Source organism: Pectinophora gossypiella, chromosome 29 (assembly GCF_024362695.1).
Source record: "Pectinophora gossypiella chromosome 29, ilPecGoss1.1, whole genome shotgun sequence".
In the NCBI taxonomy this organism is placed as follows: Eukaryota; Metazoa; Arthropoda; class Insecta; order Lepidoptera; family Gelechiidae; genus Pectinophora; species Pectinophora gossypiella.
In genome coordinates, this window is record NC_065432.1 from 4,067,066 (window position 1) to 4,139,154 (window position 72,089).

A 72,089-nucleotide genomic window follows, 5' to 3' on the forward strand; every position below is an offset into this window, starting at 1 on the left:
TCAATAGATATTACCTCGTCACAATTTCTTAAGATACACACCCGTATTCCAAGATATTCACAGGTGTTGGTGTCAAAAATGACTGCAAGTCTTCTAAAGGTGCTGATGAACTTGAGCATTCACTTCTATCAGCACCACCAATGCTCACCAACAATGCTCAATTCTATCAGCACCTTAATACTAAGTACAGGGACAAGGGAAAATAAGACAAAAGTCCACTGTAAACTAATCAACGGATTTATTTTCACACTATACATTTGGTTATTTCTCTGAAAATGCATAATATTTCGGGTCGGATTAATAACCGCTGAACCGGTTTCGTGGCAGCACTAACGGTATCCTGGGCGCAATGTCTGAGCGGTGGGACTCGCCGCTGCTGGAGAGGTGGATGAGAGCATGCCAGCTCATCACCTTAACATTGGTGACAGTTCGAGTTACTAACCAGTTTATGTTAATTATTTTTTTTATATATTTTATTTAATGTAATAAAATGCAATGTGTCGGCCTAGTTGCCTGAATAAAGAATTTGATTTGATTTGATTTTGATCTGATAACACGAGTAGAGTTAATTAGTTTTCTTTCCCAAAGGAGTCTAGCTCTTGGAGGTCTGCAAGCGGTACCAGTTTGGGAGCAGCAGTGCTGTCGCACGAACAGAAGCAGTTCTTGCCCTTCTCACCATGAGGAACCACCAGGAACTTCATCTTCATTGTGGTTTCAACACCGCGAATGATTTCTGGGAAGAAATGGAAAAAGTTAGACCCATATCTAAGATGTTCACTCGTCTCTTCCTCCACTCGACTCAGCCTCAGCTGAGCATGATGGTATTTCAAGTTGACATTTACGACTGGAGTCAAGTATATCATACTGTCAACATAATAATACGAAATTAATGACGTCATGCCTTACTGGAGTAAACTCGAGCGCCGTCTAAGAATACCGATTTTGAGCTGGTCGTAATGCCTACTTTATTGGCGCGCGTTGCCATTAACCCGCGCGGAATTCACCTGTGCACAGCTGGACTTGTGGGTACATTATTATTTATTGTGGTTATTACATTGATATTTTTTAATAATTACTCATTTTTATTTAAGTATTTATTTTAAATTTGGGTTCTATGCAGCTTAAAACACAATTTGGGACTAAAAAATCTAAACAAAATACTAAATTTTTTATAAATTTTGCGACAGGAAATTCCACTTGATATCAACTCAGAATCATGGTCTGAATCATCCCTCAAAGTTTTCGTTACGATGTCACATACGCCCAGTGTATCTTAAGTGCCGTTTTCACTAACACAGTTGGCTCGACCATTATAGACGGCGATAAGGCTCATCACCTATCACGCCGTTCTAACAGAAAGCTCGGTGAGGTGTGGTGCGCGACAGCATCGCTACTGCCGATGAAAAAGTCTACAAATTGTGAAAGAATTAATCAGAAAAAAATCATTAAAAATACTCACCATGTCTCCCATGTTGGATGTTGAGTTTCCCTCCCTTCTTTGGCAGTGGCTGCGGTTGTCGCGTTGGCGGAGTTCCACGACCAGGTCTTGGAGTCTTGCTGTCCTTGCTCCATTGCGTTTCACTTTCCGTATTTTCTGTTGTTGAAGAGTTTTCTTGATTTGTTGTTGACGTGTGTTGATTGTTTTTGGATTTCCTTATGATTTCGATTGTCTGATGGTGTCCTTTTTGTCTGCGAGGCCTGCCGGTTGGTCGTTCTGGTTGGTCAGTTGGTTGTTGAGGTTGGTAATTTGGTTGTTCTGGTTGGCCCTTTTCGTTATTTGGTTGTTGAGGTTGCTTATTTGGTTGTTCCGGTTGGTCAGTAGGTTGTTGAGGTTGGCCATTTGGTTGTTCTGGTTTGCCAGTCGGTTGCTCTGGTTGTTGAGGTTGGTCATTTGGTTGTTGAGGTTGGTTATTTGGTTGTTGAGGTTGGTCAGTTGGTTGCTGTGGTTGGTTATTTGGTTGTTCTGGTTTGCCAGTCGGTTGCTCTGGTTGTTGAGGTTGGTCATTTGGTTGTTCTGGTTGGCCCTTTGGTTGTTGAGGTTGCTTATTTGGTTGTTCCCGTTGGTCAGTAGGTTGTTGAGGTTGGTCAGTTGGATGTTGAGGTTGGTCAGTTGGTTGCTGTGGTTGGTCATTTGGTTGTTCTGGTTTGCCAGTCGGTTGCTCTGGTTGTTGAGGTTCGTCATTTGGTTGTTGAGGTTGGTCATTTGGTTGTTGAGGTTGGTTATTTGGTTGTTGAGGTTGCTTATTTGGTTGTTCCGGTTGGTCAGTAGGTTGTTCCGGTTGGTCAGTAGGTTGTTGAGGTTGGCCAGTTGGATGTTGAGGTTGGTCATTTGGTTGTTCTGGTTTGCCAGTCGGTTGCTTTGGTTGTTGAGGTTGGTCATTTGGTTGTTGAGGTTGGTTATTTGGTTGTTGAGGTTGGTTATTTGGTTGTTGAGGTTGGTTATTTGGTTGTTGAGGCTGAATATTTGGTTGTTGAGGTTGGTTATGTGGTTGTTCCGGTTGGTCAGTAGGTTGTTGAGGTTGGCCAGTTGGATGTTGAGGTTGGTCATTTGGTTGTTCTGGTTTGCCAGTCGGTTGCTCTGGTTGTTGAGGTTGGTCATTTGGTTGTTGAGGTTGGTTATTTGGTTGTTGAGGTTGGTTATTTGGTTGTTGAGGTTGGTTATTTGGTTGTTGAGGCTGAATATTTGGTTGTTGAGGTTGGTTATTTGGTTGGTGAGATTGGTCATTAGGCTGTTCTGGTTGGTCATTTGGTTGTTTTGGTTTGTCAGTTGGTTGCCCTCGTTGTTGAGGTTGGTTGTTTGGTTGTTCCGGTTGGTTGTTTGGTTGTTCCGGTTGGTCAGTAGGGTGTTCAGGTTGGTTATTTGGTTGTTGGGATTGGTTATTTGGTTGTTCTGGTTGGTCAGTGGGTTGCTTAGGTTGTGCAGTTGGTTGTTGTGGTTTCTTATTTGGTTGTTCAGGTTGGTGAGGTCGGTCATTAGGCTGTTCTGGTTGGCCATTTGGTTTGTCAGTTGGTTGCCCTGGTTGTTGAGATTCATTATTTGGTTGTTGAGGTTGGTTATGTGGTTGTTGAGGTTGGTCTTTTGGTTGTTGAGGTTGGTCATTTGGGTGTTGAGGTTGGTTATTTGGTTGGTGAGGTTGATCATTAGGTTGTTGTGGTTTCTTATTTGGTTGTTCAGATTGGTTATTTGGTTGGTGAGGTTGGTTATTTGGTTGTTGGGGTTGGTCCCTTGGTTGTGTCAGTTGGTCAGTGGGTTGCTGAGGTTGTTCAGTTGGTTGTTTTGGTTTCTCATTTGGTTGCTGAGGTTGTCTGCTGGGTTGTCGGGGTTGCCCAGTTGGTTGTTGTGGTTGGTTTGATTGCTGGTTTTCTGTTTTGATAGTTTGTTTTGAATTACTTGTTTCGGTTCTAGTTTGTTCTCGTGTTTCTGTTTTGGTTCCTGATTTCTTGATGATGATGATTTTGCCGTCTCTGGATCTGGTGCAACTGTCGCGTATTTGTAGGATGGCCTTGATTGCATCTGTGGAAAAAAAGTATCCATTGTCCATTGAAAGTGAAAAATAAAGAGTTTATGTGACTTTATCACAGAAACAGTGTTTTATGAGCTCCCTGACAGAAGCAGGCCTGTCCACATACGCAGCACCCGATCACGAGTTGACGCGAAAGCCAGCCATCGCTCCCTTCGCACATTTTTGAGGGAAAGGTGCGACCCGACTTCCGGATGCCATGCGTACACGAACATTTCGAGGCGAGCATGCACCACTTATATAAAGAAGCTCAAAATCCTCCGCCTGGATATAAAAAAAAAGTACTCTACTGTTCGAATATCATCAAGTGTTTTACAATCCTTTTTAATCCACTTACAAAGTTATTTCAAATTCAGTATTTTAGGGCCAAGTTTTTATTGCAAACATTCTTGTCTTTCTTGTGTTGAGCTGAAGTAATCCATTTAATATTATTATTAGTCTCCTACTTTATAATAAGCTTTACTGATTAAAGTAGTTTTTATAACATTCTTAAACATGTGTTTATGTGTTTTATGAGCAGTAACAATTTACATTTGCTAGGTTGGTCATCAGGTTGTTCTGGTTGGTCATTTGGTTGTTTTGGTTTGTCAGTTCTTATTTCTATGTGGCCTCTTTAACCCCCTGTTTAACTCACCTTTCTGACGAGTAAAAACGGTTATTTTCTTCAATGCCTCGATGAAATCTGAAAAAATAATTAAATTATAATAAGTACTTTGTAGCACGGCGATTTCTAAACTGGGTGCCGCAACACCTTAGACTTTTTTAATGTATCGTATTAATTTACTTTGCCCAGCTTTGATATAAGTTAGTAGCCGTTACATGAGCCATGTCAGGGGCCTTTAGCGACTCAATAACCCTGACACAGGGTTGATGGGTATGGTAATCCACCTCACAACCCACACGATAGAAGAAGAAGAACACCTCCACCAACCCGCATTGGAGCAGCGTGGTGGAGTATGCTCCATACCCCCTCCGGTTGATTGAGGGGAGGCCTGTGCCCAGCAGTGGGACGTATACAGGCTGGTTATGTGTATGTGTATCTTACCTTGCGTATCTGTGTACTTCTCAATGATGCGAACAATCTCCATGAAGTCTGTAAATAAATAAAAAAATACGTTAATTTAATGTGCAGAGCATCAAAATGATGGCCGAACTGGGGGCCTAAAATGGCCACATCGAAGCAATTCATCTAAAAAAGCAATATTGCAATTTGACATTTGCGCATGTAAAAGTAAGTGCGCAATGCAAACAAATGTCAAAAAGCAACATTGCTTTCTGAGATGAGTCGCTTCGATGTGGCCATTCTAACCCCTCTTCTATTGTATCCAGGTACCAATTCAAGAACAGTAAGAGAACTCTGTTGCTATTGCAGTTTCTTGTCATTTCTTCTCCTCAGCCATAACACCTTGCGAAATGACGTAAATCCAAAAATGTTACATTGACCTTGAACAAGCTTCTCTCTCTTTATTTAAGAGCTGCGCTCTTGTCGGTGGAGTAATCGCCATTACTCCATAGATAGGGCGTGTAGAACGGTGGTTGCCCCAATCGCCTTCCGTTCCGCAGTACACCGACCAATTTCTCAATCGGTGATGTTCTAGCTAGAGCGCTACCAGAAACCATTTCCCCTTCCTCCAACCAGTGGCCAGCGGCGCCTACTCGCTACGTCACAAGATCGTCATAGAACCTAAGTAGCATTTTATAGGTTAGCCCGTCCCAGTGAGCTACCCACTACGTTCTGCTAATCCTGTCGCTGTTGAACAAGTTTATCCATGATAATTACGTTGAATAAATGATTCTGATATAATGTAGGTGTCGTGGCCAGATCTTAGAATTGATCATTTCATGATGTGATAGTGTGACTTTGAAATAGACTACTCTGAGCGCCATCCCACTCGCGTCAGACAGAGTACTGCGGGGCGGAAGGCAAGAAGGAAACCACTGCCCTATTTTTCTATAAAAAGTAGCATGGAGAATGCTACACCGACAAGAGCGTGGCTCTGAAATTAATGATGATGATAATATATTAATGATATCTATTGAAGATATATTGATGTTAAATATAATATGGGTTAGAGTATCAATGATAATATTTTTATTTTCGTTTACCTACTCTAGTTACTAATACAAAACACTTCAACACGATTAGATAAACAAATTAACAATTATGCGATAATAAAATTTATTTTTTGTCTGTCAAGATCCGTAGTATTTATTTATTATTATCTTATTATTATATAAATCTACTAAATTAAGTAGTTACTTATCGTTCTGTAATTACTCATTTACAAAATAAAGATAGCTCTTGTGTTTTTATATCTATTTAATTCTACCTATTAATTTTATCTGTAAAATTGATTATAATTTACCGTGTCCAAATATATAATTGACGAGTCATGATGTGTTGAGAGTTTTAGTAAATAAATACCTCCGTTGTCCAGTGGTCTAGCGTTCTGTTCACGATCCGGAGGCCCTGTGTTCGAATCTCGGTGGGGACATATCACAAAAATCACTTTGTGATCCCTAGTTTGTCTATTATAGGCTGATCACCTGATTGTCCGAAAGTAAGATGATCCGTGCTTCGGAAGGCGCGTTAAGCAGTTTATCCCGGTTACTACTTACTGATGTAAGTCGTTACATGAGCCATGTCGGGGGCCTTTGGCGGCTCAATAATAACCCTGACACCAGGGTTGATGTGGTTTGGTATTCCGCCTCACGACCCACACGATAACAAGAAGAAGACTTAGTAATAAAAAAAGATAACTCACCTTTATAATCGAACGTTTCGATTATACGGAAGAATGTAACGATATCTGAAAGTAATAAATATTTTATTAGGTCACTCATCTTATAATACTTATATGAAAAAGCGTGACGTATTATGCGAAATCGTGGCGTATGCCGAAGAAGAAGGCATCGAGACAAACCTGTTAACGTTTAGCGATGTTTGTAAAACAATCTATGTGTAATTTATGAAGTGTTATAAAAAAATCTCATTTAGGGTAATCTGTAAGAGCGATAGGCTGATCCCCTATCATCATAAATAATAATAAAAAATAAAAATAAAAATAGTTTTATTTCTCATAATTGTAACGAAGTTTGTTGTCGAGACTTCCCAGTAAGTAACTAGAGTACTTGTGTTGGGAATGACTCGCAACTCCCCTTTGGTATACATAAGATTTTTAAAACATGACAAATATATAGGTATATAAACACATTAAAAAGAAAAAAGATTGAATTAAAAGAAAAAGTGTGTGAGAGCAAATGATCATACGGTTTATGTTTCCACCTTAGGACTATATATCAAAAGTGGCTGCAAATAGTTTCTTGATTATTTGTAGTTCTGCCCACCCCTTCGGGGAATAGGGGCGTGAGTTTATGTATGTATGTTTTAGGGTAATGATTACAGTGATATATCTCACGTCTTTTTCGCGCTAAGCCTGTTTTCTTCAGTTTTACTCTGGGTCTGAAGTTATTGACAACTTCCTAATTACGAAAATGTTCTTTTTATTAAGTACCTACTTATTATTAGAAATAACATATAAAAAAGTTTTTGACAGCCTCCGTGATCTAGTGGTTAGAGCGTTAGGCTCACGATCTGGAGGTCCGGGTTCGATTCCCGATGGGGACATTGTCGAAATCACTTTGTGAGACTGTCCTTTGTTTGGTAAGGACTTTTCAGGCTTGAATCACCTGATTGTCCGAAAAAGTAAGATGATCCCGTGCTTCGGAGGGCACGTTAAGTCGTTGGTCCCGGCTATTAGCCTTAAAAACACCTCCACCAACCCTTTCTTGCTTCTCTTGCTCCCTCCACATTCATCAATTGCTTCATACACGCACGCCGGTTCAGAGTAGATCGTACTTAACCTTTTCTAAGGACATCTCCAATTTGGTCAATGTAAGTCCTTCTAGGTCTTCCTCTGCCAATCCTACCATCAACTATTGCTTTATATACCGCTTTCGCAATTCTATTATCCTTCATCCACTCTACGTGTCCAAACCAACCTATCATTCGCTATTCTGTCATAATGTGTAAAAATAATTGTAAATTCACAAAAAAAAAAACACTCACCGATTTTAGTAACGCCGTTAATTACAACGAACGCCTGAATAAGATCTGGAAAAAATAATATTAATCATCATCATCTCCGGCCGTCAACCGGAGTAACCGACGACCCGATCACTCTAGCCATAGAGGCAGCCAATCAGCTCGCGACACCAAACACTTCAGAACCCCGATACCGACCCCGCCGGCGTGGTCGACGATTTCCCTCATTCAGCGCTTATCGCTATCGACAATAGGGTCGATTAATCCTTTCAAATAATTTTCCTCTCAGACGACGCCCTGAGCCGAGGTTCGTGCCCAACTGGGCACCCTCAGGCCTGTTGTCTTAAACGTTGTACCGGGTGAGAGTCTTCAGCGCTCCCCAATTGTCCGGCCAAGTAGTTAATGCCATCTACGGTAAAACTACAATAAGCCACGTCAAAAAAAAAACCGGCCGTCAACGCCCGACCTCTGTGGTCACATTGTTTTGTAATCACTCACTCACTTGTGGTAGCTTTTCATTGGCATTTGTTTGTATTTACAAGTATCCATTTCGCAAAAAAGGCTGTCACATCATCAATTTAAGAGCCACGCTCTTGTCGGTGCAGCATTTTCCATGCTACTTTTTTAGGGAAAAATAGGGCAGTAGTTTCCCTCTTGCCTTCCGCCCCGCAGTACTCTGTCTGACGAGTGGGATGGCGACCAGAGTAGCCCCCCTGGAACCTGATAGAAGACAGCAGTAACTGTCAGTACTATTCAGAGGCGGAAGACAGGAGTCCTAGTATGGCTTTGTAAAAAAGGCTGTAAGGTACCCAAATAAAATAATGTCCAAACACTTACCCTGGGTATTGGTGATCTTAGCGAGAATCCGTGTCGCCTCCCCTATAGTTTTGGAGTGAGTCACCCGCAGTATGGTGGTGAGGACTGTCACCACATCCTTGGTCTTCGTGTATTTCGTCAGCAGGCTGATGAAGTTGAAGATATCTGGAATCATCATGATTACATTTAACTTTTTTTTTAAATACAGAGTATTATTGACATCGCGCATCGTAACGAAAACTCTGAGGGTTAATTCAGATCATGATTCTGAGTTGATATCAAGTAGAATTTTCAGTCGCAAAACCATAGAACTGAAAATAATTACAAAAGAACAAAAAAAATATGGCTTTTCCCACAGGAAAATTCAAGTGATATCAACTCAGAATCATTGTATGAATCATCCCCCGCAGTGTACTTATATGACTATCTGAATGTACTTGTACAGGATGTAAGTAACATCGTAACGAACACTGAGGGGGATAATTCAGCTCATGATTCAGAGTTAATATCATGTGGATTCCATCGCAAAAGTATAGAATTGAAAATTATAAAAAAAACACATTAAATTTGTGATAGAAAATTCCACTTGATATCCCCTCAGTATTCGTTACAATGTCACTAACAGCCTGTATATTAAAGCCTTGTATACGATGTACTTTGCAATTGTTTATAATAACAAAAAAAAGTGCGCTGCACCATTTGAATATCAAAAAAACGCGGTTGCGTGAACGGTTTTATATATCGCCATGTGTTTGAATTAATCGCGTCGCGGGACCGGTTTCCATAAATTGGGGGGTTAAAATGGCCACATCGAAGCAATTCATCTAAGAAAGCAATATTGCTATTTGACATTTGTTTGCATTGCGCACTTACTTTTACATGCGCGATGCGAATGTCAAATTGCAATATTGCTCGTTTAGATGAATTGCTTCGATGTGGTGTTTTTAACCCCTCTGTTCTATAGAAAATATTGTGGCACTTACCGGAAGCACCGGTTAACTTGTTGTATACAGCAAATATTTCTTGTAGAGCTGAAAATAAAGATTTAGAATAGAATAGAATAAAAATTGTTTATTTTATAAGGACGCCACAAGCAAAAACGAAACAATAACATTACTTAAAAAAATCACAAAACTATGCAAAAATAGTGTTCGTCGAAATGTTCATAAGGTGGTAGTAGACGTCCTGAGATAAAAGGGCTTCACTCAGCACAAGTCGCGGCGTGAACCACGACGCTAAATTATCGCTTATTTTTAATGTTAAATCAAACGTTGAATCACACCTCGGACACTTCATACAAACAAACTCGTTTTACACAGACACTACACATTGACGTTATCGTACACGCGCATCGGTGTGTGCGTCTGACGTCCATACGATTGAAGACTAAAGACCGAGGGGGTGAGGTAAACCTAGCTCAGTCGCTGGTGGGGAGCGGAGAGTTGCCGTTCTATACGTAGTACCTATTATTCTTATGGTTAAATGTTACTTTGGTGCTGGCCTGGCACCAAAAAATTATTCCTCCTGTTCATAAGAACCTAATTTCAAAAGGAGTTGGACAAGTTGCAAACGATTACGAAAAGCGACGTTTAGTAAAAAGTAACTGATTTGACTAGTTGGAAACTATCCTTTTCTGTGGTTTAATTTTGTACTTACTTTGTACTCCAGCGAATTGTACCAATTTGATGTAGAAATCTTGCAAGTTGTCGTGTCCGCTCTCTATTGAGGTCTTCCTCAATATCTCCAGGACAGTGACTGTGGACAAGATAAGATATAAGATATGTAACCCTCCCGGGGGTTAAAAAGGCCACTTCATTGCAATAGATGAATGAGGTATTTCCGAAATATGTTTCTAAATAGTAAATACCAAACCGCTGTCAAAAATATAAAAAGTTACTTAGAATAAATACATTCTGTACCTTTTTAGGGGAAAATAATTTCGATATAATTGTTTCAAACCCACATATTTCACTAATCAGGATCGTTAGAAAGGCTACATCAAAGCAATTCATCTAAAGTCAATATTACAATTTGACATTTGCGCATATAAAAGTAAGCGTACAACGCAAACAAATGTCAAATAGCAATATTGCTTTTTTAGATGAATTGCTTCGATGTGGCCTTTATAACGCCCTCAGATCCAATTATCAAGCAACAATCATTTTTATATGACTCTGTCATTACGTAATATTTTTGAATACTTATATAAACGAGTAATGAGAAAGTAGGTAATTATCACGTTAACTCTGTACACAGCCATTTGTATTATTTTGGGGAAGCATGGAAAGTCCATTGCAAAATATATAAATATATATTATATTGAAAAATCTCCGGGGTTAAAATGGCCACACCGAAGCATTCATCTAAGAAAGCAATATAAACAAATGTAAAAGTAAGTGCGCAAAGCAAACAAATGTCAAAGAGCAATATTGCTTTCTTAGACGAATTGCTTCGATGTGGCCATTTTAACCCCTCAGCTGTTAATAAAATAAGTAACTTACGTGTTTGTTCAGTGGTTGCCTTGATCACTTCAGTCGCCTCCTGGAGAGTGGTGGTTTTGGTGATTTTCAACAGGAACTCGAAGAAAGTCAACGCATCTTGCTTAGTGATCTCTGTGATATCTTGCAGGACTTGCTCGATGTCTGTGGGGTAAGGAGACACTTCAGCATCACGTTCACTACTTAGCCGGCCAAATGGGATCGCCGTGGCAGTTGTAGCCGCAGTTTGTAAGTTTTTTTTGATATGTTGCATAGCAAATACAAATATATTTTATTGCACCAAAATAAAAAGAAATAAGTTTCCGTTACTATGTCACTAACACCCTGTATCTTCTTCTTCTTCTAATCCTTTCGGGATGTATGGCTTTTTGCGTCAAACCCTGCTCGAATAACAGATTTCCATTCCTTGCGATCTTTTGCACCCTATATCTTGCTCCCAGGATATGTCGAGAGCGAACATCCTGTATAGGTAATAAAAAAATGATAACTAACCATCGCTACCGAAGATTTCTTGGAATACCTTCCTGACTTCAACAATAGTTGTGACTTTGGTAATTATGATCAGATGTTGCTCTGTCTCGCTCAGCGGCTTGGCCGTGGTCGTGGTCGTCGTGAACGCATTCGGTTTATTCTGTGCAATGTGTCGCAGAGCTGCGATCACGTCCTGTTCGCCTGTCGCTTCTGGCAGTCTCTTTAGTGCGCTGATGAAGTCTGTACAAAAAATATTCATTGATTTTTTACCGACATCGAAAAAGGAGGAGGTTCTCAATTCGACCGTATATTTTTTTTTATGTTTGTTCGCGGATAACTTCGTCGTTTATGAACCGATTTTGATAATTATTTTTTTTGTCTATTATATTGATTTACCACTACCGTAGATGCAGCGCATGATACAAAAGTGCGAAGTTAACTTGGCGCTTGGCAAATAAAGAGTATTTCTATTTCTTGTTTAGCTATACATTCATACACAGTGGTATATACATTCAATAATATCGTTTCAAATTAAGAAAGTATGCATCGTGTTATTACGTATATTAGCGCGTGGTGCTTCGTAACGCTGTCGGGTTATACTGCGTCTCGGATTGACCGGGAGTACTTGTTTTAGTGTATTTTTAAATTAAAATACTAATTTTGGTGGGTTTTCCTGCGAAAAATAAAATGTTTATACTATGATAACATGCACAATGTCATTACTTATAGAAATATAATGTTTCATCCGTCTTTTTTCGCTTTGAGCTTTAATTTTTGCAAGTTTTTACCACGCACTTCCCCGTGTTGCCAATTCGGCGCCTAATCGCGCACTGAAGTAAAGTACTGTCAACGTCGCTATATTAACAGTAACTATGCGTCCCACTTTGCTGATGTTCAATCTACGGTCAATTAATTCAAAACAATAATTGTTATTCTTACACAATTCAATAATTGTATATGTTTACCTTCAGTTCGTGTGTATTTAACGATGATTTGCACAGACTTGAAGAACTCTGAAACGTAGAAAAATACGAAATTTATATTTTTAAGTCTTAAATAAATTAAACTATAACTTAAAACGAAATATCAGCCAGTGAAAAGATCTGTCTTTAAAGCTTTGCATTCTTACCTCTGTTGATTGTGACGATAGTCTTGAAGAATACATATAGATCTGCAAACAAAATGAATGTCAATGCAAGCCAAAAATTAAGAATCATTCTTTAACATCAGCCCAAAACTTTAATGGTCATCTTAATTATTAATACTAGCTTTTGACTGCGACTTCGTCCGCGTGGCGTGTTATAAAAGAGAGATCTCTCTGTGTGTGGGAGTGCATGTCAAATTTCAAGCATCTAACTTATGCAGTTTTGATTTTTTCATACAATTTTTTTTCCCGCTAACTTCCATTTTTCAAAATACAGCTATCCACCAACCCGCATTGGAGCAGCGTGGTGGAGTATGCTCCATACCCCCTCCGGTTGATTGAGGGGAGGCCTGTGCCCAGTAGTGGGACGAATATAGGCAGTTTATGTTATGTAACTTCCATTTTTCAAAATACAGCTATACCTAACTAAACTTTATATTTACTAAGGTATGCATGCATGCTAGATCGAAAACATCTACTCGTATCTTACGCGGTTTAGATTTTTTCATACAAATGTTTTTTCCCGCTAACTCCCGTTCCCGTGGGAATTTCGGGAACTCATTTATATATTAAGATGAAAGTATGCTTACCGACTTGAACAATATTGTATATCGTTTGAAGTACTTGGAATGCACCTGAAGGGAAAAAAATATATTAACGTACAACGCGTTTGAAATCTTTAAACCATTGTTGTATAATGGCTCCGATTCCTGCAGACACCTCCTAATTTTATTTTAAGTTATACCTGTCATTTTCTTATCCGCCGAAAAAGGGACGGATGATTGCTAATAAGGGGGTTAAATGGCCCCATAGAAGCAATTCACGTAAGAAAGCAATATTGCTATTTGATATTTGTTCGCATTTACTTTTATATGCGAAAATGTCAGATTGCAATATTGCTCTTTTAGATGAATTGTTTCGATGTGGCCTTTTTAGGTCCCTGTTTAAAATTAAATAATTTTAAAATTAATGAATAACACGTGCCAAAGGAGTCTCACTTATATGCAAAATTTGGGAGCGTCTTTTAATTGTCTGCCTAAAATTGACGAGTGTTTTTTAAATTTTATGCCTGTCGATTATCCGTCCCTTTCGTTTTCGACGGATAAGAAAATGACAGGTATAACTTAAAATAAAATTAGGAGGTGTGTACTGGAATCGGCACCAATATCTTACACAAGATAATACATACAATTTAGTATGCAAAATCATGAGAAACTTACTAGCTTCGTCATCTCCTACGAGTTGACGGTAAACAGTGGTGAGTTGACCGATGTCTTTGACATTAGCTGTACTCATGAGGGTCTGCAGGAACACGATCAAGTCCTCTTGTTGCGTCAGCTTACGGAGAAACTGCAGCGCTTCCAAGATATCTAATAATAATAATAATAAAAAAAAAGTTTATTTAGGTAAAATCTACGACACACACATCTAAAGTGAGATGTAGCATTAGTAACATATTTTGAATCGCTCAAAGTTATAAGTTTTTTCAATATGAATATTACCTTCAATGCCGTCAAACTTAACCCAAGTAGGATGTGACTCTGCCAAAGCTGTAACAGAAATTTTGATAGTTAAGGAAACCTGATAGCAAAGTTTTTAACTTCCTAAAGCCGTGATTTCCAGATACAAAAGGGTTCGGATTTTAAAAGAACATTCTGTCTTACGACTGTATTGGGCTGGTTTTCCCTTAGCGGGTTGAAAGGTTAGACAGGCAGACGCTTCTGTAAAAAACCGGACCTGTCAAATCTTCAGGTTAGGTAAGCGGACCCTGTGAGAAACGGGATAATGGTAGGCAGATGATGATTAAGGACACTGTATTGGAATAACGTCTAAGTTTTTACTTTTGGCTCCGGCCAACTTGACGAGTTGTGTGTAGGTGTCCTGGATGTCTTCGTGTCCGGACAATTGTATCATGTGTTGCAGCAGCTCCAACACAGAGACTGAAACAAAAATAAAAGTAATTTAAAAGGATTTTTGTCCCCCGTGCTTAGAGAGAGTAAATTAAATAGAATAATTCTGACTAGGACGGGACTTGAATCCACAGCCCTCGTCAAGCCGTGTTAACCATCACACCTCCTTTTTTGACATGACTTATTGTTTACCCGCAGTGGAGCAGTGTAGTGGAGTATGCTCCATACCCCCTCCGGTTGATTGAGGGGAGGCCTGTGCCCAGCAGTGGAACGTATATAGGTTGTTTATATTATGTTATGTTATTGTAAATTTGCCACAAATGGCATTGACTACTTGGCCGGAAATTATACCACCGGTTCTTCCTCTTGTCTATGCAAAAAGTAATTTATGTTAACCTATTTTTGTGTCATGCGCCGTACTCTTAAGTTACAATTGTGTCTCCTTCACCAAAGTCAAAGTTTTTATTGCACACCGTACGATAAGCAGTTATTGATGTATTTAATTATTTATAGCATGTTACATGCTATACAGTTCTTGTAAGTAAATATGTAAGTACAAATATGTGACACCCTGTCAGGGTACCCGCAAAAGTATCTTAACAATAATTTAAAATTAAATTACTTATTTGTTATAAACGTTAAACATTTTTCAAGTTGTAAGGGGGTCTTTATTAAGTGTATTACAAATATGTAAAATTGATATAGTGCATAATATGGACCCGTGACCCGTAGCGGAAAACAAGAAAAAATAAATATCATAATTAAGCATCAAATCTAAACTAAGCATAAGTATTTCGTTGTCACTATGGTTTTCTAAAATACTATTTAATTAAAAGTGTGTTACTTATACTAAAATACAGAAGGGTTAAAAAGGCCACATAAAAGCAATTCATTTAAAAAGTTATTCCTTTTTTCTGCTACTTGTCATTCCTCACTACTTACGAGCAAATATTAGATTGCAATATTGCTTTTTAGATGAATTGCTTCAATGTGGCCTTTTTAACCCCCCAGTATTTATTATTATTTCTGTTGTATCTTGGTAAAATTATAAAGTGGCGAAAAAGAACATACTTTGTTGTGTGGTGGTCTTCTTGAGGATGTTGACCGCCTGTTGCAGCGTGGTGGTGCCCGTGATATTCAGCAGGAATTTCAGGAACGATATCACATTCTTGTTGTTCTTCTTGTTCGTGATTGATTGGAGTATTTGTAGAGTTTGATCCACGGCTGTAAACAAAATGATAAGTTAATATTTTTGCACAAAAACGTAGGAAATTTCAACTTAAAGCAATTTTTGCATCGAACTTTAACATAAAAAAAAAAACTAAAATTATTTAACTAGAAAATAAATGAGTTTTATTTAAAATCATGATTTCACGAATACATCTTTAATATTCATGTACAAACTTAAAACGTAGATGTTAAGATTGAATTCGACTTACATTCGGTTTCGAAAATGGTGACAATCACTTGTTGCATCTCCTCCACAGAGTTTGTCTGTGTGATCATGATCAGTTGTTGTTCTGTCTCGCTCAGCGGCTTGGCCGTGGTCGTGGTCGTCGTGAACGCATTCGGTTTGTTTTGTGCAATGTGTCGCAGAGCTGCGATCACGTCTTGTTCGCCTGTAGCTTCTGGCAGTCTCTTTAGAGCGCTGATGAAGTCTGTAAAAAAATATATCGTTAAGGCAAAATTACGCAAGCGCCACAATGCAATTTCAAGAAAAAGCAGTTTAAAGTATTTTTGTGTCTTTTTATCATAACTTTTAACCCATTTATCCAATTTAGATGACGTCAACGTAGGTAAGTTTACATTGTTTTTCATTCTCTATAGCGAGCAATACATATTATAACATGGACTGCTATTTTAGGATATTTTGGCGTTTATGTAATTTTGCCTTTCAAGTGACGATATATATTTTTGGCGGGTATGTTAAAACATGTGTACGTAATCACAGAATTTCACAAGTTTACCTTTAGTTTGTGTGTATTTTATGATGGTTTGCACAGACTTGAAGAACTCTGAAAGGTAAAATATACAAATTTAATTTATCTTCTATAATGTAGTTAAAACGATTTTTCAAAACGCAGAACACATCAGTCTTTATAGCAATGAAAGCGTTAGTGACACCGTAACGAAAACTTTGGGGGATGATTCAGACCATGATTCTGTTATCAAGTGGAATTTCCTGTCGGAAAAATACATGAAAATTTTCATTTTTTTTCCGTTACGGTGTATAGGCTGTGTGAAACAAGATGGGCGGATGTGATCAAAAAGGACCTGTGTATGTGCAATGTCTCCGAAAACGACACGTCCGATAGAGCGAAGTGGAAGAGAATTACGAAGAAGGCAGACCCCACCATCAGATGGGAATAATAAATGCCAAGGAGAGATAGAGAGGTGTATAGGCTGGGTCTTTGATAGCATGTTGTTACTTATATTCTTACCTCTGTTGATTTCCGTCATAGTCCTGAAGAACTCGTAGAGATCTGAAAACATATTTTATGTTAAGTAAAATAAGAAATATTCTTTAATACTTTGATGGCTCAATATAAAAGTTATGAAGCCGTGGTAACCCAGTTGGTAGAACACTTGTCTCTTACTTTGAGGTCACAGTTTTCAGCACAGGCCTAAACCAATGATTGTCGAAAATGTTTTCGAATTCATGTTTGGATTATAAATGATTACCACGTGCTCAGCGGTGAAGGAAAACATCATGAGGAAACCCAAATTTCCGAGAAATGAATTTTCGGAGGTATGTGACCTAACTTATATTGGGCTGGTTTTCCCTTCGCGGGTTGGAAGGTCAGACAGGCAGTCGCTTCCGTGAAAAACCGGACCTGTCAAATCTTCAGGTTAGGTAAGCGTACCCTGTGGAAACCGGGATGATGCTAGGGAAATGATGACTTCGATGATTCAAAATGAAATAATACTCACCAACTTTCACAATTTTGTAGATAACTACAAGTACTTGAGCTGCATCTAAAAGAAAAAATACAATATATATGGTAACGAAATATTTGAGGGATCATTTCAACCAAGATTCTAAGTTGATATCAAGTAGAATTTTCCGTCGCACATTAAAATTTCCATGAATTTTCCGACAGGAAATTCCACTTGATATCAGTTCTTCAGTGTCTTAGAGTAACTTACTAAGCTTGTCATCTCCTACGAGTTGTCTGTAGACAGCGGTGAGTCGTGCGATGTCTTTGACGTTAGCTGTTTTCATGAGGGTCTGCAGAAACACGATCATGTCCTCTTGGTCCGTCAGTTGACGCAGGAATTGGAACGCTTGCAGGGTATCTGAAGGAGGCGAAGCATTAGTAACAGATATAGGCATAGCTAGGGGATCATCTTCACAGCGCCATCCATATTGTTTTTGGGGAACGTAAAGATAAAGATAATTTATTTGCTTAAACATGAGTAATATAAATACAGATGACAGTGTTTACATTATAAGTTCTTCATGTTTGCCTTGCGGCGCACAAAATTTTAAGTAAGTACCTAGTATATTATCTATTTAAATACATGCATCATGAAAAATACGACAATAGGTAAATGGAAACAGTTATTGAGCATTAATTGCAGAATAAAATTAATGATTTTTTACATGACAAATTGGAATATTAGTGTCATTACAATTTATCATTCAAAAACTCATCTATCGTATAATAACATCTTTAAAGCCTCGTATCGTAGCCTGTAAAGTCCGACATTGCAATCGATTACCAAATACGACACTGAAAAAATATATAATATGGGTTTGACATGTCACCCGCATTGGAGCAACGTGGTGGAGTCAAATTCAAATTCTAAAATATCTTTATTCAGTAGGTAACATAGTTACACTTTGAATCGTCAATTTTTACATAACGAACGTCTCATCCGTCTAAAACTACGTTTTTTTTTAAAAAAATATGCTCCATATAGTATGCTCCATACCCCCTCCGGTTAATTGATGGGAGGCCTGTGACCAGCAGTGGGACGTGTATAGGCTGTTTATGTTATGTTTTTGTATGTCACCTTATATCAATCTCATACAATTTTTATCACACTTACTTTCGCTTTTCCAAATCGTTTACATATTGGCAATAACACTGTATTACTTATACCCATAGATTTACTACTATCGTAGATTGAACATCACTTTAATTTGACACGATTTTATTGAATGTATATACCGCTGTGTACGAATGTATAGCTAAACAAGCGCTAAGTTTTTGCCGCATTTTTGCATCAAGCGCTGTATCTACGGCAGTGGTAAATCAATCCTTATACCAGTTTAGTTATAAATGATTATGAATGTTACCTGACATGCCGTCATTCTCAACCCATATTTCATGCGCCTCAGCCAAATCTGCGACAGAAAGTAATCGTTTTAAAATGAACATTCTTTAAGTTGCTAAATCCGTAACGGTTAAAAATACCACATCGAATCAATTCATCTAAAAAAGCAATTTTGCTATTTGTCAATTGTCTGCATTGCGCACTTACTTTTATATGCGCAAATGTCAAATTGCAATATTATTTTTTTAGATGAATTGCTTTGATGTGGTCTTTGTAACCCATCGGGCACTGAATCGGAAAGATTATCATTTAATAGTATTCTATGGACTGGGCTGGACATGTTGCCCGAATGCCCGATGACCTCTGGGCCAAAAAAGCTACAGAGTGGGTTCCTGCAAATGCTGTCAGACGTCGGGGAAGGCCACGGAAAAGATGGCGCGACGAGTTAGACCGCTTCTCGAAACGGTGGCGCGAGCAAGCTGGGGACAGGGAGTGGAAGAAGGGAAGAGAGGCCTTTGCCCTGCAGTGGGACATTGAGGGCTATTATTAATAATAATAATATAGTTTTCTATGATCTGTCGTGTTACTTTTAGCTCCGGCGGCCAACTTGACGAGTTGTGTGTAGATGTCCTCGATGTCTTCATGCCCGGACACTTGTATCATGCGCTTCAGCAACTCCAACACGGAAACTGAAACGAAGAGAAAAGTAAAGATGGAAACCATCGGTGCGGCAATGCAACACGGAAGGGACAAGTTACAAGGACTGTCCGAAAGTAAGACGATCCGTGATTCGGAAGGCATGTTAAGCCGTTGGTCCCGGTTACTACTTACTGATGTAAGTACGTAGTCGTTACATGAGTCACATCAGGGGCCTTTGGCGGCTCAATAGTAACCCTGACACCAGGGTTGATGAGCTTGGTAATCCACCTCACAACACACACGATAGAAGACAGGAACTGTAACTTGGAACCTGTCAGAGGGTGGCAGTAACTGTCAGTACTATTCAGAAGCAGAGGACAGGAGCCCTATTACGGTTTTGAAATATACGTACTACTCGGGGCGCCATCCCACTCGCGTCAGGCAGAGTACTGCGGGGCGGAAAGCAAGAGGGAAACCACTGCCCTATTTTTCACCTAAAAAGAAGCATGGAGAATGCTACGCCGACAAGAGCGTGGCTCTTAAATTAGTGATGTAGTTTTTTGTCAGCATGAAACACTCACTTTGTTGTGTGGTGGTCTTCTTGAGGATGTTGACCGCCTGTTGCAGCGTGGTGGTGCCCGTTATCTTCAGCAGGAATTTCAGGAACGATATCACATCCTTGTTGTTCTTCTTGTTCGTGATTGATTGGAGTATTTGTAGAGTTTGATCCACGGCTGTAAACAATATGTCTTGTTACATAATTATCATTCATTTTTTGGACATAGGAAATCAAACAAATCATGCAAATGTGATTCATTCATCAAAGTACTAGGTATATCGATCTCCAGGTCCGCTTATCTAACCTGAAGATTTGACAGGTCCGATTTTTTACAGAAGCGACTGCCTGTCTGACCTTCCAACCCGCGAAGGGAACACCAGCTCATTACAAATTAGGTCTTATTCTCCTTATTATCCTTATATTAGGTCTTATTATCCTCCGAAAAACATTTCTCCGGAATGTAGGTTTGCGCGAAAGTATTTAATAAATAAGAAATCACAAATAAATGTTTTTTTTAATTCAAATTAAGTTTACAAAAAGACGACTTCACTGTTCACCTACAAAAATCTCTAATCTTTGATGTTAAAATTGAATTCGACTTACATTCGGTTTGGAAAATGGTGACAATCACTTGTTGCATCTCCTCCGCAGAGTTTGTCTGTGTGATCGTGATCAGTTGTTGTTCTGTCTCGCTCAGCGGCTTGGCCGTGGTCGTGGTCGTCGTGGTCGTCGTGAATGTACTGGGTTTCTTCTGTTGGATGTGTTTGATCGCTTCAATTATTGTTTTTCCTCCTGTAGCCTTCTTCAGTGTCTTCAGCGCTTGTACGAAATCTGTATAAACGATTTAAGATTTATTTATTTACTTATTTATTTAGATGTTATATTTAGTTTTTTGCATTATTTACTGTGATAATAAGTGGAAGTATTTGTAATATTTTTAAATAATTACAATTAAACTTACTAGTTGTTTTAGTGTATTCTATGATAACCGTGATCACTTCTTCGAAATCTGTAAAAAAAAAAACAATATTCATAATTAATTAATTAATTACTTTGTGGTCCCTAGTTTGGTTAGGACATTACAGGCTGATCACCTGATTGTCTAAAAAGTAAGATGATTCCGTGTCGGAGGGCACGTTTAGCCGTTGGTGCCGGCTATTAGCCGTAGAAACACCTCCACCTACTCTCAGTGGAGCAGCGTGGTGGAGTATGTGCTATACCCCTTCCGGTTGATTGAGGGGAGGCCTGTGCCCAGCAGTGGGACGTATTAGGCTGTTTATGTTGTATGGTAATGTCTCTCCTTTAGAACTAACGAACGATATAACCTTACCTTCAGAAATCGTTGTTAGGTATGTAATGAACACTTCGATGTCTGCAAATCAAAAAAATTAATGTTGTTAAATATTTATTGAAAATAAGTATGTATCTAGTCAAATAAAATCGACAAAATCGACATTTTTGTGTTAAATATTTCTATGCCGGTATGGCTGGACATGTTGAAACCCAAAATATAAATTGTAAGGCCAGGCGCGCACTACGAGTTTTTCGCCGCGCGGCAGAAAAAAGCAGCGTCATAATATCGCACTGTAATTCTGTACCAAACATTAAATTGTATTGCGCGCACTTGACGGCAGAGCCGCCGCAGCGGCGCAGTATTACAGTGCGACAGTGGTGCTAATTCCTGTAAATACCATCTAATTTTATTTTAAGTTATATCTGTCATTTTCTTATCCGCCGAAAAGGAAAGGGACGGGTAATCGACAAGCATAAAAATGGAACACACGTCAATTTTAAGCACAAATCTAAAACAACCGTCTAAAAATTGTACATCCGTCAATAACCCGACACAGTTAAGTAGACAGCACGTCAAACGGATTGCATACCAGCGACGTACCTTTTGATTCGCCCGGGTTATTCATTCATTCACTCATTCTTCCTAAAATTAAGAGCTGTGAATCATCCGTCCCTTTCCTTTTCGACGGATATGAAAATGACGGATATAACTTTAAATAAAATTAGGCGGTGTCTGCAGGAATCGGGGCCATTATGCCGCTGCTCTTTTCTGCCGCGCGGCAAAAAACTCGTAGTGCGCTCCTGACCTAAGATCATTGTGATGTAACATAATATGTTTCACAAATAAATGATTATGATTAAGTAGTTTTATTCCACTGGAAGTTGATGAAAAAGTACTTACCGATTTCTGTTATATCGTAGATAACAGTGAGTGATTGTATGAGAGCTGAAAAAACAAATCATGGTATTAATACTACCGGGTCTATTGCATGGTTGCTAAATAAGTTATTTACATACATACATACATAAACTCACGCCCGTAATCTCTAATGGGGTGGGCAGAGCCACAAGTAGTCAAAGACAACTTGCAGCCACTGTTGATACGATGTCGTAAGCTGGATATGATGAACCTTATGGTGATAAGGGATCAGTCTATCGCCCATAACATTAGCCCATCATGTTAGGGGACACAATCCCTCTGTCGGTTTTTACGAATAAGTTATTTATTGCACACAAAACAACATACAGTTCTACAAATAGAAAAACTCCTCCAAAGCATCACACCGAGGCTAAGTGCCCAAAAGACTGGCTGCATTTCCCCTTTCAACACCATCTTCTTCTATCTCGTGGGTTGTGAGGTGGAGTACCAACCTCATCACCACTGATGAAGGTCAGGGTTACTATTGAGCCGCCAAAGGCCCTTGACATGGCTCATATAACGACTACCTATTTACATCAGTAAGTAGTAACCGGGACCAGGCCTAACGTGCCTTCCGAAGCACGGATCATCTTACTTTCGGACAATCTGGTGATCAGCCAGTAATGTCCTAACCAAACTAGGGACCACAAAGTAATTTTTGTGATATGTCCCCACCGGGAATCGAACCCGGGCCCTCCGGATCGTGAGCCCAACGCTCAATCATTGGACCACGGAGGTCGTTTGAACAGCTAAACTAACCCTTTGACAAAAGTAGCTGCCAGCCCTCGGGACGTGGTATTAATTAATTTATTATGTTGTGTACACCTATAATTGGCTTATGTAACAGTCTAATTCCTGATGTAACTTTTATTTTATTAAATATTTTATTATATAAGCTGTTGGTGTACCTTTTTTTATAAATAAATTTATTTTAGCGGAGATTTTCATTTATTTTTACTTGTGGCTGCAGAGAAATAGCGGACGTGACTTAATGTAACTTTGTATGTAAGTCACAGTCATGTGCAATATAATGTACCCACTTTAGGACTCTGTCGCATTAACATATTTGACATTTAGTGAGACTTACAGTTCAATTTGTCAAAAAAGTTAATGTGACATGGTACCAAAGTGTGACCCTACTATAACGGAACAATTTTAAAAATGGTAATTTAGTAATAATTTATCATAATAATTTATGACAGACTTTGAAGGCATAACTTGCAAAGGATCGACAAATCCCGACTAGAGCCTAGGAGAGTTAAAAAAGCTACATCAAAGCAATTCATCTACAAAAGCATTATTGGCAGAAAGAAAGAAAAAAAAATATTTATTCGGCAAAACATAAATTAACATTGTTATAAATTTGAATTTTTTCCACATTGCGCGTTTACGTTTGTATGCGCAAATGTCAAATTGCAATATTGCTTTTTTATATGAATTGCCTCTATGTGACCTTTTTAAACCCCCTTGCTCTTAAATTTTGTACAAATAAACCAGAAAATTACAAAGATAGAAAATCGAGAACTCCTTATTTATCTAAATTCAACAATACTTACTCTTGGACCTGGTCAATTTGGTGAACTTCTGTGTGAGTTCGGTCAAGTTGCTGCTGTTGGTCAGCTTGAGGAGGTTCAGCTGGAAGCTGATGATGTCCTGGTTCTTGGTGAACTTGTGAAGTGTTTGAAGAGTCACGATGATGTCTGAAACATACAATCAACATGTATTTTCCTTTTACTTATTATATTTATTTATTTATATAAAGTACTGCCACATGGTATATATTAAGCATTTACTTATCTCTAATCTTAAAATTATAAAAAGGTCTGATGTAGACCACAGTAACTGCGTACATACCTCTATCCATAAGCTTAAGTGTTATACTTGAGTGGATTTAGCAGAATTACTTAGTAGTCTTTGCGAATCTCCTTGTAACAGCATTTAGGCTTTTTATGCAATACCTTTAAGTATGCTTTTTTTTTCTTGTTGTAGATTTGCCGCAGATGGCATTAACTACTTGGCCGGACAAATGGGGAGCGCTGAAGGCTCTCCCGGTACAACGTTTAAGACAAAAGGCCTGAGGGTGCCCAGTTGGACGCGAACCTCGGCTCAGGGCGTCGTCTGAGAGGAAGAATATTGAAAGGATTAATCGACCCTAGTGGGTCGATAGCGATAAGCGCTGAATGAGGGAAATCGTCGACCACGCCGGCGGGGTCGGTATCGGGGTTCTGAAGTATTTGGTGTCGCGAGCTGATTGGCTGCCTCTATGGCTAGAGTAAATACCTTTATGCGCAAATATGGCACGCTATGGATATAGTGGTCGCCATCATTTCACTAGCGTTATCCCTTTTTTCACAGAAGTAGAAGTTATTGTATCTCACCTGAGTTTCCATATGTTTTCACAAGAACTGAGTACGCTTCAGTTAGGTCTGGAAAAGAATTATAATATTTTGGATTAAAATTTTGTTGCCAATTTTTTAGATGATATAGAACCATCGAATTTTTAGTCGAACTCCCGGTGGATTGATGTTAGGTTTTTAAAATAGTATACGCGGAACATAATATTTTTCATATTTTCAAGGTCGGGTTTCAAAAGCTAAAAAATATAAGGCAGACAACTCAGAGGCGAGAGGAATTCATCTAAAAAGCAACATTGCTATTTGACATTTGTGTGCAATATTGCTTATTTAGATGAATTGCTTCGATGTGACCTTTTTAACCTTTTTATAACCCCCCCCCCCTCGTTGATCAGTCATCGATTTTAAAACTGACTAGAACAGATAATGTTGCAATTTCTTGTCATTTTCTTCTCCTCAGCTACAATACCTTGCAAATTATCCATGATAATTACGTTGAATAAATGATTCTGATTTCTGAAGGTTATTATACTCACTCTTCACTCCTGTAATGATGAGCATGTTCTTGTAGAACTCTTGTATATCTTCGCAGCCAGATACCAGCAGAATACGAATCCAAATTTCCACCAACGTCACTGGCAACAGAAAAACAACAAGTCCGTTAAAATATCCCATTGATTCAAAGAAAGAAGGAAGGAATGTGACCACTAATTAGTACTAATTGATTGATATAGATTTATGTTCTGTCTGTGCGCAATTTACAGGTACATAGCAAAAGTGAAAGGTCACTCACTGACTCACTGACTGATTCACTGAGTAACTCACTGACATCATTGGTTTAGGTCCGTGCTGCGATTCGAACCTGCGACCTCATAATTAGAGTCAAGTGGGCAAAGTATGCTCCATACCCCTCTGGTTGATTGAAGGGAGGCCTGTGCTAGCAGTGGGTCGTATATAGGATGTTTATGTGGGCAAAGTATATAATAAACTATAGTTCTAATAGTAAGGTTTTACGCGAACGAAGCCACGAGTAACAGCTAGTAAAGAACATTTGACTTGAATTGAAGAAGAAGTAGGCGAACAAGAAGAATAAGCCCAAGATGTTGAAGAAGAAGAAAGTTTTAAACTTACGTTTCTGCTGGGTGCATTGCCTGATGATGGTGACAGCTTCCTGGAAGTTGTTGGTTCCAGTAATTTGGATGATGTACTGCAGGAAGGACGTTATGTTGGTCTTCGTGATCTTCGATATTATTTGCACGACTTCGGTCACCACTGCAATAGACGAAGTATTCAATCGTCTAGATTTTAGATTTTTATGTGTTCTAAGACATTTCTGGGCCGATTATAATCAAATAAAAAATAGTATAATTTCAAAATAACATCGATACAGGGGGGTTAAAAAGGCTGCATTGAAGCGATTCATCTAAGAAAGCAATATTGCTATTTGACGTTTTGCTGACGTTGCGCACTTACTTATATAATATGCGCAAATTTCAATGAGCAATATTGCTTTTCGGATGAATTGCTTCGATGTGGCATTTTAACCCACCTGTTTTAAATTTTGCACCGGGCGAGAGCCCTCAGCGCTCATCATTTACCCGGTAAGAAGTTAAACACTTAAAACCGTCACGTCAAAATTAAAAAGCAAATGTCTCATTACAATATTGATTTTTAAGCAGATGAATATTCTGATTGACCTTTGGTGCTGTCCTAATTTTGAGAAACACAATTTAACAAAGTAAACCTCTTCAAAAACGCCATTTTAAACTTACCATCTTTCGTCTGAGTACTGAAGATCCTACGCAGCACAACCAGTAGTTCTTCCAGGGTTTCCACACCGAAGATTTCTATGAGCTGCTGTTCCAACTCGGTGACTGGTTTCTGTGTCGTCGTGGTCGTCGTTGTGGTCGTGGTCGTCGTGAATGTACTGGGTTTCTTCTGCTGGATGTGTTTGATCGCTTCAATTATTGTATTTTCTCCTGTAGCCTTCTTCAGTGTCTTCAGAGCTTGTACGAAATCTATATAAAACGATAAAGATGTTATTATTATAAATCGTTATTGTTATAATTCTGCATTATTTCATTGTTGCGTTATATAATTAGTTTAGTTTTAATAATGTGTCTTTGGTCCTGTGGTACAGGCTTGCTTCTCAAACGGGGAGCGCTGGTTCAAACCGGACTTGCACCAATGAGTTATTAATTTACCTTAAGTGCAGTTTTCACTAACACATTAGGATCGACCATTATAGTGACGATATGGCTCACCACCTGTCACGTTGGTCTAACAGAATGCTCGGTGAGGTGTGGATATTTATTGTATCTTGCGATGGATGTACCTCTGACTTCCCCAATTAAGATACACAGTCCTGAGCTTATGTTATGTATATATATATATATGTTTAAAAATATTAATTAAACTTACCAGTTGTTTTTGTGTACTCAATGATGATTGTGATCACCTCTTCGAAATCTGTACAAATTGAACATATTATTTGTGTAAGTAAATTTTAAACCGTGTAAATTATTTTGCAATAGGTACCCTTTAAGCGAATAAAAGATTAACATGAAGAAATTCTCTAGAATAGAACCAACGACTAACAGCTTACATGGAACAAATTAAAGAGAAGGCGAACGTCGTGTCTTATAAAGAAGTCAAAGAATTGGCCTTTGATAGACAAGATTGGAGAATACTACACTGACAAAAGCGTGACTCTTAAATGAATGATGATGAGAACCAACCAACAATATACTTTACCTTCAGAGATCGTGATGATGTATGAAATAAAAACTTCGATGTCTGGAAAGTAAAAACAATAAAGATTATTTTTTACGATTCTTACGGCAAAAAAAAATAGAAGGATAAAGGATATGCTAAGTGAATGAAATGGTACTTACCAATTTCTATTATTTCGTAGATAACAGTGAAGGATTGTATAAGAGCTGAAAAAGAAACATAATGCATCTCATCATCAACACAAATAAAAAATACATTTTTTTGGCGATCACATCCAGGATGTTATAAAGAAAGGCAAGGGCAGTTAAAAAAGCTACATCGTAGCAATTCATCTAAAAAAGCAATATTTCAATTTGACAATTGCGCATATAAAAGCAAGTGCGCAAAACAAACAAATGTCAAATAGCAATATTGCTTTTTTAGGTGAATTACTTTGATGTCGCGTTTTGAACCCTCCAGGTTAAGATAGTCATGAGCAATATCATGTACCCACTTTAGAACCCTGTCGCACTACCATAATTGACATTTAGTGAGACTGTTGGTTTAATTTGTCAAAAAAGTTAATGTGACATGGTGTCAAAGTGTATACATATTAGTACTCGTGACCGTACTCTAAACCGGCGAGCAAACATGAAGTTGTTGATGAGAGTGGAGGAAGCGAAGGTGGTATATCAGGATCATAGTGGGTAGAATTCCGTGGTCTCTGCATACCCTTTAGAACCTAATATCTGTGGTCTACCCCAATGGGAAATAGGCTTGATCTTATATATGTATGTAAATATAATTTCTTGCAAAATTTTGAAGGATTAATAAAAAAAAAGAACTTGCTATTCGGGAATCCTTGAGTTCCAAAATCTATAAGCTTACTTACTCTTGGACCTGGTCAATTTGGTGAACTTCTGTGTGAGTTCAGTCAAGTTGCTGCTGTTGGTCAGCTTCAGCAGGTTCAGCTGGAAGCTGATGATGTCCTGGTTCTTGGTGAACTTGTGAAGAGTTTGAAGAATCACGATGATGTCTGAAACAGAAAAATGGAATTAATACTTACTTATGATTATGATGTACGTTAAGGTGTAAAAAGCAGTTTTTGTCGATATAACTTTGTTACATTTTAGATAGATGGCGCTGGCGGCGTTGGCTGGGTGGGAAGCGAATTAAGATTTTCAGTGTGGCCTTTAGACCTCCCTGGAGAAATGTTAGTTAAACGCCGCAAGTAATCCAAAACATACTTAGATGGAATAATATTATTCTGAGAATCATACCTGTACTGCCATATGTTTTGGCAAGAATGTTAAACGCTTCAGTTATGCCTGGAAAAGAAAAATAAATATCATGAACTTTATTGCTGATTTTTAGACCAAATAATTCAAATCATAAAACAAACACAACAACAACATTAATAACACAAAACAAACAACAATCAGCAACAACAATGTGGGCGTCTTCAAGACAAGAGTGAATAGGCACTTTCTAGGTAAGCATGTCCCGCCCTCGACCACATCATCACTTACCATCAGGTGAGATTATGGTCACATACTTCCCTATCTTCCATAAAAAAATATCTCATCAAGGAGGTTTTAATGCAATTTTTGTAAACTTTTATGGATAATTATTGAGTGTCTGGTTATTTTACTCACTCTTAGCTCCGGTGATGATCAGGATGTTTTTGTGGAAGTCTTGTACATCTTCTTGACCGGACTCTTGAAGAATACGGGTCCAAATTTCTACCACCGTCACTGATAACAGAAAAATAACAGATCCATTTACAATATGATTCGTAGAGGAAGAAATCTATCAAGAAGAATAAGAACCATGAAGAAGAAGAACGTCGTACGTCACCGGCCTTGCTTCTCAAACGGGAAGCGCTGGTTCGAACTCAATGAATTATTAATTTATCTAAAGTGCAGTTTTCACTAACACAGTTGGCTCGACCATTATAGACGGCGATACGGCTCACCATATATCACAGAGAGCCCGGTGGTACTTAGTTCATCTTGCAATGGGTGTACCTCTGGTTACCTCAATTGGGATATAGTAGATTTAATTTGCATTGAAGAAGAAGGAGAAGAATAAGCCCCTAATGATGAAGAAGAAGAAAGTTTCAAATTTACGTTTCTGCTGGGTGCTTTGCTTGATGATGGTGACAGCTTCCTGGAAGTTGCTGGTTCCAGTAATTTGGATGATGTACTGCAGGAAGGACGTTATGTTGGTCTTCGTGATCTTCGATATTATTTGCACGACTTCGGTCACTACTGCAATACACGAATAAATACTTATTTTAGACATTTCTGTACCGACTATAATCACATACAAAATAATATAATTTCAAAATAACATCGATACAGAGGGGTTAAAAAGGCTGTATTGAAGCGATTCATCTAAGAAAGCAATATTGCTATTTAACGTTTTGCTGACGTTGCGCACTTACTTATATAATATGCGCAAATTTCAATGAGCTTTTCAGATGAATTGCTTCGATGTGGCATTTTAACCCACCTGTTTTAAATTTTGCACCGGGCGAGAGCCCTCAGCGCTCATCATTTACCCGGTAAGAAGTTAAACACTTAAAACCGTCACGTCAAAATTAAAAAGCAAATGTCTCATTACAATATTGCTTTTTAAGCAGATGAATATTCTGGTTGACCTTTGGTGCTGTCCTTATTTTAAGAAACACAATTTAACAAAGTAAACCTCTTCAAAAACGCCATTTTAAACTTACCATCTTTCGTCTGAGTACTGAAGATCCTACGCAGCACAACCAGTAGTTCTTCTAGGGTTTCCACACCGAAGATTTCTATGAGCTGCTGTTCCAACTCGGTGACTGGTTTCTGTGTCGTCGTGGTCGTCGTTGTGGTCGTGGTCGTCGTGAATGTACTGGGTTTCTTCTGCTGGATGTGTTTGATCGCTTCAATTATTGTCTTTTCTCCTGTAGCCTTCTTCAGTGTCTTCAGAGCTTGTACGAAATCTATATAAAACGATAAAGATGTTATTATTATAAATCGTTATTGTTATAATTCTGCATTATTTTATTGTTGCGTTATATAATTAGTTTAGTTTTAATAATGTGTCTTTGGTCCTCTGGTACAGGCTTGCTTCTCAAACGGTGAGCACTGGTTCAAACCGGACTTGCACCAATGAGTTATTAATTTACCTTAAGTGCAGTTTTCACTAACACATGAGGATCGACCATTATAGTGACGATATGGCTCACCACCTGTCACGTTTGTCTAACAGAATGCTCGGTGAGGTGTGGATATTTATTGTATCTTGCGATGGATGTGCCTTTGACTTCCCCAATTAAGATACACAGTCCTGAGCTTGTGTTATGTATATATATATATGTTTAATCAATATTAATTAAACTTACCAGTTGTTTTTGTGTACTCAATGATGATTGTGATCACCTCTTCGAAATCTGTACAAAATGAACATATTATTTGTGTAAATTTTTAAACTGTGTAAATTATTTTGCAACAGGTACCCTTTAAGCGAATAAAAGATTAACATGAAGAAATTCTCTAGAATAGAACCAACGACAAAGAGCTTACATGGAACAAATTAAAGAGAAGGCGAACGTCGTGTCTTATAAAGAAGTCAAAGAATTGGCCTTTGATTGATAAGAATGGAGAATGCTACACCGACAAGAGAGTGGCTCTTAGATTAATGATGATGAGAACCAACCAACACTATACTTTACCTTCAGAGATCGTGATGATGTATGAAATAAAAACTTCCATGTCTGGAAAGTAAAAACAATAAAGATTATTTTTTACGATTCTTACGGCAAAAAAAATAGAAGGATAAAGGATATGCTAAGTGAATGAAATGGTACTTACCAATTTCTATTATTTCGTAGATAACAGTGAAGGATTGTATGAGAGCTGAAAAAGAAACATCAACACATCAACTGAAATAAAAAATACATTTTTTGGCGATCACATCCAGGATGTTTTAAAGAAAAGCAAGGGCAGTTAAAAAGGCCACATTGAAGCAATTCATCTAAAAAAGCAATATTTCAATTTGACAATTGCGCATATAAAAGCAAGTGCGCAAAACAAACAAATGTTAAATAGCAATATTGCTTTTTTAGATGAATTACTTTGATGTAGCGTTTTAAACCCTCCAGGTTAAGACAGTCATGAGCAATATCATGTACCCACTTTAGAACCCTGTCGCACTATCATATTTGACATTCAGTCAGACTGATGGTTTAATTTGTCAAAAAAGTTAATGTGACATGGTTTCAAAGTGTATACATATTAGTACTCGTGACCGTACTCTAAACCGGCGAGCAAACATGAAGTCGTTGATGAGAGTGGAGGAAGCGAAGGTGGTATGTCACGATCGTAGTGGGTAGAATTCCGTGGTCTCTGCATGCCCTTTAGAACCTGTGGTCTACCCCAATTGGAAATAGGCTTATTCTTATTTATGTAAAATTTTGAAGGATTAATAGAAAAAAAGAACTTGGTATTTGGCAATCCGTGACTTTCAAAATCTGTGGCTTACTTACTCTTGGACCTGGTCAATTTGGAATTCCGTGATCTATAATAAAGATATCTCTGTTTACCCCCAAGAACCTAAAATCTGTGGTCTACCCCAACGGGAAATAGACTTGATCTTATCTTAAACATAATTTCTTGCAAAATTTTGAAGGAGTCATAGAAAAAAAGAACTTGGCATTTACCAATCCGTGACTTTCAAAATTTATAGCTTACTTACTCTTGGACCTGGTCAATTTGGTGAACTTCTGTGTGAGTTCAGTCAAGTTGCTGCTGTTGGTCAGCTTCAGCAGGTTCAGCTGGAAGCTGATGATGTCCTGGTTCTTGGTGAACTTGTGAAGAGTTTGAAGAATCACGATGATGTCTGAAACAGAAAAATGGAATCAATACTTACTTATGATTATGATGTACGTTAAGGTGCAAAAATCAGTTTTTATCGATATAACTTTGTTACATTTTAGATAGATGACGCCGGCGGCGTCGGCTGGGTGGGAAGCGAATTTAGATTTTCAGTGTGGCCTTTAGACCCCCCTGGAGAAATGTTAGTTAAACGCCGTTCAAGGCAAGTAATCCAAAACATACTTAGATGGAAAAATATTATTCTGAGAATCATACCTGTATTGCCATATGTTTTGGCAAGAATGTTAAACGCTTCAGTTATGCCTGGAAAAAAAAACATATCATTAACATTTATTGCTGATTTTTTAGACCAAATAATTCAAATCATAAAACAAACACAACAACAACATTAATAACACAAAACAAACAACAATCAACAACAACAATGTGGGCGTCTTCAAGACAAGAGTGAATAGGCACTTTGTAGGTAAGCATGTCCCGCCCTCGACCACATCATCACTTACCATCAGGTAAGATTATGGTTACATACTTCCCTATGTTCCATAAAAAAATATCTCATCAAGTAACACGATAAGTAGGTGCTTAGTGTAATATTTTTAAACCTTTTATGGAGAAGTATTGAGTCTCTGGTTATTTTACTCACTCTTAGCTCCGGTGATGATCAGGATGTTTTTGTGGAAGTCTTGTACATCTTCTTGACCGGACTCTTGAAGAATACGAGTCCAAATTTCTACCACCGTGACTGATAACAGAAAAATAACAGATCCATTTACAATATGATTCGTAGAGGAAGAAATCTATCAAGAAGAATAAGAACCATGAAGAAGAAGAACGTCGTACGTCACCGGCCTTGCTTCTCAAAGGGGAAGCGGCGGTTCGAACCTGAAGAAACTGCACGAAAGTGCAGTTTTCACTAACACAGTTGGCTCGACCATTATATACAGCGATACGGCTCACTATCTATCACGTTCTGACAGAGAGCCCGGTGGTACTTAGTTCATCTTGCAATGGGTGTACCTCTGGTTACCTCAATTGGGATATAGTAGATTTAATTTGCATTGAAGAAGAAGGAGAAGAATAAGCCCCCAGTGATGAAGAAGAAGAAAGTTTCAAACTTACGTTTCTGCTGGGTGCATTGCCTGATGATGGTGACAGCTTCCTGGAAGTTGTTGGTTCCAGTAATTTGGATGATGTACTGCAGGAAGGACGTTATGTTGGTCTTCGTGATCTTCGATATTATTTGCACGACTTCGGTCACTACTGCAATACACGAATAAACACTTATTTTAGACATTTCTGTACCGACTATAATCACATACAAAATAGTATAATTTCAAAATAACATCGATACAGGGGGGTTAAAAAGGCTGCACTGAAGCGATTCATCGACGAAAGCAATATTGCTATTTAACGTTTTGCTGACGTTGCGCGCTTACTTTTATATGCGCAAATTGCAAATATTGCAATATTGCTTTTCAGATGAATTGCTTCGATGTGGCATTTTAACCCACCTGTTTTAAATTTTGCACCGGGCGAGAGCCTTCAGCGCTCATCATTTACCCGGTAAGAATTTAAACACTTAAAACCGTCACGTCAAAATTAAAAAAGCAAATGTCTCATTACAATATTGCTTTTTAAGCAGATGAATATTCTGATTGACCTTTGGTGCTGTCCTAATTTTGAGAAACACAATTTAACAAAGTAAACTTCTTCAAAAACGCCATTTTAAACTTACCATCTTCCGTCTGAGTATTGAAGATCCTACGCAGCACAACCAGTAGTTCTTCCAAGGTTTCTACACCGAAGATTTCTATGAGCTGCTGTTCCAATTCGGTGACTGGTTTCTGTGTTGTCGTGGTCGTCGTTGTGGTCGTGGTCGTCGTGAATGTACTGGGTTTCTTCTGCTGGATGTGTTTGATCGCTTCAATTATTGTCTTTTCTCCTGTAGCCTTCTTCAGTGTCTTCAGCGCTTGTACGAAATCTATATAAAACGATAAAGATGTTATTATTATAAATCGTTATTGTTATAATTCTGCATTATTTCATTGTTGCGTTATATAATTAGTTTAGTTTTAATAATGTGTCTTTGGTCCTGTGGTACAGGCTTGCTTCTCAAACGGGGAGCGCTGCTTCAAACCGGACTTGCACCAATGAGTTATTAATTTACCTTAAGTGCAGTTTTCACTAACACATTAGGCTCGACCATTATAGTGACGATATGGCTCACCACCTGTCACGTTTGTCTAACAGAATGCTCGGTGAGGTGTGGATATTTATTGTATATTGCGATGCATGTACCTCTGACTTCCCCAGTTAAGATACACAGTCCTGAGCTTATGTTATGTATATATATATGTTTAATAAATATTTATTAAACTTACCAGTTGTTTTTGTGTACTCAATGATGATTGTGATCACCTCTTCGAAATCTGTACAAATTGAACATATTATTTGTGTAAGTAAATTTTAAACTGTGTAAATTATTTTGCGATATTCCCTTTAGGAGAATAAAAGATTAACATGAAGAAATTCTCCAGAATAGAACCAACGACTAACAGCTTACATGAAACAAATGAAAGAGAAGGCGAACGTCGTGTCTTATAAAGAAGTCAAAGAATTGGCCTTTGACAGACAAAAATGGAGAATGCTACACCGACAAGAGCGTGGCTCTTAAATGAATGATGATGAGAACCAACCAACAATATACTTTACCTTCAGAGATCGTGATGATGTATGAAATAAAAACTTCGATGTCTGGAAAGTAAAAACAATAAAGATTATTTTTTACGATTCTTACGGCAAAAAAAATAGAAGGATAAAGGATATGCTAAGTGAATGAAATGGTACTTACCAATTTCTATTATTTCGTAGATAACAGTGAAGGATTGTATTAGAGCTGAAAAAGAAACATAATGCATCTCATCATTAACTGAAATAAAAAATACATTTTTTGGCGATCACATCCAGGATGTTTTAAAGAAAGGCAAGGGCAGTTAAAAAGGCCACATTGAAGCAATTCATCTAAAAGAGCAATATTTCAATTTGACAATTGCGCATATAAAAGTAAGTGCGCAAAACAAACAAATGTCAAATAGCAATATTGCTTTTTTAGGTGAATTACTTTGATGTCGCGTTTTAAACCCTCCAAGTTAAGAGTAAAGTCATGAGCAATATCATGTACCCACTTTAGAACCCTGTCGCACTATCATAATTGACATTTAGTGAGACTGTTGGTTTAATTTGTCAAAAAAGTTAATGTGACATGGTGTCAAAGTGTATACATATTAGTACTCGTGACCGTATTCTAAACCGGCGAGCATACATGAAGTTGTTGATGAGAGTGGAGGAAGCGAAGGTGGTATGTCACGATCGTAGTGGGTAGAATTCCGTGGTCTCTGCATACCCTTTAGAACCTGTGGTCTACCCCAATTGGAAATAGGCTTATTCTTATTTATGTAAAGATAAATTCTTGCAAAATTTTGAAGGATTAATAGAAAAAAGAACTTGGTATTTGGCAATCCGTGACTTTCAAAATCTGTGGCTTACTTACTCTTGGACCTGGTCAATTTGGAATTCCGTGATCTATAATAAAGATATCTCTGTTTACCCCCAAGAACCTAAAATCTGTGGTCTACCCCAACGGAAAATAGACTTGATCTTATCTTAAACATAATTTCTTGCAAAATTTTGAAGGTTTAATAGAAAAAAGAACTTGCTATTCGGGAATCCTTGAGTTCCAAAATCTATAAGCTCACTTACTCTTGGACCTGGTCAATTTGGTGAACTTCTGTGTGAGTTCAGTCAAGTTGCTGCTGTTGGTCAGCCTCAGCAGGTTCAGCTGGAAGCTGATGATGTCCTGGTTCTTGGTGAACTTGTGAAGAGTTTGAAGAATCACGATGATGTCTGAAACAGAAAAATGGAATCAATACTTACTTATGATTATGATGTACGTTAAGGTGCAAAAATCAGTTTTTGTCGATATAACTTGGTTACATTTTAGATAGATGACGCCGGCGGCGTCGGCTGGGTGGGAAGCGAATTTAGATTTTCAGTGTGGCCTTTAGACCTCCCTGGAGAAATGTTAGTTAAACGCCGTTCAAGGCAAGTAATCCAAAACATACTTAGATGGAAAAATATTAATCTGAGAATCATACCTGTACTGCCATATGTTTTGGCAAGAATGTTAAACGCCTCAGTTATGCCTGGAAAAGAAAAAAAAACATTTTTATTTATTGCTGATTTTCAGACCAAATAATTCAAATCATAAAACAAACACAACAACAACATTAATAACACAAAACAAACAACAATCAGCAACAACAATGTGGGTCTTCAAGATAAGAGTGAATAGGCATTTTCTAGGTAAGCATGTCCCGCCCTCGACCACATCATCACTTACCATCAGGTGAGATTATGGTCACATACTTCCCTATCTTCCATAAAAAAATATCTCATCAAGGAGGTTTTAATGCAATTTTTGTAAACTTTTATGGATAATTATTGAGTGTCTGGTTATTTTACTCACTCTTAGCTCCGGTGATGATCAGGATGTTTTTGTGGAAGTCTTGTACATCTTCTTGACCAGACTCTTGAAGAATACGAGTCCAAATTTCCACCACCGTCACTGATAACAGAAAAATAACAGATCCATTTACAATATGATTCGTAGAGGAAGAAATCTATCAAGAAGAATAAGAACCATGAAGAAGAAGAACGTCGTACGTCACCGGCCTTGCTTCTCAAAGGGGAAGCGCCGGTTCGAACCTGAAGAAACTGCACGAAAGTGCAGTTTTCACTAACACAGTTGGCTCGACCATTATAGACAGCGATACGGCTCACTATCTATCACGTTCTGACAGAGAGCCCGGTGGTACTTAGTTCATCTTGCAATGGGTGTACCTCTGGTTACCTCAATTAGGATAAAGTAGATTTAATTTGCATTGAAGAAGAAGGATAAGAATAAGCCCCTAGTGATGAAGAAGAAGAAAGTTTCAAACTTACGTTTCTGCTGGGTGCTTTGCTTGATGATGGTGACAGCTTCCTGGAAGTTGCTGGTTCCAGTAATTTGGATGATGTACTGCAGGAAGGACGTTATGTTGGTCTTCGTGATCTTCGATATTATTTGCACGACTTCGGTCACCACTGGAAGAAACAAAAGAAAAAATATTAATACCTATGTATTGTCACTAAAATCAGAAAAATCTCTGCAATTCCATCAAGAAATAACAGTATAATGTATACAATATACTTATATGTTGTATTTGAACCGTCTAAAATCAGTGAAAAAACAAAGAATAATTTAAAAAACTAAAAAAAACATGCGATAGAAAATTCCACTTGATTTCAACTTAGAATCATGGACTGAATCACCCTCAAAGTTTTCGTTACGATGTCACTAACACCCTGTATATTATGAATAGTTTTATAAATAGAATATTTATATTATTATTTCGCTAAGAGTTAATAGTAAGGCCCTTGGGTACTTCAGTGATACTACTTAACAAGAGCTTTTTTGTAAGATTTTTGATAGTTTTCGCTAATAACGCTATTTTATAAACTTACCATCTTTCGTTTGAGTATTGAAGATAGTACGCAGCACAACCAGGAGCTCTTGCAGGGTTTCCACTCCGAAGATTTCTATGAGCTGCTGTTCCAGCTCGGTGACTGGTTTCTGTGTCGTCGTGGTCGTTGTGGTCGTGGTCGTCGTGGTCACCCTCGGTTTATTCTCTCTGATGTGCTCGATAGCCTTTATGATATCTGCGTAGATGATAAGATTAAATTCTAATTCAGTACCAAAATAAAATCAGAAAGCATGGTGAGGTGTTGGTTCATCTTGTGATGGATTTACTTCTGACTATCGCAATTTGGATATAGTCGTGAGCTTATGTTAAAATTAAGCTGTGATTCCACTTGGCAACATTTGGTGCGCGAAATGTTGCAAAACATATTGGCCAACATGTCGAAAGTTAACGCGGAACTTTTGTTTAACAACGTTGTCTGTCTACGCATCTACCACACGTATGTGGTTGACAACATGTCGCCAGAGGAGCTAGTGTTGTTGCGCGTCATGTCTCCACTCGACAACAATTGATGCTCAACAAACGATGCTCTTTAAACAAACAACAAACCGCGCGACCTGTTGCGCTTCAGCTGGCAACGTTCCGCGCTGTTGTGCAACGTTGCCGTACATATTGAGCGTTACTTGTTGCGCGTTAATTGTTACCTAGTGAATATGAGGCTTAAACAAACAACAAGCCGCGCGAAATGTCGCGCTTCAGCTGGCAACGTCTGTTGTCCAACGTTGCCATGCATGTTTCGTTACCTGCTGCGCGTTAATTGTTGTATCTGCTAAGTACAGACGGTGGTACGGAACGTACTTCGCCACTCCGTTCCACTTATTAATCCAGCTAGTTTGTGGACAAGGTATCGAACTATCACAGATGTCGGTGTCAGTGTTGTCCAACTATTGGTACTTATAGAGAAAAAATATTATCTTGCTATATTTAATCTCTATTGTTATCCTTTTCTCTATTGTATAGATCTACAACCATTCCATTTAGTCGCTTACCTTTTTCACCAGTTGCTTCTCTCAATTTCTTCAACGCAGCAATGAAATCTGAAAGTTAAGTTGCAACATTCATTAAAATTTTCCTTTTTAATCTTCTATCGTGTGGGTTGCGAGGTGGATTACCAACCTCATATATCCAAAAAGATGAATTTAGATTATTTAATCGAGAGTTTTGAATAGCAATTTTATTTATATAATTTTATACGCTATTTAAACTAAAACAATAATTATTTTCTTTTGTCGTGTTTTTTATGAAGCGGATTACCAACCTCATCAACCCTGCTGTCAGGGTTATTTTTGAGCCGCCAAAGGCGCCTGACACGGCTCATGTAACGACTACTTACTTACATCAGTAAGTAGTAACCTGGACCAACGGCTTAACGTGCCTTCCGAAGCACAAATCTTACTTTCAGACAATCGTTGGTCACATAGCGATTTTTGTGATATGTCCCCGCCAGGATTCGAACCCGGGACCTCTGGACCGTGAGCCCAACGCTCAACCATTCTACCACGGAGGCCGCTAAAATCTTTTTAATAACAAAAAGAAATATATTTTTAAGTACTTACTCTTTGCATTGGTATACTTTTCAATTATGCTGATGACCTCTTCAAATACTGAAATCGTAACAAAAAAATGAATAAAATTGTCTATGCTGTGATATCATCTTCAAAGAGGAACTTTCCATGCTACATAACATAACATAACAAATACTTTATTGCACAAACAGGAAAAAACAAAATACAAAACAAAAGAGAAATAGACGTTCACCAAAAACAATATAGATGGCGTTATTCAGTTAAAACGTGATAATTACCTATTTTCTCATTACTCGGGTACATAATTATTCCAAAATACAATGTAATGGCAGAAGCATATATAAAAATATATTTTACTTCATATTTGGATCACATTATGTATAAAATTATGTTGCTACCTATATCGCTTCTCTTTATTTTGACCAGAATAATAACGGGTGGAAGATGTAATGTGCCTGGGTGTAATAAAAAAGGGTCATCATTTATACCCAAAAACGAAGATAAAAGATGCATTATGTCTGTCATCCATGAAATTAGAAAGTTAAACGAAGAAAAGACAGCACAGCGCCATCTAGAATGATTTTGAGGAACGTACCTCAAAGCTACCTGGAAAGCTGTACCTGGAAAGTCTCTCATTGACGTTTGATGGATCATTCAAATAAATCATTCACATAAGTACTTACCGAATCGTTTGCTAATGGTGATCAGGGTGTCAAAGAATTTGATGAGGTCTGCAAAAGGAAGAAATAATAATCAAAAATAAGTGACGGTAGCTTTTTAGACGTAACTTATTGTAGATTTGCCGCGATTTGCTCGATTCCCATTCATTCATTATTCACAGTGTTACGCTAGCAGCGTAATTCAAATTAGAGAAGACCAATGAACAAATTTGACTACCAACTAAAGAGTGAAATGTGAAAATGTTGATAAAAATGCAGAATTTACAGTTCCTTCAGCTTTGTTAATAACTTGATTAGCGTCACGATGGTGAGACCAGTGTTTAGCGTGTACAGTCATGAGCAATATCATGTATCCACTTTAGAACCCTGTCGCACTATCATATTTGATATTTAGTTAGACTTACGGTTTAATTTGTCAAAAAACTTAATGTGACATGGTATCAAACTGTATACATATTAGTACTCGTGACCGTATATCTTTTACTGAGATTGATACTAGATTTTTTAGTTTAGGTATCAAATAGAAAATAATAGGAAGGGTGTGGTAGGTGGGTAGTAATAGTAGGAAGGCAAGAGGGAAACCACTGCCCTATTTTCCCTTAAAAAGTAGCATGAGTATTTTATCTATCTATCTATCTATCTATCATGGGGAATACTATACCAACAAGAGTGTGGCTCTTTTTATTAAGTAATTGGTCCCGCGAATGGCTTAGCTTCAAATTCGATTTAGCTTCTGTGATAAAAAAAACTTACCAGTTCGGACGATGGAGTAGATAGTTTCAATACATTCGAAGAAATCTGTAAAATGAAAATAATTATCACCGTCTTTAATTTCTAGTGCAAAAGTATGGAACTGAAAATAATTTTAAAACACATGAATATTGCGACGGAAAATTCCACTTGATATCAAATCAGAATCATGGTCTGAATCATCCCTCTCAGTATTCGTTACGATGTCACTAACAGCCTGTATACATAGCTGATAATATTATTCGGTGACGCACAGTATTCAGTTAGGTAAGTGCATATAGAAAAACTTACTGGTCTGTTCAGTGAGCTTCTTGAGTTTGTTGGTGGCTACTCGAAGGTTGGTGGTGTTTGTGATACGGAGGATGGTCTCTATGAAGACGATGACGTCATCTGTGACCTTAGTGTACTTGTTCATGCGGTCGAACAGGTCCAGGATATCTGAAAGGCAACATATAAAGCTGAAAGCAGTTTTGCAGTGTTAAAGGACACACACAAACAAGCGGCAAAGAAAGAGGGTAGACAGATATGTCTGCCCGTAGAAAATGGATCTACCTACTCTACTCCAATCTCATCAGCCATCCGTGATCATGGCACTTGCAACAGTCTCGAGATATCGGGAGTCTCATATCCCTATTTTAAACGCGGTAAGAACCGATAATTATGTGTTTTAATAGTGTTAAAGGAGTTATAAATGGCATCAGCGGTCCAGTGCTTGACCGTTCTGGGGAGTTAAAAATGCCACATCGAAACAATTCATCTAAAAAAGCGATATTGCAATTTGACATTTGCGCATATAAAAGTAAATGTACAATGCAAGCAACTGTCAAATAGCAATATTGCTTTTCCCCGGCCACGAAATGTATATGCAGGGCCCGCAGAATAACAGCGTCGTGGCTCACGCCGCGACTTATGCTGAGAAAGGTCCTTTTATTCCGGACGCCACCACAGATGAACCGGCCGTCGTGCGTTGCATTTATGAATACTGTTATTATTAATAATATTTTTTATGATTTTGGTTCGTTTTGTTTTTTTCTAATATTTTTTTTATCTTAGTGTTCTTTTTTATATTATTTTCAGTGTCTGTTCTGTGTTAAATGTAATGTGCCTGTCTGTCTGTGTCTGTGGTGTCCGAAAATTATAAATATTACTTTCTTTCTTTCTTCTTTCTAAATGTGTTTTCGTAAATAGTTTCATCATCATGCTTACCTTCTTCTCCTGTTGTTTCTCTGTATACTTCCAAAGCTTCTGACAGAGCTGAAAAACAATCAACAAATAAGTAGGTACAAGACAATCATAATTCTCTATTAAAATTATTAACAGTAAACACAGTTTCGCATTACTTTTAGTTATCCGAATAAGATGCTATGCTATTGATTGATTGATGCTGCTAAAATAAGAATTTATGTTGTTTTTGAAACTACTTAAAAAAACAGAATAGAAGAAAGTGGTTAAAGGGCCAAGTGAGCGCAAAACGCGCGCCATAAAGTATGAGCAAATAGTTCATTCAACTTTGCACTTCACTCGTCCACATACTATACGACCCACGGAGCTCCGCGATAGTACTTATATTAAAATGTCGTCTTGTGCATTATAACCGGCAGGGCAAAAGTCAAATATCGACTTACACGAGGCGCCGGTAAAGGAGATGAGCTTCCGGTAGAAGTCCCTAGCGTCCTCATGGCCAGACTTGGTGCGGAGCTGCTCCAAGACTTGTAAGAACGTCACTGTAAAGGGAAAAAAGAAAAGAAATGTGAAGAAATGGGTCGTGTACTAGGTTCAAGATAAATTATGAAATTCTGATTACTAAATAAAGATAGCCCTAAAACTAACAAAAAATATTTTATTTTTTCTGTTTAACTTATTCATGAATTTTAATCAAGAAACATCATAGAAAAACGTGATAAATGTCGGACTTATCATTACTTTTTTTTTAAATTAAAATGCATAAGTTAAACAGGAAAAAGGGAATATTTTTCGGTAGTTTTAGATCTGTCTTTATTTAGTAATGAGAATTTCATTTACTTACAGACAAACAATTGGCACAAAAGGCACCCTTATTGCTAAGGTAGCAATTTCTTCCTGGCAACCTTAGAAAAAGAACTTACGCTTCTTTTTGGTTAGACTCCTGATGATAATGCTGGCTTCTTGGATGCTCTTGGTCTTCGTGGTTTCCCTCAGGAAGTCGATGAAGGATATGGCGTTTTGACGTTTTGTGATCTCATTGATTTTCTTCAACACGCTAATAATATCTGTGAAAGAAATAAGAAATTTTCAACGAAAATATAAGTAAATGTTTATTCTTCATAAAAAATGGATTTCAGTGACCTTCTCTGTGCCAAATTTCATCAAAATCGGTTTAGTAGTTTTGTTGTGAAAGCGTCACATACCTACCTCCGAAACACATTTCTCAAGAATGTGGGTTTTCCTCAGAATGTTTCCCTTCACCGCTGAGCACGTGATAATGATTTATTTATCATCCAGACATGAATACGAAAATCATCGGTTTAGGCCTATGCTGGGATTCGTAGTTGCGATCTCAATGTGAGAGTCAAGCGTTCTAGCAACTGCCCAGTTGGAACCGTCGTAGCCCTAACACGGCTCCTTATTCCATGTTTATACCAAATATGAAATTTAACGGCCTCCGTGGTTCAGTGGTTGAGCGTTGGGCTCACGATCCGGAGGTCCCGGGTTCGAATCCCGGTGGGGACATATCACAAAAAATACTTTGTGGTCCCTAGTTTGGTTAGGACATTACAGGCTGATCACCTGATTGTCCGAAAGTAAGACGATCCGTGCTTCGGAAGGCACGTTAAGCCGTTGGTCCCGGTAACTACTTACACTGATGTAAGTACGTAGTCGTTATATGAGTCATGTCAGGGCCCTTGGCGGCTCAATAGTAACCCGGACACCAGGGTTGATGACGTTGGTAATTCACCTCACAACCCACACGATAGAAGAAGAAGAAGACCAAATATGAATACTTACCAGGTAAACCAAAAACGGAGATTAGCTGTTGTACCACCTTCTCTATGTCATTCTCCTGTGTTACACGGTACAGATCTTTCATCACATCAGCCAAGTCTGCAACACATAAAAAATAATACAGGGTGTTAGTGACATCGTAACGAAAACTTTAAGGTCATTCAGACCATGATTCTGAGTTGATATCAAGTGGAATTTTCCGTCGCAATGAAAATAATTAAAAAAAACACTAGAATTTTTATGAATTTTCATTACTTGATATTCACTCACAATCATCAGCTGAATCATTCCCATTCATTCATTCATTCATTCATTTGCATTCGTTACGGTGTCACTAACACCCATAAGTAGTTGTTGCCTAACATATTGAAAGTTAGCGGGAACTTTTGTTTAACAACGTTGTCTGTCTACGCATCCACTACGTCCATCGTTGACAACATACCGCTATAGGAACTAGTGTTGTTGCGCGTCACGGTACCACTCGACAACAATTGACAACATTTCATTTTTACTAAGGTGCCTTAAATCGAAAACCATTTCGAGATATTTCTATGATTTACACAAAACACATTTTTTCAGATTTTTTTAATTCAGTAATAATAGAAATATATTGAAAAATCCACGAGGTCAGAAGAGGAAGGCATAATAAGTTCAGACCTTTACATAAAAATTATAAAAAAAGTAAATGTCATACATAACATGACACTTTGTTTGCGACTTGTTTTAAATACGCATGCAAAGGTACATTACATTATACTGCCTTCATTCTATCAATGGCAGAATCCAATTTTCAAAAAATATTTTTTGTAACTTCTAGTGGAAAAATCTTGAAAAGAAAAAATACGTGTCTTCTATTTAAACAAGTACTTTCGAAATAGCACAAAAAACCCACGGCTTAAAAATTTGAAATGTTGTCAATTGATGCTCAACTAACGATGAACTTTAAACAAACAACAAGCTGGCAACGTTGCGGGCTGTTGTGCAACGTTGTCGTAAATGTTGAGCGTTACGTGTTGCGCGTAATTGTTGCCTAGTGGCTACGATGCTTTCCGTTCTTTGCTGAGTAACTCACTCAGTTAACACTAAATACTCACTCAGCTCGTTTGCTTGATGTAACAAGTCTTCAATGGCGTATTTGAGTTCTGTAAAATAAATAAAATTAATTAATTCATTTCAATTAAGAACAATTTAAAATATAAATGGAGAGTGGTGTGTCGGGATCAAGATAGTAATTAGAGTTCCGTGGTCTCTGCTTACCCCAAACGAGAAATAGGCGTTATTTGATGTATGTATATACGTCTGTTATAAGCAGTGTTACGTTTTTTGAGTTATTGTAGATTATATTACGTAACATAAGTATATGTTACGTTGAAAAACCTGATTACACTTACGTTCCTGTCCTGTGATCTTCTTGATCAGCTCGATGGCTTTGGAGACTGACGTACTGTGCATTATATCTAAGAGCACTTTCATAGCTTGACCAATGTCTGAAAACAAAAATAATTATTAACTATTTTTGGTCCTGGCGGTCTAGAAACGCCTTGAAGGGACAAGGGACTTTCCAGGCTACGTTCACCAAACAAAATACAGATGGCGTTGTCCAGATATAACGTGATAATTACCTATTTCTTAATGCTTACATACTGTAGTTTATTTTTTAAGTAACCCTCTCTTATATTGGTTTGCATCTGGGAGGTTAAAATGGCCACATCGAAGCAATTCATCTAAGAAAGCAATATTGCTGTTTGTCATTTGTTGGCATTGTGCACTTGCTTTTATATGCGCAAATGACAAATTGCAATATTGCTTTCTTAGATGAATTGCTTCGATGTGGCCATTTTAACCTCCCTGATTTGACTAGTTTGAGTAGTGGAGTTCCGATATTAAAAACATAAACAAGCGGCAAAGAAAGAGGGTAGACAGATATGTCTGCCCGTAGAAAATTATGGATCTACCTACTCCACTCCAATCTCATCAGTCATCCCGTGATCATGGCAATTGCAACAGTGTCGAAATATCGGGAGTCTCATATCCCCATTTAAACGCGGTAAGAACCCGTTAGTATGTGCTTTAATTACCCTATTGCAATACAATGTGGCTTTTTATCCCTCGAACCTAATAGATCATAACACGAATAGAAACAGACTTCGATTATGAGACTCACCTCTACTTCTGGTGCTAGATATAAGCAAATTGAAAGCTCCTTGTAAATCTGAAAGTAAAAAAACAAAGTGTTAAAACGAAGGTTTAGATTCACAATTGGATTAACGGCCTCTGTGCTCCAGTGCCTGAGGCCCCGGGTTCGAATCCTGGTGGGGACATATCACAAAAATCACTTTGTGATCCCTACTTTCTTTTCTGTCCTGAGACATTACAGGCTGAATACCTGATTGTCCGAAAGTAAGATGACCCGTGTTTCTGAAGGTACGTTCAGCCGTTGGTCCCAGTTACTAGTACTGAGGACTTAGCACGCGACTCTTTCTCGCCGCGACACAGATCATCTGTCTCTTTCTGTGCAGTACTGTGAGAGAGTGACGGGTGACGTATGTCGAGGTGAGAAAGAGTCGCGCGCTTACGGTGCTAAGCCTGCTGATGTCTATTGTAGTCGTTACACGAGTCATGTCAAACATCGTGAGGAAACCCACATTCCCGAGAAATGCATTTTCGGAGGTGTGTGACCTAACCTGTTTTCCCTTCGGGTTGGAAGGTCAGACAGCCAGTCGCTGGAGGCAGACCTGTTAAATCTTCAGGTTAGGTAAGCGGACCTTGTGAAACTCCACCAACCAGTGAAGCAGCGAGGTGGAGTATGCTCCATACCCCTCCGGCTGATTGAGGGAAGGCCTGTGCCTAGCAGGCTGTTGAAGTTATGTATGAAATGTGTGTGTGTGTGTGTGTGTGTGTGAAATGTGTGTGTGTGAAATGTGTGTGTGTGTCTCCAAGGTGACTAAGCAGAACTGGCTCACCATTTTCTTGCATCAGATCTTTGAACACTCGTGGAAATTCTGATGCACCGGCCCCAGCTGTCAGTTTTTGGATCTGCAGAATCACCCCCGCTACTCCACCTGGATTAAGAAAAACATATTCAATTTATTTTTTTCAGCTAGCGGTACGTATGAAGTAAAATTAAATTATTTTTGGCGGCGGGGGTGTGCTGCTGCCAAAGGATGTTTTCGTGGTACCGAACAGAGCATAGTACCCCGCTAGTCACAAGTTGGCAGTGTGACTAGGAATCGACGATCCAACTTTGTTATGTTGGAAGTTGTATATATGCGTCTTGCTGTGTAAACTTCGATATCGCGTTTCACGACTGCTTCAAGACTGCATTATTGAATGTGGCGCCCTCTGTTGGCTGAAGGTAAGAAATCTTGAAAAAGGTACAAAATGGGTCATATCTCCTAAACCGTAAGTAATCGCTGAACATACATGGGGGTGTTTCTGGCAGTCAATGAGCCCCTCTACCTAATTTTTCATTTTGAACGTGAACGTCTGAGCCACCATATTAGGTCAAATCGTTTTGGAAAAGATAAAATGTATTGTATGAAGTATGCACTTAAACAAATATTGTGCTAGACACTTATACCAACAAATTATAATTTTGGATTATAATATTATTATTTAAATTCTTATTACCTATAGATGAATATTTATTTTACTTAAATATTATTGTTTTTATTAAAAAATGGACTTATAATTGTTTGACTGAATAAATTCGAAAATATCTTTATTCAGTTGGTAACATAGTTACACTTTTTACATAACGAACGTCTCATCGGCCTGAAACAACCACAGCTATATTATTATTAATTTATTGAACAGAAGAGTCATTAATAAACTTTGCGAACACAGCAATTCATCTAAAAAAAAACAATATTGCAATTTGATATTTGCAATTTTAAAAGTAAGCGCGCTAACGCTATGCAATCAAGTGTCAAATAGCATGGACAATGGGCAGAATCGGTCCAAGTGGCGTCTAATAATAAAACCTACTTCATAAATTAGTTCATAAATTAACGATATTTTTTTACTATGGAGGCAAATGAATCGGTCCCGGGAGAAAAAAGTTATACATTAATGAAATATGTTTAAATAATACGTTATTTTTAGGCTAATAAACATTTTCATTGATTTGTATTTATTATTTCGCACCCCGCATTACTCATTGCAGCTGATACGCGCCTTTTAATCCTATTCACCAACATTGTGAAAGAAAAAAGACGGATATAGACGCTCCCGAACGGAGCGCGTCAATCACAGCGGGCGGTTTTTCTACTTACCTGCGTTTGCGCAGGCAATGACGTTACGTGACTATATGACTCAGTCGCTCGTTCGCCTTCGTTCGTTGATACTGTGCTCGTGTTGTTATTTTGTTATTTTACCAATTTTAGACTTTGTAATAGAGGACTCGCGATTTTTATAAAATAAAAGACTTTGATAAATCCGTGTTTTTTTTTGTTTTTTTATTTTTTATTTAGGTCATAACTTTTTTCTCCCGGGACCGATTCAAATACCTCCTAGTAAAAAAATATTGTTAATTTATGAACTAATTTATGAAGTGGGTTTCATTATTAGACGCCACTTGGACCAAAGTTCATACAAGAATGCCCAATGTCCTTTGCTTTTTTTAAATGTGGCTCTTATAACCCCCCAGATCATACATACCTTTTCCGTGAAGCAAATGTCTGAAGAAATCGACGACTTCATGCGCGGCTGTGAAATAAAAAGAAATGTGAGTCCAGAAATCAGAATCCTTTATTCAAGGTAATTATCATTTATAAAATTGTTGAAGTTCAATGTAACATTTTTGAATTTACGTTATTTCGTAAGGTGTTATGGCTGAGGAGAAGAAATCCAAATTTGTGTTTCCTACCAACATTAATCTTTCAAGGCAAGAGTGCACATCGCTGCTTAAGACCAGCTTGGATCAAGGTCAAAAGCAATTAAAACAAGTAATAATAAAAAAATATAAAAAAAAACAAAAATGTTATTATTAAGAGAAATATTATAAAAAGTAAGAAGGCATATACAGGCTTATATAGGTCCCACTGCTGTGCACAGGTGTCCCCTCAATCAACCGGAGGGGATATGGAGCATACTCCACCACGCTGCTCCACTGCGGGTTGGTGGAGGTATTTGGGCTAGTAGCCCGAGACCAACGGCACTTAGCACGGAATCATCTTACTTTTTCGGTCAATCAGATAATTTAAGCCTGCAATGTCCCTACCAAACAAAGGACGCTCTCATGAAGTGATTTCTACAATGTCCCCATCGGGAATTGAACCCGGACCTCCAGATCGTGAGCCCAACGCTCTAACCACTAGACCACAGAGGCTGTTATAAGATAAGAAAAAATAAAAGATGGTAAATACGTACTCTTGCGACCAGATATCCACTGCAGCACCTCCCAGATGCCATCGAAGTTTCCATGACCTGTCATCTCCTCCAACACTTCATAGGCCTTGAAGAGATCTGCAATATTGGGAATCAAATCAAATAGGCTAGTGGAATTCTCTGCCGTTTTCTGTATTTCCGAATGCATATACGTATGACATGTTTAGATCTAGAAAATTTTAAGAACGTGTTACATGCACTATTGACAAATAAAGCCTATTATAACATCCATGAATACCTAACGGATAATAGTCTTATATAATATACTTGTATCTTTAGCTTTAAATTGACATCTCTGCTTAAAATCCTATTGTATAAATTGTTGAATTTAATAGTAAGTACTTAAATAATAAGCCACTATTTGTATGCCTACTAACAGGCTGAATACAGAGATTGTAATAACTTTATGTAACACCTTTTGTATACCTGTATTCACAAATAAAGATTTTGATTTGATTTGATTTTTTTGATATAACCCGGGTGCTTTCAAGGCCAGAGTGAAAAGGCACCTTCTGGGCGAGCTCCACCTTTGCCTCGGCAATGCCTTCAGGCAAGTCTAGGGCCAAGAGCAAACCCATCAAAGGTAAAAAAGGCTATTTGACTGGGTCAAAGATAATAATTATAAAATGCTAATCTAGAAATATAAGCCAGTCTACGATGAGCAAAATTTTATTTATGAATTACTTAAGTTACTATGAGGATTCACTTCGACGGAAAATTTCACTTGATATTAACTCAGAATCATGGTCTGAATCATCCGTCAGTTTTCGTTACGATGTCACTAACACCCTGTATATGTCAAGTTATAGTATTTAAGTAAGTAAGTACGTCAGTCTGTAATTCGCTTTTTCAATAATAAAATTGAAGTCCTTGGAATGTTGGAGATATCAATTTAATGATAATATTTGCGTAACACTTACGTAATCAAACCTTGTTTTGTTGTACAGTCATGAGCAATATGATGTACCCACTTTAGGACTCTGTCGCACTAACATAATTTGACATTTAGTGAGGCTTACAGTTTAATTTGTCAAAAAAGTTAATGTGACATGGTACCAAAGTGTACACATATTAATGCTCGTGACCGTACCATGGTTCAAATTATAATTAATCTTACCTTGTTCGTTGGTGATCGCTCGAATAATACGAACAATGACTTCAAGTTCTGAAAAATAAATTATAATATTTAAATTGTTTTTCTTATATATTGTTAGAGATTTACGCGCTTATTATCGTAATTAAAACACAATACAAACTTGATGGTTTGGGATTCCTATTGCATCGACGTTGATTGAGTTTTTATTTTCTATGTTTAGTCCTTTATTTTACTACATAACAGCACGGACCTTTAGTCTTTATTGATTAAGTAATCATCATTTCTGAATTAATCTTTCACCTCAGATACTACCCAATACTTACTTGCGGTTCCTTCCAGTTTCTTAAGGAAGTCAATGGTGAACTGCCAATCTCTTGATCCTTTCGCCAACATGACGAATTTTATGAGCTGGTCGAGATCTGAAAGTATACAAGAAGATAATTTATTTTAGAGTTTGCAGCCCAGACTTCTGTTGAAAGATCAATGACCAACTTCATCAACCCTGGTGTCAGGGTTACTATTGTGCCGGCAAATGCCCCTGACATGGCTCATGTAACGACTACATACATACATAAGTAAATAGTAACCGGGACCGACTACTTAACGTGCCCTCCGAGGCAAAGAATCATCTTTTATTTCGGAACAATTATGGCATTGACAGCGACTCCCCGAAAGGGTTTGGTGACCATAGGTTCGAATCCCGGTGGGGATATATCACAAAAATCACTTTGTGATTCCTAGTTTGGTTAGGACATTACAGGCTGATCACCTGATTGTCCAAAACTAAGATGATCCGTGCTTCGTTAAACTGTTGGTCCCGGTTACTACTTCATGAGTCGTGTCAGATGCGTTTGGCAGTTCAATAATAACCATGACACCAGAGTTGATGAGGTTGGAAATTCACCTCACAACCCACACGATACAAAAATAATACTTAGGAAAACGCTAGTTAGGATAGTTTATAATACTGACCCGTAATACCAGTGACATTCGACGCATATTCGTATGCTTCGTCTTGATCTGAAATTGAAAATAAGTATTCAGGATTAACATAACTTCAAATTCAAATTTCAAATTTTAAATGTATTTATTGCATTGCTACTGGTCAAGAAGGTCCTAAACAATATTACATACATCCACTGCAGCATACCAGTCTAGGTGTATAATTTTAATTCTAATATATTTAAATTACGATACTGCAATATTACAATACTTATAATAATATATTTATACGTATATGTATTAATATATCCATACAATGACGCAAATTCATGTTTATTAGGCAGAAATTTAAAAAACCCTTCCAAAATTTTATATTGGCTAATAACCCGACAGAATTAAGTTGACAGCTCACGTCAAACGGATTACATATGAGTGAGATGGCTATTTTATTCGCGCGGGTTATTCTTTCATTCTAAAATGGACAATTGTCAATCATGCGTCCCTTTCCTTTTCGGCGGATAAGAAAATGACGGGTATAACTTAAAATAAAATTAGGAGGTGTCTGCAGGAATCAAGGCCAATGACCAACGTGTGTGTTTTTTATCTTGTGGTGTCCTAATTATATTGAATGTTTCTTTCTTTCAATTAGGTAAGTAATTTATTGCACCAAAAGAAAGTTAACACCTACCATAATCAGGCAGCAGCCATAAGTAATTATTATCACTTCATAATATAAAACAAAGTCGCTTTTTCTGTCCCTACTTATATCCCTATGTGCGCTTAAATCATTAAAACTACGCAACGGATTTTGATGCAGTTTTTTTCAGTAGATAGAGTGATTCAAGAGGAAGGTTTATATGTATAATAACATCCATTATATAGTGGAGAAATACTGTTATTTTTGAGGTTTTTAATGTGATGTCGTAAATAATTTCATTTTTCCCTCAGTAATGCACCCGAGCGAAGCTGGGGCGGGTCGCTAGTTATTTATAAGTAAACCGTTGTTTTTTTCCTTTATTATTAATATAATATTATTTCGAACTCTCTGGCATATATAATAATAATAGCACGATTCGGCTTATTTATTACTTTTATTTAAACAAGAAATTAATTATTACCTCAATTAATTATATCAATTGTTTACTCAAATGGTCCACGAAGGCTATCGGATGCGTAAATTTACATTGTGTAAATTAACCACAAAACAGTTGTTTAAACATTGTTATTAATTGTTTTATTAATTTATTATCAAAATTTAAGTTATGTGACGTAAGACATGTATTTTTCTGTAACTATGTAATTACGCATTTGAAAAATATTATTTTAAATCAGCCTTTTGGTTTCTATCTTTGAAGAGTTAACGGAAAATTCAAATTGAACATCTAATAGCATTGACATATTTCACCTTAAGCATAATGAATTTGTATCTGCCCTCAAAACGTTAGAACAGGGACGTTAAAATGGCCACATAGAAGCCATTCATCTAAGAAACTAATATTGCTATTTGACATTAGTTTACATTGCACACGCACTTTTATATGCGCAAATGTCAAATTGCAATACTGCTTTCTTAGATGAATCGCTTTAATGTTTTATCCCCCCAGAAGGGTGGAAAAGGCCACAGCGAAGCGATTCATCTAAAAACCAATAATGTAATTTGACATTTGCGCTTATAAAAGTAAGTGTGTAATGTAAACTCTAATGTCAAATAGCAATATTGCTTTTTTAGATGAATTGCTTCGATGTGGCTATTTTAACCCCCCTGTTCTAACGCTGGGGTCTTGTAGGTTGCGCAACCTGCTTTTTGTTGGTTGCATGACCATAGTCAAATAAAAGGCAAATATTGAGAGTTATTGAGGACAGAAGAGGCAAGATTGGACACTTAATAAGACACGATGAATTTATTAAAAACATCATAGAAGGAAAGCTACAAGGAAAGAGAGGAAGGGGAAGACCAAGAAGAGCTTACATGGAACAGATTAAAGAGAAGGTTAACGTCGTGTCTTATAGGGAAGTCAAGGAATTGGCCTTTGATAGACTGGAATGGATGCTACACCGACAAGAGCGTGGCTCTTAAATTAGTGATGATGATGACCATAGTTGCGTCACCGTGGAGTATAATGAGAGTATAACCTGTGCCGTGGTTTTTCTTGCAGCTTCTTTTCCCCGGCGACGTTCGTTATGTAAAAATTTACGATTCAAAGTGTAACTATGGTACCTACTGAATAAAGATATTTTTGAATTTGAATTTGAGATAAAGCCCTTAGAAAACAAGTTTCTCGTAGCAGCTATGCTTCGTAGCACGCGTAGCAAAACCAAACAGTTCCTATTTTTAGGCTACGGAATCAATAAGGGACTTTCTAGGCTACGATCCTCAAAAAAAAAATGGCGCTGCACGTAAATTTCATGGATAACAGATATAATAATTCATCTTTTATCTTTTAGGTATAAATAATGACCCTTGTTATTACACCTAGGCACAATTAGATCTTGCAACCATTATTTATAATAAGTAAAGATGCCTGGGGTTAGAACTTTAGTTTCAAAATGTCTACTTACCACGAGTGCCTGTCAGCTCAAACATGAGTTGATTGCTGTCGTTGTTATCTGAAATAGAAAAAATATATACAATCTGAATCATCCCCCTCAGTATTCGTTGCGATGTCACATACACCCCGTATAAGTACTCCAACAGTACAGGGGGGTTAAAAAGGCCACATGGAAGCAATTCATCTAAAAATATCAATATTGCAATTTGACATTTGCGCATATAAAAGTAAGTGGGTAATGCAATCAAATGTCTTAGATGAATTGCTTCGATGTGGCCATTTTACCCCCCAGGTAGCTATACAAGTACGTATGGATGTTAGTAACACCGTAATAAATACTGAGGGGGATGATTCGGACCACGTATTCTGAGTTGATATCATGTCGAATATCCTGTCGGAAAATTCATGAAAATTTTCAGTCCCGTACTTTTGTGGCGGAAAATTCCACTTGAAATCAACTCAGAATCATGGTCTGAATCCCTCAAATTTTTCGTTACGATGTCACTAACACCCTGTAAAATGTATGTAGTGTGTTTTAGACTTACCTCTCTTTCCAAACAATTTCTCTAAAAAGTTCTTTACTTTACCTGAAACATAAAAAGCGAAGATTATTACATTGTCTAAATTGGAGATGTCTTTAGAAAAGTAGTAAGTGCCATCTACTCTGAACCTGCGTGCGTGTATGGAACGATTGATGAATGTGAAGATAACAAAATAAGTGTGGCAATAGTCGAAGCAAATGAAATTCTATAGTTTTTGCTTACCCCGGTGGGAAATAGTCAATCAATCAATCAATCAATCAACCAATCAATCAATCAATAATATTTTACTGCACAACGACATATACACAGGACATAAACATACGAATGAAAACAAGCACAATAGGCGGACTTATTGCTAAACAGCAATTTCTGCCAGGCAACTTTAGGGTGAAAGAAGTTTATGAGGGATACACGGGATAAAAAAGTCGTATAAAATAGTCGTGAGTTTATGTCTGTGTGTAAACAAAATTAAAAACAATACTCACGTATAACCTTTTCTTTCTTCCCTTGGTGATTCTGCTGTATCTCTGTCCTCTTCTCTTCTCTACTTTGTTTATGTTCCTCGCGATGATCATTTTTAAATTCTCTACGTTGATTTTGTTGTCTGAATTCACGATGTTCGTTTTGTTCTCTATGTTTTTCGTGATGTTCGTTTTTGAATTCTTCATGTTGTTCGCGATGTTCATTTTTGAATTCTCTATGTTGGTGATTTTGTTGTTTGAATTCATGGTGTTCGTTTTGTTCAAGATGTTGATTGTTTACTTCTCTATGTTGCTCGTGATGTTCATTTTTGAATTCTCTATGTTGTTCGTTTTGTTGTCTGAATTCACGATGCTCTTCGTGATTTTCATTTTTGAATTCTCTATGTCCTTCATGCCTCTCTTGGTGTTCTTGTTTTTGTTCATGGAACTCCCTGTGTTCTCGCTTCTCTTCGTGTTCGGATCTTTGTTGATGTCTTTCGTTGTGCTGTTCCTTGTTGAATCCCCTGGGGCCACCTCTGTGCTGCAGCATGGCTGCAATTAAAATAGACATAAAATTATTGGCCTGTTTAACATGCAGAACACGTCAAACTCACCATTATAATTGATTCACGCATCCATTTTAAAATTAACTGCTGTCAATCATCCGTCCCTTTTATTTTTGGGGGATAAGAAATGACAGGTTTAACTTAAAATAAAATTAGAGTTAAAAATTTTCTTAGGGCTAAGTCCCACCAAACTCTATCTTTACAAACATACAAACATTATTTACTACTTATAACGGAAAAATTATATTAACAAATATAGATTAATTAATTATTTAAAATCTTAAATCTTAATTATTTAAAAATTCATTACGATCGTAATAACATTTTTCTATTAACCAGTTATATATGTATATATTATATTTTTAATTCAATAAGTAATTATTTTATTTTCTAAGGAAGATTAACAGTCACAAATAAAAGAGAAGGTGCAGGTCGTGTCGTATCAGGAGGTGAAGGATTCGGCGGGAAGAAGAGAGGAATGGCGATTACTCCACCGACAAGAGCGCAGCTCTTAAATAAAGGGAGAGAGAATAACTATAGTTCTAGACAATAAATATAAACAATGCTAATAAGAAATCTTTGCAAATAAATAAAGAGTTACGAGTTGATAAAGAGACAGGTAAATGTCATATTAATCTGATATTAATATAGAAAAAAAAAAGGTTTGGCAAGCAATATCTTTTCATACACATGAGGTAATAATGATTAACTACGTATTTGATATTATTGTTAATGACTAAGAAGTGCATAAAGGAATTGAAAGGAGTGACGAATTTTAATTGTACTGATATCATTAACGGCGAAATAATAGGCGATAAATATAATGACATAACGTAAATAGCCTATATACGTCCCACTGCTGGGCACAGGCTTCCCCTCAATCAACCGGAGGGGGTATGGAGCATACTCCACCACGCTGCTCCACTGCAGGTTAATAGAGGTGCTTTTACTGCTGATAGCTGGGACCAACGGCTTAACGTGCCCTATGAAGTACGGAAACACCCCCAACACATGTTTTTTATGTTTGATTTGGCTGTTTTAATTTTGTCAGCTAGTCCACTTCCTTAGGATTAGGTATGAAGTAAAATAAAATAATTATTAAGAAAGAGATAGCGACAAAATAATGATTTCAGCGGGCTTAGCACCGTACGCGCGCGACTCTTTCTCGCCTCGACATACGTCACCCGTCACTCTCTCACAGTACTGCACAGAAAGAGACAGATGATCTCTGTCGCGGCAAGAAAGAGTCGCGTGCTTACGGTGCTTAGCCCGCTGAAGTAAGGTAGAAAACCTTGAAAATGGTACAAAATGGGTCATATCTCCTAAACGGTAAATTGTCGCTGAACATACATGGGGGTGTTTTTGATAGCGCTTTATATACGTAAACATTTATTTAAATAATCCAACTGCAAACTGTACCTACCATTTTTAAAGCGAATATTATGAATTAATTATCAAAAATAAACTTGTTACACGTAAAAGTATAATAGTCAACACAATCTATAGGTGTTGATCAGTGATGTGGCGTTCCCGTTATAGAAACTCTTTAATAGTAAGGACACTGGCTGTTTTTCCAGAGGTCCCAGGTTCGAATCCCGGCGGGCACATATCACAAAAATCACTATGTGACCAGAGATCGTCTGAAAATAAGATGATCCGTGCTTCGGAAGGCACGTTAAGCCGTTGGTCCCGGTCACTATTTACTGATTGTGTAGTCGTTACATGAGTAATTTCAGGGGCCTGTGCAGCTCAATAATAACCTTGACACCAGGGTTGATGGTGTTGGTATTCCACCTCACAACCCACACGATAAAAAGAAGAAGATATACGTTTCGCGTCTTTTTACTGCCGGGAACTTTCTAAAAATTAGAACATGGTGCTGATGATGCTTCAGAATCGTTGAATACTTACGGCGTGGTTCTGGAACTGCTTCCGCCGCGAGGACCTGTGAAATACCATTCGAATATATACAGGGAGTCAGTGAAATCGTAACGAATAAAAATTAGGGCTGGCAGAAGAAGGACTTACATTGACCAAATTGGAGATGTCCTTAGGAAAGGTTTAGTACGATCTACTCTGAACCGGCGTGCGTTTATGAAGCTATTGATGAATGTGGAGGAAGCAAGAGAAGTGTGTCAGGATCAAAGCAAATGGAATTCGATAGCCTCTGCTTACCTCGATGGGAAATAGGCATGAGTGTATGTATGTATGCTTAATATATATTTTTATTGTTATATTATGATAAATGTTTCTTTAATATCATTGGTAGCCTGGAATAAATTGCTGCTTAGCAATAAGGCCGCCAGATTATACTGTATATTTTGTGTATGTTTTGTGTAAAACTTGTTTAGTATGTTGTGTGCAATAAAGTATATTTGTATTGTATCGTAGGAAAGAAAGGAAGGGGAAGACCAAGAAGAGCTTACATGGAACAGATTAAAGAGAAGGCGAACGTCGTATCTTATAAGGAGGTGAAAGAATTTGGACTTTGATAGACAAGAATGGAGAATGCTACACCGACAAGAGGGTGGCTCTTAAATTTGTGATTTTTTTTGACGTGACTTATTGTAGATTTCCCGCGGATGGCATTAACTACTTAGCCGGACAAATGGGGAGCGCTGAAGTCTCTCACCCGGTACAACGTTTAAGACAACAGGCCTGAGGGTGCACAGTTGGGATTAAATTAGTAACGTTAGTCGGACAAATGAGGAGCGCTGAAGGCTCTCACCCGGTACAACGTTTAAGACAACAGGCCTGAGGGTGCCCAGTTGGGGTTAAATTAGTAACGTAATGATTGTATTGTTATAAACTTACGCTGAGCAACGCCACAAGCAGAATCTCGAATATTAAGTATTTCATATTCGCGCACAATCCACTTAGCGGTCAGAATTGAATCTTTATACCACTGAAAGAAACCCGACTACCATAGCTTTATATGCCTTCCAAGACAAACAAAACACATCTGCCCAAACACACTGTTTGTACACTTAATGGCGAATCCTACGCAATTAATAGACTGAATGCGATTGGGCAAATCTCCGTGACGTTTCCAACCATTGTTTGGAGGTGTCGCAAATTACCAATTATTTTTCTTGGAAGAATTTTAATTTGAACTTTTCTGTGTCATTTTATGACGTCATTTTTAGAATACATATTTTTTATTATTTTGACGAGACTTATTGCGTGCATACTTGGCCGGTGATGAATACCAGAAACGTAGATTGCGATCGCTTGCTTATCTTTCTATCAGAGACATTTTACAGGGTGTTAGTAACACCGTAACGAAAACTTTGAGGGATGATTCAGACCATGATTCTGAGATGATATCAAGTGGAATTTTTCGTCGCAAATATGGAACTGAAAATAATTAAAAAAAGTAAATAGTAACCAGGACCTACGGCTTAACGTGCCTTCCGAAGCACGCATCGTCTTACTTTCAGATTATCAGGTGATCAGCCTGTAATGTCCTAACCAAACAAGGGATCACAAAGTGATTTTCGTAATATATTCCCACCGGGATTCGACTGTTTTAGATTTTCGTTAGTTTTAGATCTGTCTTTATTTATCATTTAACCAGAATTTCATAATTTATCTTGAACCTAGGACAGAACCCAATTAAAACAGTGATTAATTAAGTAGATTTTATTTTAAACAATAAAAAGAACAATACAAACAAGATACAGGTTTTTTTTAGTTGAATTTGGCATTTAATTTAATCCATTACTTTACATATTTTTTTTAGCCAAATATATAATTTTATTTACACCTTAAACAAAACAGTTAATTACAGAACAAAAATATCAAACAAAACAAAAATAAAATTAAATAAAACTAAAACAAATAAACAAAACTCAAAATAAAATAAATTATATATTATACAATTAACACTTAAAACTAAACCTTAATTAAAAACACCGCCTCTAATCGTACCTGGGGGGTTAAAATGGCCACATCGAAGCAATTCATCTAAAAAGCTATTGTAATTTGACATTTGCGCAGCTAAAAGTAAGTGCGCATTGCAAACAAATTTCAAATAGCAATTGAAGCAATTCCTTTCTTAGATGAATTGCTTTTATGTGGCCATTTTAACCCCCCTGGTGCAAATTTACCCATAGTGCTGGATGCGTTTCCGCGTTGAATAACCGGTTAGTCTTAGGGTGGTATTAATAAACTAGTCTCAGTTTCGAGACTGCCCTCAAGATCATGTCAATGTGACAGTTCTCATATAAAAACAGGGACTTGACCACGATCTTGAGGGCAGTCTCAGCTGAGATTAGTTTATTAATACCACCCTTAGTGTCTGCAGGAATCGGGCCAATGCGTCTTCTATCTACGCTGCCGTCTTTGTCACGAGCAGGATCGAAGCAGCATGGAACCCACTGTCCGCAGCGCCGTGCACAGTAGCGTACCGCGTGGCGTGCGTGGCCTCGCCAGCCAGCAACACGCGTGGGCGGCCAGTGTTGTCGCTGAGTGGCGCCGCCAGTGAGCTCCGCGCGCCCGGCGCCTGCGCCGCCGACATGCCAGTGAACGAGTACGACCCGCGCGTCCATTCGTTGTTGTACCACTTAGACCTGAAAAATGATACGTACTTACTTAAACAATTGGGTCGTCTACTAGGTTCCAGATAAATGATGAAATATGATGAAATTCTGATTGATAAATAAAGACTGATCTAAAACGAATGAAAAACATTTTCTTTTTTCTATTTAACTTATTTACGAATTTTAATTAAGAAAATCAAAATAATAAGTCCGACATTTTATCACGTTTTTCCATGACGTCACATACTTACAGTTTTAATGATTTGTATATGTGACAAGTAATAGTTATTAAATACATTAGTCAGCAATTCACTTAATTTTCAATAACAAACGTCCTTGGAATGTTGGATATAGTAGTAGAGTTGGTAACACAGTGGTAACACTTACATCATCAAAAGGCTAGCAATGGGGGCTTGTCATTGGATTGAGCATACCAACATACAACTTAATAATAATAATAATAGTCCCCCATAGCTCCAGTATCCCGGTCCACTAACCCCCAACCCAATAGCCCAGTTCCCTTTGTTCCCATAATCTGCAATAGTCCTACACGAACCGGGGATTGTCTTTGGGTGCACTCCCATAGTGCATCTGCATAGGTACAGGGATAATCGCCGGTTGGTGTCACACCACATTTAGATTAACGTGTTGGCTTCGGCCCCACGCACGCCTTCCAAAAGTCCGGGCCTCCATAGGCCCGAGATATGAAAAAGACATACAATAATAATAAACGTTTATTGCATCAATTCAGGTTAGGTACATTGCAGATTACACATACATACACATACATAAACTCACGCCCGTAATCCCTAATGGGGTGGGCAGAGCCACAAGTAATCAAAGACAACTTGCAGCCACTGTGACATTGCAGATTACAGTGCATAAAAATAGTAAGTATCACCAAATTCTACTTTTTCAAGCATACACAATGAAAGAGCGGACGGTACAAGTTACATTACGTTAACTACTGCCTATAAGTATAATAAAATAACAATTAATAAAATATCTTAAGCTACCCATATTCATAAAATATTAAAACTAAAAACTAACTAACTTGGATCATAAAACGTACTTATATCAAAACAAAACACAAAAAAGCGTTGTCAAGAGAAGGAAATATAACGCAACAGTTCCCTTGAAACTAGAATGCGTCTACTCATATTTGTGAACTCGAAATAGTTTACCTGAGCATGCCGGTAGGGTCTGGGATGGTGGTGTCAGCGCCAAAGAACCTTCGCAGCAGCGCCATCACCTTCGTCTTCACCTCTTCGTCTGGAAGCGTCTCCACCTGGTAACACCATCTCATTAGAATGAAAGTGAAAGAGATAAAAAAACATTTGCTCAAACAAGTACATAATAACAAACAAACAAGAGACACATACATAAACTCACGCCTATTTCCTACCAGTGTAAGCAGAGACTATGGAATCCCATATGCTATCCTGACACACTTCTCTTGCTTCCTCCACATTCATCAATCGTTTCATACACGCACGCCGGTTCAGAGTAGATCTTACTGAACCTTTTCTAGGGACATCTCCAATTTGGTCAATGTACGTCTCTACCACCAATCTTCGCTGTAAATACTTAATTTAATGGCCTCTGTGGTTGAGCGTTGGGCTCGCGATTCGGAGGTCCTAGCTTCGATTTCCGGTGGGGACATATTACAAAAATCATTTTGTGAGCTCTAGTTTGGTTAGGACATTGCAGGCTGGTCACCTGATCGTCCGAAGGTAAGATTTAAGAGACACGTTAAGGAGTCGGTTCTGACTACAATTACTTAAGAGTGTGAAGTCGTTACATGAACCATATAACCCTGATACCAGGGTTGATGAGGTCGGTCTGATCTCACAACCTTCACGACAATAGAAGATTAAAAGCAAATTACACACCAATCTAGCCGTGGCCCCGCCAGTCCACACAGTAAACGTATGGTCAGAGCCCAGAGACGGCGAAGCCCCCATGACCTTAGTGGTCCACAGGTCTTCTGCTGGCACCTTCTTCAGGTCCTCAGTCTTCCACACCATCCCGAAGATCCGGTTCCTCCACCATGGTTTGTCGAAGGAGAATATAATCTTGCCAATCACGCCCATATCCAGCTTCTCTATCGCTGTCTTCTTGTCTTCAGGGAGTGCAGGGGAGAACAGGGTTGTGTGCCTGTGAACGAATTTTCGAAATAACGATATTCCTTTTATCGATAATGAGGATAACTAAAAACTACCTATTTCTCACATCAGATGTCGCTTCTGTGGCTCAATACTCTTGGGAAATCGAAGCCCAACCCCCCTTCTGACGTAGATGTTGATGCTGTCAACAAGCATTTTACTTCTGGTGCAGCTAGTACCACCCTAAATATCCCAACTTACTTCTCCTTCAGCACACCAAGCGACACGGTGATGATGGCGGCGTCAGCAGTGTACTCCTGACCGCCACTTGTGGTGACCACTACCTTCTCATCAGGTTGCTGAGGCCACTTCACCGAGGTCACGGGGGAGCTCAGCTTCACTTCCAGGGAGTCCAGGCCTGGCCCACCATTGTACGTGTTCTGGAAGATAATGTACACTTCTTTCTTCTTCTTCTTCTATCATGTGGGTTGTGAGGTGGATCACCAACCTCATCAACCCTGGTGTCAGTGTTACTATTGAGCCGCCAAAGGCCCCTGACATGGCTCATGTAACGACTACTTACTTCCATCAGTAAGTAGTAACCGGGACCAACGGCTTAACGTGCCTTCCGAACCACGAATCGTCTTACTTTCGGACAATCAGGTGATCAGCTTGTAATGTCCTAACGAAAGAAGGGATCACAAAGTGATTTTTGTGATATGTCCCCACCGGGATTCGAACCCGGGACCTCCGGATCGTGAGCCCAGTGCTCAACCACTGCAACTCACTCTACATGTTACAAACTCACCAGCAACAACTCAAACAGCGTCTTGTATCCCAGCTTGTGCCAGCTCAAATGCTGGTCTCCGTCTAGGATCTCGTAGGGCACCGTCGCGTCCACGTCCATCCAGCTGTCAGAAGCGTCCACAGTGTCAGTGTATTGGTCCAGGTACTCCAGCACGCGAGCAACCGTCTCCTTATCCTCAGCTATCTCAGGATGCTTCTTTCTTATGTACTCCGTCAATCTGGCGAGAAATTGGATTTGTCAAGTCTGGTCTTTCGCATGCGTTTAAGGTACTTTTTTATCGAGAGCCGTGGTAAGCCAGTTGGTAGAACGCTTGCTTTTCACTTTGAGGTCGCAGGTTAGAATCCAGCAAAGGCCTAAATCAATGATTGTCTCGATTTTTATCACGTGCTCAGCGGTGAAGGAAAACATCGTGAGGAAACCCACATTCCCGAGAAATGCGCTTTCGAACGTATGTGACCTAACCTGTATTGGGTTGGTTTTCCCTTCGCGGGTTGGAAGGTCAGACAAGCAGTCGCTTCTGTAAAAAACCGGACCTGTTAAATCTTCAGGTTAGGTAAGCGGATCCTGTGAAGAACGGGATAATGCTAGGGGGATGATGGGAAGGAATTAAACCAAAGAAAGAACTCCAATCTTGTTCTTCTATCGTGTGGGTTGTGAGGTGAATTACCAACCTCATCAACCCTGGTGTCAGGGTTACCATTGAGCCGCCAAAGGCCCCTGACATGACTCATATAACGACTACGTACTTACATCAGTAAGTAGTAACCGGGACCAACGGCTTAACGTTCCTTCCGAAGCACGGATCGTCTTACTTTCGGACAATCAGGTGATCAGCCTGTAATGTCCTAATCAAACTAGGGGCCACAAAGTATTTTTTTTGTGATATGTCCCCACCGGGAATCGAACCTAGGACCTCCGGATCGTGAGCCCAACGCTCAACCACTGGGCCACGGAGGCCGTTAACTCCAATCGTGTGTCGCTGATGTGTCTTGGATGGTATACTTACTCATTAGTAACGTATTCTCCAAGCGATACCGGTTTGTTGCCCTCAGACCCTTCGTCGCAGAGCTCCATGCCTTTGTCCACAATGTCTTTGATGACCAGGTCAGCCAGGGTGCCGTCAGATCGCACGACTTCAACCTCGCTCAAGTCCTTCGCCTGAGACTGCAGTGTTATGTTGTGGTCCCTCGCGGTCTTGTAAATGAGGCTCGGGCCTTGTCCTTGGGTCCTAGGAAATCGGAAATCAGAGTAATTTATTCAACGCAAATATCTTGGATAATAACCCAAAGAGTCGAACTGGCGACAGCGGTTTGCGTAATACGCTTTAGGGCCTTTCCAACATCTTTCTATTTCTTGATGCCAGTAATGGCTGGCTTGTTACTTACCATTCAGCGCCCAGTTCGGCGACTCCGCCAGCGAAGTCAACCGAATGTACGCGTCCGCCAACTCGCTCCATAGCTTCCAGGGCCAGCACCTTCTTGCCGGCGCGAGCCAATGTGGACGCAGCCATGGTGCCAGCGGCGCCCATCCCCACCACGATGACGTCATAATGGTTTGTCCTGAATTAAGAATAAGAATAAGAATAAAATAAATTTATTGCCAGTAACAATTTACATTTGCTATATAAACTAAGTACTTAATTATGAATATTGCAAATACGAGCAAAAGGAAATGGCTCAGTTTGTGCTGCCATGGAGCCATGTTATGGCGCCATCCAGCGCTGGTTTTCAGTCATTTCCTTTTCCTGAGATATTGTGCGGAAGTAATTAACAAATATTTATTAATTCATTAATAAACACTTCATTACACACACAAACACTACAGGTACAAATGGAAAACTAAAACGATTTTTGTTTTTATGTAGGAAAGTGAGTAGAACGGAACCACACCCCGGACACTTCATACCAGGGATGTTATGGATATGAAATTTCGGATACGGTTTGGATACGGATATAAGAATAATTATTATACCGGATACGGTTACGGATACGATAATAAATTATTTCGGATTATCCGTTACTTTTGGATAATTTCGGTTATGGATATTTTTTTAAGGAATTTCAAAAGTAAAATACTTACAAATAAGTAATAAAGTGGTTTTATTTATAATGAAAAGTTATGTTATGTTATACAATGACGACAAAAGAAGAAAAAAACAAATAATACGCGCGGCTTGTGTGTCGGCATTGGCAGGGGCCGCTATCCAATATTATCCGAAACGTTTATTTCGGATTTGGTTACGGTTACGGATATTTTTTTTATATCGGATATCCGATAGTTTCGGTTACGGACCTCCCTAACATCTTTGCTTCATACACACAGCTTCGTTTTACACAGACTCAACACGTGCAACTGTGTGTGTGATGTCTGAAGGCTGCCAAATACAATACCTAATTTTACAGTTATTGCTTACTTATGTAGGTAGTACTGCTTACAAAAGATGTTTTTATAATAATCAGTTAATATTTATTTACCACACAAATCGTGTTCTAGGGGGGTGAGGTAAACCTAGTTCAACCGCTGGTGGGGAGCGGAGAGTTGCCGTTCTATAAGTAGTTATTCCTTATTCTATGACCGAAGTCAGCGCGAACAAAATCGCGGGGGGAATTTAAGTACTTCGTCTTGTTTGTTTTTCGTTTTGACCTTGGGTTGACGTGTGATAGCCTGTGGTAGGTAAAAGCTGATATTGTATTGTGATTTGTGCACTATTAGGTACTTTTGCAGATAGTACAACAAGTTTGACCTTATTATCTCGGATATTAACATATTATTATTATTGGTTTATTTAATTTAATTGAATTTTGTAATATCTGTGACGTGTAATTATTATTATCAATAAATGACTATGACTATGACTATGACTATTATAAAAATAAACGCGCTCGGTCTGCGATTGTTGAAGTAAAGCAACTTTCGCAAAGGCCGGTCATAGGATGGGTGACCACAAAAAAAAAAGTTTTCATCTCGAGCTCCTCCGTGCTTCGGAAGGCACGTTAAGCCGTTGGTCCCGGCTGCATTAGCAGTCGTTAATAACCATCAATCCGCACTGGGCCCGCGTGATGGTTTAAGGCCCGATCTCCCTATCCATCCATAGGGAAGGACCGTGCCCCAGCAGTGGGGACGTTAATGGGCTGATAATGATGACTACGTATAGAACGGCAACTCTCCGCTCCCCACCAGCGTCTGGGCTAGGTTTACCTCACCCCTCTCGGACATAGTTTAGTCTTGAATCGTCAAGGCGTGTGTTGTTTATATTTTTTATTAATTTAGTTTACATGTTCGATTTTTGAAATTGGACACCGAAGTTCTTTCGTCTGTATCGAATATTTGATCTCACAGTAATTGCCCGCGCTGGGTACGCCTGCGCTGCGCGGCGCCTATAAATATTTAGTTTTCATGATGATTGTTTTATTATGTCTGCAATAAAATTGCACCTAGGTTAAATATTTTATTTTTTTAATAAAGACGTTGGTGCTAATTCCTGTAAACACCATCTAATTTTATTTTAGGTTATATCTGTCATAGAATTTATAAGCATACAATTTATGGAACACACGTCAATTTTAAGCACAAATCTAAAACAACCGTCTAAAAATTTTACATTGGTCAATAACCCGCCAGAATTATGTTGATAGCACACGTCAAACGGTTTGCATACTAGCGAGATACCTTTTTGATTCGTCCGGGTTATTCATTCATTTACCCATTCTTCCTATAATTAGGAGCTGTCAATCATCCGTCCCTTTCCTTTTTAAAATAAAATTAAGAGATGTCTGCAGGAATCGGGACCGTTGTCACTTTTTTCCAATTTTAAAAATGTTAGGCAGTGTTTTATGAATTTGGATGGACATTACAAAGGCAAAAAAAGTACCTAGAAACATTGACTTACTCTTCCGCGCAATTCAATGCAACGAGCGCCAAAGCAACCAACACCCATGGCACTATCATCTTCCTATACACACTAGTCACTAACACAATTTTTTTTTGAGATGACTACCTGGCCGGACTAATGGGGAGCTCTGAGATCGCCAGTTCTCACACTACCCGTTTACTAATAGATGTTCATAAACTCACTAACTGACTTATATACAACCTCTGCACTACATTATCTACAGAGGTGCAAAAGGTAAGAAAAACAAGTCTTCAATGATAATGTGTTATAGAGGGTATCTGAAAAGGTCTAGAAAAATCGATAGTACGTTTACGTAGTGAAACAAACACACATAAACCCCATTTGTACTGTTGCTTCTTCTTCTATCGTGTGGGTTGTGCGGTGGATTACCAACCTCATTAACCCTGGTGTCACGGTTACTGTTGAGCCGCCAAAAACCCCTGCCTAAGTGCCTGGGAGATGATGATAATGTTATATCCTCAAATTTAACGTCCTTGCCTGCTTTAATCAACGCATTTATTTGATAATACATAATTTAATTAGGTATAATAAAGTTATCTTAGTTGATTTGGAATTCCTCGTTTACAATAATTTTCTTGTGTATCTAATCCGTGTTATCACTATTAAGTGGTAGCAATGTTGTCTGTCTACTACATATGTGTTTGTTTTTAAATTATTGAACAATTAGGTATACTTACTAGGTATCTTCTCCTTCTTATCGTGTACCCACACGATCTATATTGGTTTGCATCTGGGGGTTTAAAATGGCCACATCGAAGCAATTTACCTAAGAAAGCAATTAAGAAAACAACAAAGAAGGGCAGCGCTGAAGGATCTCATCCGGTACAACGTTTAAGACAACAGGCCTGAGGGTGCCCAGTTGGGCGCGAACCTCGGATCAGGGCGTCGTCTGAGAGGAAAAATAATTGAAAGAATTAATCGACCCTGGCGGGTCGATAGCGATAAGCGCTGATTGAGGGAATTCGACCACGCCGGCGAGGTCGGTATCGGGGTCCTGAAGTGTTTGGTGTCGCGAGCTGATTGGCTGCCTCTATGGCTAGAGTAATCGGGTCGTCGGGATCGTATATTACGTCCTTCGGACGCCGATACTTTTCAGTACCGCCCCTAAGCGGGATGTATTCGGAAGCCGCAACTACCAGTGGATTTGGGTGGTATTATGGTATTATACTAGTCACATGTAAGCATTGCCTTCACAAAACACGTGACAACGAATGAAGACATAAAAAAACGATATCTGACCATCTATTACGGAATAAGAATAGGATTTCAAAGGACAATAGTTTCACAATGTCAAAGATTAATTATAAAATATCTATCGCAACAGAAATTGTGATAAACGGATTAATTAACACGGTATAAATTACCATGGCCTACATTGAAACCACAGTTCCTGCAAGCAAAATGAAACTGTTAGTATTAGTTGGTCTATTTGGGCTAGCACTGGGTGTGCCGACTCCAGGGTTTGAGCCAGTAACCCTATATTACCATGAGACGGTGGGGATTGCTGAGGCAGCGAGGATCAAGGCCATAGAGGAAGCAGCAGACTTCGATGGCAGCAAGATTGTTGGAGGCTCCGCGGCTGGCTTGGGGCAGTACCCGCATTTGGTTAGACTTACAGTTTCGAATACTAAATTGACCATGGTCTAGTGAAGAGAAAATTTAAATCAAAAAAAATTCTGACTCGGCAATTTATCACGTATTTTAGCTGGAGAACTGTCAAAATTTAGGAACACTCAACAGTGCTGCCGGCTACATTTGACCTTCTAGTTTTTATCCTCAAATATTGTCCACAGGGCGGTCTTGTCATCACCTTGACCACAGGCCAAACCTCAGTCTGTGGGTCATCACTCCTGAGGAACAATCGCGCCGTCACCGCCGCCCACTGCTGGTAATTACAGATTTTATACAACATAAGCTCACGACTATACGTAATAGAGTAGAAATTGTTTATTATACAGAGTGGTAGTGACACCGTAACGAATACTGAGGGGGATGATTCAGACCATGATCCTGAGTTGATATCAAATTACTGAGGTAAGAGTTAGCAACCGTTCTATCATCATCACCACCAGCCCATTAACGTCCCCACTGCTGGGGCACGGGCCTTCCCTATAGACGAATAGGGAGATCGGGCCTTAAATCACCACGCGGGCCCAGTGCGGATTGGTGGTTATTAACGACTGCTAATGCAGCCGGGACCAACGGCTTAACGTGCCTTCCGAAGCACGGAGGAGCTCGAGATGAAAACTTTTTTTTTATGGTCACCCATCCTATGACCGGCCTTTGCGAAAGTTGCTTAACTTCAACACCGAGCTCCTCAGCCGTTCTATACGTAGTTGTAATTCCTTACTCTATGGTCGCATCTCCACAGGTTTGACGGCCGCAACCGGGCGAGACAGTTCGTGGTGGTACTGGGCTCCGTCCGGCTGTTCTCTGGTGGGACGCGCATCGCCACCAGCAACGTGGTCATGCATGGCAGCTGGAACCCCAGCGCCATACAGAACGACGTCGCCGTCATAACGCGCTCTCCTGGGTCAACTACTCCAGTGAGTTATAAAAAGAATGAAAATCACAAAGACACGAAAGAAAATCTCTCTACGTTAAGTTATACCTGTCATTTTTATATCCGCCGAAAAGGAAAACAACGGATTATTGACAGCTCTTAATTTTAGTAAAATGAGTAAATTAATGAACCCCGGCGAATCAAAAAGGTATCTCACTGGCATGCAAACCATTTGACGTGTGCTGTCAACATAATTCTGTCGGTTTATTGACTAATGTAAAATTTTTAGACGGTTGTTTTAGATTTTTGCTCCATGAATTTGTTGTTTTGTTGTGTTCCATAAATTTTATGCTTGTCGATTACCCTTTCCTTTACGGCGGATAAGAAAATGACATATATACTAACATAAACTGAAATGAGATGGTGTTTACAGGAATTAGCACCAATATTAAAAAAAAAATTGAATAGAATTGAAATTTATTTGCAGATGTGATCCGTAACATCGCGCTTCCTTCCGGATCTCTTCTGAACAACAACTTTGCTGGTGTGAGCGCCAGAGCCGCTGGATTCGGAGCACAGAGGGATGGTAAGAGAATTCCTATTACTTTGTTTAATCCAGGCATCACCATCCTGCCCTTATCCCAATCCAAGTGTGGTCGTCACAACATGTCCTCTTCCATTCATTTCTGTCAGACGTCAGTACCTCCAGTTAAAAGAGCTTTATTTTCATGAAAAACTATACATAGTTTAGCTTTTTTCTAAGTAACTTATTGTAGGTTTTCCTGAAATGGCCTATCTGCCATATATCATACAATAAGAGCGGCAAGAAATCCTGGGGGGTTAAAAAGGCCATATCGAAGCAATCCATCCCAAAAAGCAATATTGCAATTTGACATTTGCGCATATAAAAAGTCAAATAGCAAAATTGCTTTTCTAGGTAAATTTCTTGAGATTGGCCTTTTTAACCCCCTCGTCACTTCAGGATCTTCCTAGAAAGTAAATACAGACATTTAACACGTCTGCAAATTATTTGTCTCAAGGAGCGGGCATCAGCCAAGCCCAGACGATGCACCATGTGGCGCTCCAAGTGATCACCAACGCGGCCTGCCAGCGGTTCTTTGGTAACATCGTCATCGGATCCACTATATGCACTGACGGCTCCCAGTTCCGGTCAACCTGTGGTGGGGACTCTGGTGGTCCTCTGCAGATCACTAGCGGGGGACAGAATGTGTTGGTAAGCGTTTTTGACAAAGAACATTGCTCAAAAAGAACCTAGAAACGCAATCTTCTTCTATCGTGTGGGTTACCAACCTCATCAACCCTGGTGTCAGGGTTATTATTGAGTTGCTAAAGACCCCTGACATGGCTCCTGCAACGATTACTCACTGACATCAGAGAGTAGTGACTGGAATTCTTCTCGTCTCGGGGAGACATTTTCGGGACAAGCGTTAAAGCGGGTTCTATCGCCGCCCGCAAAGACGGGGCACGGGGGGGACTACGTTGGGCGAATATCGTCCCTCCGTGAGCTCTGTCATATTCGGTGTTGTCGCTAGCGCGTCTGCCCACCAGGTGAGGTTGAGTCCCGCGCGGTGAGCGAGTAGTAACCGTTATGGAATCTTCTTATTAGAATCTTACAATGTCGATACCGCGTTCTAATAGATTACTAACGCCATCTATTGCTGTGCCGCACGTACTATTTTATATAGTGTTACAGTCTCCCCCTCAGTTTCTGAAAGGCGTCCCGACTAGGAAACTGGAGAATATATTTTATATAAAATAACTTAACTTCCAATAACTTTTTTTATCTACGAGTTGACTGTTTTTATTTTTTCGTCTAGCGGTACACATCCTTAGGAATAGTTATGAAGTAAAATTAAAGAATTAATAAGAAAGAGATAGCGACAAAATGATAATTTGTGAAGTCAGGCAGAAAATCTAGTTAAAGGTACGAAATGGATCATAATCTCCTAAACCGTAAATAATCGCTGAACATACATGGGGGTGTTTCTGGTAGCCAATGAGCTCCTCTATCTAATTTTTCATTTTGAACCTGAACTTCTGGGCCACCCTGTATATTTATGTCACAAAACTGTATTGTATTATACATTGTTTTAAGTTTACGCGCTTATTCACATACACACCACATAGTCATCCCGTGATCATGGTACTTGCAACAGTGTCAAAATATCGGGAGTCTCATATCCCTACTTTAAACGCGGTAAGAACCCGTTGTTATGTTTTTTAATTACTTCTTCTTTGGGAGTCGATGGCGATCGAAGCTAATTGTCTCAAGGCCCCTGACGTGGCTCATGTAACGACTACCATTTTAATTACTGTATTGTATTCTTTCAGATCGGTATCACCTCGTTTGGCTCAGCATCAGGCTGCCAGCGAGGCTTCCCCGCAGCATTCGCCAGGGTTACATCATTCGCATCCTGGATCGCAGCGCGCCTATAAGCTTTACACACATCTAATAAAAAATCGGCCATTTTGTATCATCTCTGGTCCAAGTAACCTGGGTGGTTCTTCGAACACCGGAAGTCAGTTTCATTACCGTAAACGCAAAAAATATCCTCGAATCTTTTCTCTTTTAGCAAATATCCAGTTAGAACTTATGTATGTCACCAATTTACGTAAGATTTGACTGGATATTCTGGATAACTAGATATACAGTAAGGAATACTGAGGGGGATGATTCAGCTGATTATTCTAAGTTAATATCAAAATTTTCCATCGCAAAAGTATAGATTTGAAAATAATTTAAAAAATAAATAAAAAAACATGATTTTTGCGACGGAAAATTCCACTTGATATCAACTCAGAATTATGGTCTGAATTATCCCTCAAAGTTTTCGTTACGATGTCACTAACACCCTGTATGAGGCCAGAGACTCTAGGATATGTTTGTTTGTACTTTTTGGTCTCAGGGTTAAACCCTTAAATTGTATCATCGTACGATGACCTTATGAGCTTAACCCGGAGACCAAGACGACGAATGACGATTATAGGATTAGAATTTATTACAAGAGATTGCTGTTTAGCAATAAGGCCGCCTATTGTTTATTTATTTTCGTTTTTTTATTATGCAATAAAGTGTTTTGTATTGCAGTATTCAGTTT

The 72,089-nt window shown here is 38.6% G+C and overlaps 2 protein-coding genes and 1 pseudogene across 2 annotated transcripts; 1 reads left to right on the plus strand and 2 right to left on the minus strand.

Annotated features, from left to right (window-relative positions):
* Window positions 1-216: 216 nt before the first annotated feature.
* LOC126379684 (uncharacterized) lies at window positions 217-57,999 on the minus strand. The gene is made up of 66 exons (XM_050028502.1): window positions 57,915-57,999; window positions 57,012-57,045; window positions 54,559-55,086; window positions 54,077-54,118; window positions 53,542-53,589; window positions 51,013-51,060; window positions 50,364-50,459; window positions 50,062-50,109; window positions 48,927-49,022; window positions 48,216-48,263; window positions 46,520-46,618; window positions 45,721-45,768; window positions 44,948-45,043; window positions 44,651-44,698; window positions 43,560-43,655; window positions 42,680-42,823; window positions 42,200-42,298; window positions 41,781-41,828; window positions 40,866-41,012; window positions 40,578-40,622; window positions 39,828-39,875; window positions 39,175-39,222; window positions 38,608-38,655; window positions 37,602-37,796; window positions 37,041-37,181; window positions 36,565-36,663; window positions 32,295-32,342; window positions 31,900-32,043; window positions 31,017-31,061; window positions 27,205-27,246; window positions 26,872-26,919; window positions 26,223-26,468; window positions 25,582-25,722; window positions 24,987-25,085; window positions 24,475-24,522; window positions 23,653-23,796; window positions 22,079-22,123; window positions 21,215-21,256; window positions 20,846-20,893; window positions 20,488-20,715; window positions 19,907-20,059; window positions 19,274-19,375; window positions 18,709-18,756; window positions 17,553-17,702; window positions 17,337-17,381; window positions 16,847-16,888; window positions 16,373-16,420; window positions 15,845-16,063; window positions 15,477-15,629; window positions 14,337-14,435; window positions 13,998-14,045; window positions 13,716-13,865; window positions 13,086-13,130; window positions 12,481-12,522; window positions 12,317-12,364; window positions 11,373-11,591; window positions 10,884-11,024; window positions 10,039-10,137; window positions 9,366-9,413; window positions 8,404-8,547; window positions 7,591-7,635; window positions 6,287-6,331; window positions 4,567-4,614; window positions 4,156-4,203; window positions 1,460-3,514; window positions 217-733 (listed from the first exon to the last, which is right to left on the minus strand). Exons 1-66 carry the CDS (start codon window positions 57,957-57,959, stop codon window positions 570-572), a joined length of 8,298 nt encoding a protein of 2,765 aa, XP_049884459.1. The 5' UTR covers window positions 57,960-57,999; the 3' UTR covers window positions 217-569.
* Window positions 58,000-58,834: 835 nt separating this feature from the next.
* LOC126379489 (peroxisomal N(1)-acetyl-spermine/spermidine oxidase-like) lies at window positions 58,835-66,618 on the minus strand. Its single transcript, XM_050028257.1, has 8 exons — window positions 66,444-66,618; window positions 63,940-64,113; window positions 63,561-63,782; window positions 62,555-62,771; window positions 62,008-62,186; window positions 61,534-61,798; window positions 60,826-60,929; window positions 58,835-59,671 (listed from the first exon to the last, which is right to left on the minus strand). The coding sequence occupies exons 1-8, from the start codon at window positions 66,500-66,502 to the stop codon at window positions 59,431-59,433; spliced, it is 1,461 nt and encodes a 486-aa protein (XP_049884214.1). The 5' UTR covers window positions 66,503-66,618; the 3' UTR covers window positions 58,835-59,430.
* A 1,250-nt stretch (window positions 66,619-67,868) lies between these two features.
* Window positions 67,869-72,012, plus strand: LOC126379580 (collagenase-like; annotated as a pseudogene).
* The last annotated feature ends 77 nt before the right edge of the window (window positions 72,013-72,089 follow it).

What these genes read in the sequence shown, in the direction of transcription:
- LOC126379489 (XM_050028257.1), bottom strand. Translation starts at nt 66,502, where the DNA reads ATGATAGTGCCATGGGTGTTGGTTGCTTTGGCGCTCGTTGCATTGAAT. An exon ending in GCCGAACTGGGCGCTGAATG is followed by an intron (nt 63,783 to 63,939) that starts GTAAGTAACAAG and finishes CCGATTTCCTAG; the next exon opens with GACCCAAGGACAAGGCCCGA. An exon ending in CTTGGTGTGCTGAAGGAGAA is followed by an intron (nt 61,799 to 62,007) that starts GTAAGTTGGGAT and finishes ATTCGTTCACAG; the next exon opens with GCACACAACCCTGTTCTCCC.
- LOC126379684 (XM_050028502.1), bottom strand. Translation starts at nt 57,959, where the DNA reads ATGAAATACTTAATATTCGAGATTCTGCTTGTGGCGTTGCTCAGC. An exon ending in CTACGATATAACAGAAATCG is followed by an intron (nt 21,257 to 22,078) that starts GTAAGTACTTTT and finishes TTTGATTTGCAG; the next exon opens with ACATCGAAGTGTTCATTACA. An exon ending in ACAATTCGCTGGAGTACAAA is followed by an intron (nt 9,414 to 10,038) that starts GTAAGTACAAAA and finishes CTTTATTTTCAG; the next exon opens with CTCTACAAGAAATATTTGCT.